Raw genomic sequence first — 66,945 nt, forward strand, 5'->3', positions numbered from 1 at the left:
ATTGGACGCCATGTTGCGTTTGACGAGCCCCCAATGTGCCCAAACAGTGGAAACCCCCCACAAGTGACCCCATTTTGGAAACTAAACCCCCCACGAAACTTATCTAGATGTGTGGTGAGCACCTTGAACCCCCTAGGGCTTCACAGGAGTTTATAACGCCCGGGCGTGAAAATAAAAAAATCATATTTTTTCCACAAGCATGATCGTTTAGTCCCCAATTTTTATTCTCCCAAAGGTAGCAGGAGAAATTGGACTCCAAAAGTTGTTGTCCAATTTGTCCTGAGTACGCTGATACTCTATATGTGGGGGGACCACTGTTTGGGCGCACGGCAGGGCTCGGAAGGGAAGCAGCGCCGGTTGACTTTTTCAACCTAAAATTGGCTGGAATTGAGATTGGACACCATGTTGCGTTTGACGAGCCCTCAATGGGCCCAAACAGTGGAAACCCCCCACAAGTGACCCCATTTTGGAAACTAGACCCCCTAAGGAACTTATCTAGATGTGTGGTGAGCACCTTGAACCCCCCTAGGGCTTCACAGGAGTTTATAACGCCCGGGCGTGAAAATAAAAAATCATATTTTTTCCACAAACATGATCGTTTAGTCCCCAATTTTTTATTCTCCCAAAGGTAGCAGGAGAAATTGGACCCCAAAAGTTGTTGTCCAATTTGTCCTGAGTACGCTGATACTCTATATGTGGGGGGGACCACTGTTTGGGCGCACGGCAGGGCTCGGAAGGGAAGCAGAGCCGCTTGACTTTTTCAACCTAAAATTGGCTGGAATTGAGATTGGACGCCATGTTGCGTTTGACGAGCCCCCAATGTGCCCAAACAGTGGAAACCCACCACAAGTGACCCCATTTTGGAAACTAGACCCCCCACGGAACTTATCTAGATGTGTGGTGAGCACTTTAAACCCGCTAGGGCTTCACAGGAGTTTATAATGCCCAGGCGTGAAAATAAAAAATCATATTTTTTCCACAAACATGATCGTTTAGTCCCCAATTTTTTATTTTCCCAAAGGTAGCAGGAGAAATTGGACTCCAAAAGTTGTTGTCCAATTTGTCCTGAGTACGCTGATACTCTATATGTGGGGGGACCACTGTTTGGGCGCACGGCAGGGCTCGGAAGGGAAGCAGCACCACTTGACTTTTTCAACCTAAAATTGGCTGGAATTGAGATTGGACGCCATGTTGCGTTTGACGAGCCCCCAATGTGCCCAAATAGTGGAAACCCCCCACCAGTGACCCCATTTTGGAAACGAAACCCCCCACGGAACTTATCTAGATGTGTGGTGAGCACCTTGAACCCCCTAGGGCTTCACAGGAGTTTATAACGCCCGGGCGTGAAAATAAAAAAATCATATTTTTTCCACAAGCATGATCGTTTAGTCCCCAATTTTTATTCTCCCAAAGGTAGCAGGAGAAATTGGACTCCAAAAGTTGTCCAATTTGTCCTGAGTACGCTGATACTCTATATGTGGGGGGACCACTGTTTGGGCGCACGGCAGGGCTCGGAAGGGAAGCAGCGCCGGTTGACTTTTTCAACCTAAAATTGGCTGGAATTGAGATTGGACACCATGTTGCGTTTGACGAGCCCCCAATGGGCCCAAACAGTGGAAACCCCCCACAAGTGACCCCATTTTGGAAACTAGACCCCCTAAGGAACTTATCTAGATATGTGGTGAGAACTTTGAACCCCCACGTGTTTCACTAAAGTTTATACTGCCCAGGCGTGAAAATAATAAATCCTATTTTGTGCCCACAAAAATGATCGTTTAGTCCCCAATTTTTAATTTTCCCAAGCGTAACAGGAGAAATTGGACCCCAAAAGTTGTTTTCCAATTTGTCCTGAATACGTTGGTACCCCATATATGGGGGAAAACTACTGTTTGGGCACACGTCGGGGCTCAGAAGGGAAGAAGTGACGCTTTGGAATGCAGACTTTGATGGAATGGTCTGCGGGCGTCATGTTCCATTTGCAGAGCCCCTGATGTGGTTAAACAGTAGAAACCCCCCACAAGTGACCCCATTTTGGAAACTAGACCCCCTAAGGAACTTATCTAGATATGTGGTGAGAACTTTGAACCCCCAAGTGTTTCACTGAAGTTTATACTGCCCAGGCGTGAAAATAAAAAATCCTATTTTGTGCCCACAAAAATGATCGTTTAGTCCCCAATTTTTAATTTTCCCAAGCGTAACAGGAGAAATTGGACCCCAAAAGTTGTTTTCCAATTTGTCCTGAGTACGCTGGTACCCCATATGTGGGGGAAAACTACTGTTTAGGCACACGTCGGGGCTCAGAAGGGAAGAAGTGACGCTTTGGAATGCAGACTTTGATTGAATGGTCTGCGGGTGTCATGTTCCGTTTGACGAGCCCCTGATGTGGTTAAACAGTAGAAACCCCCCACAAGTGACCCCATTTGGGAAACTAAACCCCCTAAGGAACTTATCTAGATATGTGGTGAGAACTTTGAACCCCCAAGTGTTTCACTAAAGTTTATACTGCCCAGGTGTGAAAATAAAAAATCCTATTTTGTGCCCACAAAAATGATTGTTCAGTCCCCAATTTTTAATTTTCCCAAGCGTAACAGGAGAAATTGGACCCCAAAAGTTGTTGTCCAATTTGTCCTGAGTACGCTGGTACCCCATATGTGGGAAAAAACTGTTTAGGCAGACGTCAGGGTCGGAAGGGAGTGACGTTTTGAAATGCAGACTTAGATGGAATGGTCTACGGGCGTCATTTTCCATTTGCAGAGCCCCTGATGTGCCTAAACAGTAAAAAAAAACCACAAGTGACATTGATTTGGAAACTAGACCCCCAAGGAACTTATCTAGATGTGCCCCAACTAATCTAATGTTTCCGGTAAAGAAAGTGCATTGAGGTGTGGTACAATTTGAAGCAATCCTTCATACACAGGCCAGGTTTTTCGGGGCAGGTGTCGCATTGATAAATGGTGTCCTTGCGTATTCCGTTTTTGTAACACACTCGGCACCTTTTTTGCGATTTACCTCTTTTTCCAGTTTGCGGGACCTCCCCCGGGAAATGCTGACCTGGTACAATACGAGCACCTTCAGTTCCGGAAGTTCTGGGGCCCGCTCCTTCCAGAGTGCCAAACATCAGGGCCTTAACCACTACCTCCTGAAACTGAAAGTACGACGTATCGCTGCGGCACGCACATTGTGACAATAGGAATGCGTTGAGCATTGCCAATTGGACGATGTGCACGGCCAGCTTTTTGTACCACACCTTGGCCTTTCTCAAAGCATTGTATGGTTGGAGGAGTTGATCGGAGCGATCAACGCCCCCCCATGTTTTTATTGTACCCCAGCACACATTCAGGTTTGCTGACCTGTGCCGAGGTACCCCGTACAGTGCTGAGGGCGCTGCCATCACCGTGTATGGTGGTCAAGAGAAAGACATCCCTCTTGTCCTTGTACTTGACCACCAGCAGGTGGTCGCTACATTGGGCCCTGCTCTCACCTTTTCGGAGCATCTGCCCAAGTAGCGTCTTCGGGAGGCCTCTCTGATTTTGCGGACAGTACCGCAAGCTGCGGTACCTCGCGCAAAGAGGGCTTTGTAGAGTGGGACACTGGTATAAAAGTTATCAGTGTAGAGGTGATAACCTTTATCCAGCAGTGGGTGCACCAAATCCCACACAATTTTCCCACTCACTGCCAGGTCAGGAGGACACTCAGGGGGTTCAATCCTGGTGTCCTTTCCTTCGTACACTCTAAACCTGTGGGTGTACCCTGAGGTACTCTCACACAGCTTATAGAGTTTGATTCCGTACCTGGCCCTCTTACTGGGCAGGTATTGACGGAATCCAAGCCTGCCCTTAAAATGGACCAAGGACTCATCCACGCAGATGTTCCTTTGGGGCACGTACACTTCAGCAAACATTTTGTTGAAGTGTTCGATGACCGGCCGAACTTTGAACAGACGGTCAAAGTTGGGGTCATCTCATGCGAGACACTGTGCATTATCGTTTTAATGCAGAAACTTGAGGATGGCCTGAAAACGCGCCCAGACCATGACCATTTGGAACACTGGAGTGTTGTATAAAATATCAACACTCCAATATTGCGAAATTTCAGGCTTCTTCAGGATACCCACGTGGAGGACCAGGGCCCAAAACTTCGTCATTTCAACTGCGTCCACAGGAGACCAGTTAGTATAGGATGAACGCGGGTTTTGCTCCAAAAATTGCCGAGTGTACAAATTAGTTTGCTCCACCATGTGGTTAACAAAATCCTCAGAGAAAAAGACTTTGAAAAAGTCAATTTCTGTGAGGCCGGTGGTGTCAAACTTGATTCCTGATTCTGCCACAAAATCTGGAATCAGTGGCTCGTAATTTTCGGGGGGAGAGGTCCACACAGAGTTTGCTGAATCAGCTGCGGGCATGGTGGGCGCTGCCTCATCTTCTGTCCTGGAGCGTCTGCGTGGCGGTTCCGCAGGACCCGAGGAGGAAGATGAGGAGGAAGGGGAAGAGGATGAAGAATCCGAAAAATAAAGAAAAGTCGGATCGTCATCAGTGTCGGAGGCAAGGTAAGAATATGCCTCCTCCATTGAATAGCGCTGTTGGGAGGAACATGATGGGCGGGACATTTTTTTGTGTAAATATGGTGCTTGGGTGTACATTATTTATAACTGTGTATGTGGTGGGGGGCTAGTGATTGGTGCACACTATCCTGTAAGAAAAAGCTAAAAGGAAATGTGACAAAAAAGTCTAAAACAGCAGGACCTAGATATGGTAAGTGAACGGCGTCACTTACCAAAATTTAGTGGCTGGTGGATGTGTGCACAGGGGTGGCTCAAAGGGGGGGGAGGTGAAAAAGAAAAATGGAAAACAGCCGGCACGAACTTTGATAAGTGAATTGTGTCACTTATCAAAATTCAGCGGCTGCTAAATGTGCACACGGAAACGGCACAAAGGGGGGTAAAAAGAGGGGGCTGGGGGGATTGGGGTGGATGAATAGAGATCGGGCAGGGATCAACAGTTAGGGTTGTAGTTAGGTGGCACAAAAAGGGGAGAAAAAAATTTAAAACGGCAGGCAGGTGGCGCAAAAGTGGGGTGGAGGGGGGTGGGTAATGGGGGGATTGGGGTGGATGAAGAGAGATTGGGCAGGGGTCAGTTAGGGTTGTAGTTAGGTGGCACAAGGGGGGGGAGAAAAAAATGAAAAACGGGATGTGTGTGCGGAGGAAAAAAAAGCGAACACGAGTGTTGATCTGTGAACTGCGTCACCAATCAACGCTCGGCGGCTGCGCACGGAGGTGGCGCAAAAGTGGGGTGGAGGGGGGTAAAAATAGGGGGAAGGGGGATGGGGGGATTGGGGTGGATGAAGAAAGATTGGGCAGGGGTCAGTTAGGGTTGTAGTTAGGTGGCACAAGGGGGGGAGAAAAAAATGAAAAACGGGATGTGTGTGCGGAGTAAAAAAAAGTGGGCATAAGTGTTGATCGGTGAACTGCGTCACCGATCAACGCTCGGCGACTGCGCACGGAGGCGGCGCAAAAGGGAGGGTGGAGGGGGTAATAGGGGGGTGAGGGGGGTAAAAGGAGGGGTGGACGGGGGATGGGGGGATGAAGATAGGTGGGGGGGTGAAGATAGATTGGGCAGGGGATCAGGGATCAATTAACACTTACAGTTGTGGCCAAAAGTATTGACACCCCTGCAATTTTGTAAGATAATACTCAGTTTCTTCCTGAAAATGATTGCAAACACAAATTCTTTGTTATTATTATCTTCATTTAATTTGTCTTAAATGAAAAAGAACAAAAAGAATTGTCCTAAAGCCAAATTGGATATAATTCCACACCAAACATAAAAAAGAGGGTGGACAAAAGTATTGGCACGTTCGAAAAATCATGTGATGCTTCTCTAATTTGTGTAATTAGCAGCACCTGTAACTTACCTGTGGCACCTAAAAGGTGTTGGCAATAACTAAATCACACTTGCAGCCAGTTGACATGGATTAAAGTTGACTCAACCTCTGTCCTGTGTCCTTGTGTGTACCACATTGAGCATGGAGAAAAGAAAGAAGACCAAAGAACTGTCTGAGGACTTGAGAAACCAAATTGTGAGGAAGCATGAGCAATTTCAAGGCTACAAGTCCATCTCCAAAGACCTGAATGTTCCTGTGTCTACCGTGCGCAGTGTCATCAAGAAGTTTAAAGCCCTTGTCACTGTGGCTAACCTCCCTAGATGTGGACAGAAAAGAAAAATTAACAAGAGACTTCAACGCAAGATTGTGCAGATGCTGGATAAAGAACCTTTACTAACATCCAAACAAGTTCAAGCTGCCCTGCAGTCCGAGGGTGCAACATTGTCAACCCGTACTATCCGTCAGCGTCTGAATGAAAAGGGACTGTATGGTAGGACACCCAGGAAGACCACACTTCTTACTCCGAGACATAAAAAAGCCAAGCTGGAGTTTGCCAAAACTTACCTGAAAAAGCCAAAAACGTTTTGGAAGAATGTTCTCTGGTCAGATGAGACAAAAGTAGAGCGTTTTGGGCAAAGGCATCAACATAGAGTTTACAGGAGAAAAAAAGAGGCATTCAAAGAAAAAAACACGGTCCCGACAGGCAAACATGGTGGAGGTTCCCTGAAGTTTTGGGGTTGCTTTGCTGCCTCTGGCACTGGACTGCTTGACCGTGTGCATGGCATTATGAAGTCTGAAGACTACCAACAAATTTTACAGCATAATGTAGGGCCCAGTGTGAGAAAGCTGGGTCTCCCTCAGAGGTCATGGGTCTTCCAGCAGGACAATGACCCAAAACACACTTCAAAAAGCACTAGAAAATGGTTTGAGAGAAAGCACTGGAGACTTTTAAGGTGGCCAGCAATGAGTCCAGACCTGAATCCCATAGAACACCTGTGGACAGATCTAAAAATGGCAGTTTGGAGAAGGCACCCTTCTAATATCAGGGACCTGGAGCAGTTTGCCAAAGAAGAATGGTCTAAAATTCCAGCAGAGCATTGTAAGAAACTCATTGATGGTTACCGGAAGCGGTTGTTCGCAGGTTTTTTGGCTAAAGGTTGTGCAACCAAGTATTAGGCTGAGGGTGTCAATACTTTTGTCTGGCCCATTTTTGGAGTTTTGTGTGAAATGATCAATGTTTTGATTTTTGCTTCATTCTCTTTTGTGTTTTTTCATTTAAGACAAATTAAATGAAGATAATAATACCAAAGAATTTGTGATTGCAATCATTTTCAGGAAGAAACTGAGTATTATCTGACAAAATTGCAGGGGTGTCAATACTTTTGGCCACAACTGTACATTTGTAGTTTTCTTTCTTCTTTCTTTCTTCTTTCTTCTGCAGGGATTGTGATGCTACAAGCTGTGGCACCACAATACCCAGCACAGGAGCTCTTGCTGTGTCTGACCTCTCTGCAAGAATCCTCAGCTAGAGTGAGGACCCCTGCAGACAGGTTAGGCAGGTCAGAGGCAGGTCAGGGGCAGGTCACAGAGCGGTCACATCGCTGCTGTGACCTGTCATTGGTGGGATCGAATGATTACATCGATCCCACCAATCCCTGCTCTGCCTGGTGACCATGGTAACTGCCTAGGATCGGAGCTCACAGCTCCGATTCCTAGGCAGGTCATGGCCAGGTCATCAGCAGGGCACAGAGCGGTCACAGCGTGACCGCAGCTGTGCCCTGTGGCTGGCGCGATCGCCGATCTAATCGATCGCGCCAACCACTTCCTGCAGGCCCTGCTGGGCCTGTCCTAGGCTCCGGCCTAGGATCGGTGCTATTACAGCACCAATCCGGGCCGGTACCAGCAGGGCACAGCGGCGATATTGCGCCGCTGTGCGCTGCGATTGGCGCGATCGATTAGATCGGCGATCGCGCCAATCTGGGGGCTTTTCCCCGGTGCCTGGCATTGCCAGGCACCAGTCCTAGGATCCAGTACATCGGTACTCGATCCTAGCCTAGGATCCTGTTGTTTCAGCCAATCTGATTGGCTGAAATAAAGAGAAGCGCTGTGATTGGCTGTTCTGAATTGAACTGCCAATCACAGCTCAGAGAGGGGTGGGCCAGGGCGGAGACTGCCCGGGATGCCGAGGCCATCTATCCTGAGGTAAGATGGCGTCAGCATTTTAATGCGATCACCGCGACTTAAGTCGCGATGTCGCATTAAAGGGCATGACGTAATATTCCGTCCATGGTAATTAGGTCCATGGTCACATGGACGGAATATTACGTCAATTGTAGGTAAGGGGTTAATGTTCTTCTGCTTTTGGTTTTTATGCTTCTTGTTCTTCTGTCTCTTGTTGTTCTGCATCTTGGTGGTTATCTTCATGTTCTTTGTCCTCTTGGTCATCTTCTTCAGGGTCATCTTTTAGGTATTCTTCTGTGTGGTCTTCAGGGTCGTCATCTTCAGGGTCATTGTCAGGGAGATCCAGAGTGAGAATCAAAAACCATTTCCACAAGCTTGAACTTGGAAAAGTAACAGAAGGTGCAAGAAGGCTGAGGAACTGCCGAGAACCAGCTGATGGTACTGGAACCCGGATGGGTAACAAAAGGAACAATAGCAAATGGAACTAGCGAGGACCAGCTGACGGTGCTGGAACCCGGAGGGGCAGCAGAAGGAACAAGAGCCAATGGCACAACTGTGGACCAGCTGACGGTGCTGGAACACGGTTACTAAGCAGAAGGTACCTGTGCTACAAAGCACTACCAAGGACCAGCAGACGATGCTGGGACTCAGATACCAAGAAGGAGGCACCTAGGCCAAAGGCTCTGCCGAGAACCAGCTGACGGTGCTGGAACCTGGATGGGTAGCAGAAGGTACCCATAATCAACAGAGTTGCAAGGCCACGAGCAGGACGCAGTTACCGAATCATAGAATCATAGAATCGAAGAGTTGGAAGGGACCTCCTGGGCCATCTGGTCCAACCCCCTGCTCAAAGCAAGATTCGCTAAATCATCCCAGTCAGATGTCTGTCCAGCCTCTGTCTGAAGACTTCCATTGAAGGAGAACTCACCACTTCTCATAGCAGCTTGTTCCACTCAATGATCACTCTAACTGTCCAAAAGTGTTTTCTAATATCTAATCTGTGTCTCCTCCCATTCAGTTTCATCCCATTGCTTCTAGTCTTTCCTTGTGCCAATGAGAATAAAGTTGATCCTTCTACAATGTGACAGCCCTTTAGATATTTGTAGACAGCTATTAAGTCTCCTCTCAGTCTTCTCTTTCGCAAACTAAACAATCCCAAATCCTGCAACCTTTCCTCATAAGACAGGGTTTGCAGACCGGTCACCATTCTGGTCGCTCTTTTCTGAACTTGCTCCAGTTTGTTGATGTCTTTTTTAAAATGTGGTGCCCAAAACTGGACACAATATTCCAGATGAGGTCTGACCAAAGAGGAGTAGAGGGAAAAAATGACTTCACGTGATCTAGACTGTATGCTTCTGTTAATAAATCCTAGAATTACATTTGCCTTTTTTGCTGCTGCATCACACTGTTGACTCATATTCAGTCTGTGATCTATTAGTATACCCAAGTCTTTTTCACATGTGCTGTTGCTTAGGCCTATTCCTCCCATTCTGTATATGCTTTTTTCATTTTTATTGCCCAGATGTAGTACTTTGCATTTTTCACTGTTAAAAACCATTCTGTTAGTTGCTGCCCACTTCTCCAGTTTATTTATATCTTTTTGAATCCTCTCTCTCTCTTCTCTAGTATTAGCTATCCCTCCTAGCTTTGTGTCATCAGCAAATTTAATCAGTTTACCCTCAATTCCTTCATCTAAATCATTGATAAAGATGTTGAACAATACAGGGCCCAGGACAGAGCCCTGTGGTACCCCACTTGAGACATTCTTCCAGCTGGATGTGCAGCCATTTACGACCACTCTCTGGGTCCGATCACTAAGCAAGTTATGAATCCACCTAACAGTTGCCTTGTCCATTCCATACTTAGTCATTTTTTCAATAAGGATTGTATGAGATACTTTGTCAAATGCTTTGCTGAAGTCAAGATATACTATATCTACAGCATTTCCTTGATCCACCCAATCAGTGATTCCGTCATAGAAGGAAATTAAGTTAGTCTGACATGACTTATTAGTTACAAACCCATGCTGACTCTGTTTAATCACATCATTCTTATCCAGGTACTGACATACATGTTGTTTAAGAATTTGTTCAAAGATCTTTCCTGGTATAGAAGTCAGACTCACCGGCCTATAGTTGCCTGGGTCCACCTTCTTCCCTTTTTTGAAGATAGGAACAACATTTGCTCTTCTCCAGTCTTCTGGGACTTCTCCTGTTCTCCAAGAATTTTCAAAGATTATGGAGAGGGGTTCAAAAATTTCTTCTGCTATCTCCTTCAGTACTCTGGGGTGTAATTCATCTGGACCTGGAGACTTGAATTCATTTAGCTTAGCTAAGTGTTTCCTCACTATCTTTCTGTTTATAGATATCCTGGATTCTTCTATTCCCTTAATAGGACAGTGAAGAACAGTTGGTGTTAGATTTCCTTTCTGAGAGAAAACAGATGCAACAGGGGGTGCTTGTCCTATTGGCACTACGGAACCAGCCTTTAGTACCAGAACCCGCAGCCTACATAGGAATCAACGAAACTGCAGGCACCATAGACTCGGCTAACCCGACCGAAAAAAGACAGGACAACGTATTGGTGGCAAAGTGACGTTAACACTACCCAGAAACAGCAGGCGTGCTGGAACCAGGCTGAGCAGGAGGGAGTACCCGTGTCAAAGACACTGCCGAGAACCAGCTGACGGTGCTGGAACCCGGATGGGTAGCGGAAGAAACAAGAGCCAAAGGCACAACTGTGGACCAGCTGACAGTGCTGGAACACGGTTTCTAAGCAGGAGGTACCTGAGCTTTAAAGCACTACCATGAACCAGCAGACGTTGCTGGAACTCGGACACCGAGAAGGAGGCACCTCGGCCAAAGGCTCTGCCGAGAAACAGCTGACGGTGCTGGAACCCAGATGGGCAGGAGGGAGTACCCGTGCCAAAGACACTGCCGAGAATCAGCTGATGGGGCTGGAACCCGGATGGGTAGCAGAAGAAACAAGAGCCAATGGCACAACTGTGGACCAGCTGACGGTGCTGGAACATGGTTTCTAAGCAGGTGGTACCTGTGCTTTAAAGCACTACCAAGAACCAGCAAACATTGCTGGAACTCGGACACCGAGGAGGCACCTCGGCCAAAGGCTCTGCCGAGAAACAGCTGACGGTGCTGGAACCCGGCTGGGCAGGAGGGAGTACCCGTGCCAAAGACACTGCTGAGAACCAGCTGACGGTGCTAGAACCCGGATGGGTAGCAGAAGAAACAAGAGCCAATGGCACAACTGTGGACCAGCTGACGGTGCTGGAACACGGTTTCTAAGCAGGAGGTACCTGAGCTAAAAAGCACTACCAAGAACCAGCAGACGTTGCTGGAACTCGGACACCGAGAAGGAGGCACCTCGGCCAAAGGCTCTGCCGAGAAACAGCTGACAGTGCTGGAACCTGGCTGGGCAGGAGGAAGTACCCGTGCCAAAGACACTGCCGAGAACCAGCTGACGGTGCTGGAACCCGGATGGGTAGCAGAAGAAACAAGAGCCAATGGCACAACTGTGGACCAGCTGACGGTGCTGGAACACGGTTTCTAAGCAGGAGGTACCTGAGCTAAAAAGCACTACCAAGAACCAGCAGACATTGCTGGAACTCGGACACCGAGAAGGAGGCACCTCGGCCAAAGGCTCTGCCGAGAAACAGCTGACGGTGCTGGAACCCGGCTGTTCAGGAGGGCGTACCCGTGCCAAAGACACTGCCGAGAACCAGCTGACAGTGCTGGAACCCGGCTGGGCGGGAGGGAGCACCCGTGCTAAAGACACTGCCGAGAACCAGCTGACGGTGCTGGAACCCGGATGGGTAGCAGAAGGTACCCATAATCAACAAAGTTGCAAGGCCGCGAGCAGGACGCAGTTACCGAATCCCATAGTCCAACAGGGGTGCTTGTCCTATTGGCACTACGGAAACCAGCCTTTAGTACCAGAACCCGCAGCCCACATAGGAAGCACCGAAACTGCAGGCACCATAGACTCGGCTAACCCGACCGCAACACGACAGGACAACGTATCGGTGGTAAAGTGACGTTGACACAACCCGAAAACAGCAGGCATGCTGGAACCAGGCTGGGCAGGAGGGAGTACCCGTGCCAAAGACACTTCTGAGCAGCAACTGGCGATGTTGGAGCCCAAGGGTCAATCATGCAGCAGGATGAGGCCTACTTGGAGCGAGTTTTATATTGGTTGTACACAACTACTGTTTGTAACCGTGCTCCACTTCGGCCTCTGGCTCTACTGTCTCTAGTATTTCCCTTGGCCTCCAACCCCCGCCAGTTGCTGCTCTGAAGTGTCGTCTGCACTATCCACACTTGTTCCTGGGTTACAGGGGTTCAGTCACGTCAGTTGATCCCATGATGTGTGTCCAGCAAGGTCTCCTGCTCTGTCCACATTCCCACTACCAAGTCTGCCCCCTCCCTCTCCCTCCTGTTTTTGGCCATTCGGGGAATCTCTTCCTCAGAGGTGCTCCCACCACCTTCCTGTTCCTCACGCCATGATGGGTCAAGGACCTCATCATCTACACTCCCCTCTTCAAACACCTGCTTCTCCTGGGTTGTCTCGTCAGCACCGTATGCACCAGAAAGTGGCACCTGCGTACTGAGGTGTGCTGACCATAGGCACTGGCCCACCCGCCTCTTCAGATTCAGAGGGACAAAGAAGTTGCGCATCACTGCATACTCCCTCTTCATCACATTCTGGAATGCTGCTTGGCTGGCCCCCTCTTTCCAAGCCAACAGATTCAGAGAACAGAAGTAGAGGCTGTGATGGCTCCTGTCCAGGGCTCTCTGACTACCTGGGCACTTTGGCAGGTGGTGAAGAGACAGATGGTTGCTCTTCGGTGCTCTGGCCCTGAGAGGATGTGGAAGTCATTGAAGTCGATGTGTTAGCTGCCATCCATCCGACAAAGGCTTCAATTTGTTCCTCCCGCAGCAGTGGGGTACGGCGAGGTCCTACAAAGCTGTGCATAAAGGACTGTTGCCTGCTAAAACTGGGGGATGCTGACTCACTGGTGCCCACAGCAGGCACAGAATCCCCACGTCCTCTCCCTGCAGAATTCCCACGTCCTCTCCCTGCTGAGACTCCACGCCAACACCCACGTGCCTTACTCCCTGCCTTCTTCATGTTGCTAGACTGATAACGATAGGCAGAAAAGTACAAAGGGGGGGGCTTAGTGTGCTTATTCCTGAACAGCTGGTTACAGGTAGAAGAAACACTAATTTTATGAAGTGTGTGTATGGACTGCACACACTTTCAAATGTAGTGTTTGGTGAACTTTGTTGTTTTTTTTTGTGAAAAAAAACTAAAAGGATGTGACCAAAGATTTGAAAGTGATAGTATCACCAACTTTTTGGAGCTATTACAATGCAGGCAGGTAACCTACAATGCAAAAGATGAGGCTCCAAAAAAATTGGGTAATACTAATCTGGCTGCAGATGAAGGGCTCAAGCCAGAAAAAAGGCTCCTCTATCTACTCCTATATAGTGTTTGCAACCAACCAATGTAGATGGATATGGATGGATGCACACTAATAGGAGAAGAAAAAATGAGCTGCAATTAAATAAAAATATGTGTGAGGCAGTGACGCACGCTGAGCGGCCTACAACGAGACGTAACTGCAGGACACACTACTCAGCGTGAGCAGCACTCACACACAGTCAGAGACCTCTCAGACAGCCGTGATCAGTGCAGCTAAGTGGGCACTAGCACTGAAAGGCTGCAGAAAGTCTCCGCTGTCTACTCCTAGAGTGTTTGCAACCACCGTATATGGATACAGATGGATGCACACTAATAGGAGAAGAAAAAATGAGCTGCAGTAAAAGAAAAATATGTGTGAGGCAGTGACGCACGCTGAGCGGCCTACAACCAGACTTAGCTGCAGGACACACTACTCAGCATGAGCTGCACTCACACACAGTCAGAGACCTCTCAGACAGCTGTGAACAGTGCAGCTAAGTGGGCACTAGCACTGAAAGGCTGCAGAAAGGCTTCGCTGTCTACTACTAGTGTTTGCAACCAACGTATATGGATACGGATGGAAGCACACTAGATAGAATTTTTGAAAAATAAGCAGCTCAAAAAGAAAAATATGTATGAGGCAGCAGTGAGGCACGCTGGGCGGCCTACAACCAGACGTGGCTGCAGGACCCACTCCACAGCGTGAGCTGCACTCACACAGCCCTTGCAGACAGCTGGGAACACTGCTGCTAGGGAAAAGAGAAAGCTACAGTGGTGGTTTATGTAGCCCAGTTAAAGCACAATATGTTTTGCAGAATCGCTATTTCTAACTGTCCCTCACAGTCTTCAACAGCAGCCTGTCCCTAATTGAATTCACAGCAGAGTGACCAGAAATTGCGGCGGCAGCGGCTTTTATAGTGCATCATGACATCATTTCAGCAGCCAATCACAGCCATGCGAATAGTTAACATGCCTACATGCCTAACAGGATGTGCCCACACTTCTGAGGATTCCCATTGGCTGAATCAAAGCGAGCGGGCTCATAGCATTATGGGAACTTCCGATTCCGGTATCCCATATGAAAAAACTATCGGAAGTCAGTATCGGAATTCCAATACAGCTAATATCGGCCGATACCCGATACTTGTGGTATCGGAATGCTCAACACTACTTTTGATCATTTTATTTACCTACATAATACTCACAAATTACCAAGAATAACTCTCAAATTTCAGAAAAATAAGAAGAATAAGAAAGTCTGATGTGTTTTCTACACAATAAGAATAAAAATAAACTTTAAAAAAAAAAAAAAACCCAACCCTATGAAAGAAACATTTTAAAATGTTGTATTTTTGCTTGGTGCATCAAGACACCAGGCAGAGAAGGGTTAACATAAAAACATTAAAAAAAGATTCTTTATGGGAGGGGCGCCGGATTTCTGTTGAAAGGAAACTGAAACACAAAGGAAGCATTTCGGAGACTTCTTACAGATAAATGTAACGTTCTTGTATCCTGCACTCTGCGGCACACAACGGATGATTCCACCGTCCACCGAACCATAGTAATCCGGTAGGTGTTTATCGCAATGATGCCAGGTTATCTATCGAGTCGTCGTATAAAGGTTCAGCTATGGTGACCTCGTTATCTTCTGGAGCCAGACCTGTGGGGTGAGGGTGCGGCAGGAGGGACTGATGTTTTGGTGGGAATCTACTAATAAATGTTGCCTAAACTTCCAGCGACACAAAAAGCCGCTATCCCGAGAATGAGGGGACTTATCAAACCTCCTGCACCCCCACAATAAGGCTTCAGGATCAAGACTGGACTTACACCTGATAAATTCCCCAGCGGGTCAGGATGTGAGGAATCATAGAATCATAGAATCATAGAATCGTAGAGTTGGAAGGGACCTCCTGGGCCATCTGGTCCAACCCCTTGCTCAAAGCAGGATTCGCTAAATCATCCCAGTCAGATGTCTGTCCAGCCTCTGTTTGAAGACTTCCATTGAAGGAGAACTCACCACTTCTCGTGGCAGCCTGTTCCACTCATTGATCACTCTAACTGTCAAAAAGTTTTTTCTAATATCTAATCTGTGTCTCCTCCCATTCAGTTTCATCCCATTGCTTCTAGTCTTTCCTTGTGCAAATGAGAAGAAAGTTGATCCTTCTACAATGTGACAGCCCTTTAGATATTTGTAGACAGCTATTAAGTCTCCTCTCAGTCTTCTCTTTTGCAAACTAAACATTCCCAAATCCTGCAACCTTTCCTCATAAGACAGGGTTTGCAGACCGGTCACCATTCTGGTCGCTCTTTTCTGAACTTGCTCCAGTTTGTTGATGTCTTTTTTAAAATGTGGTGCCCAAAACTGGACACAATATTCCAGATGAGGTCTGACCAAAGAGGAGTAGAGGGAAATAATGACTTCACGTGATCTAGACTGTATGCTTCTGTTAATACATTCTAGAATTGCATTTGCCTTTTTTGCTGCTGCATCACACTGTTGACTCATATTCAGTCTGTGATCTATTAGTATACCCAAGTCTTTTTCACATGTGCTGCCACTTAGCCCTATTTCTCCCATTCTATATTTGCTTTTTTCATTTTTATTGCCCAGATGTAGTACTTTGCATTTCTCCCTGTTAAAAACCATTCTGTTAGTTGCTGCCCACTTCTCCAGTTTATTTAAATCTTTTTGAATCCTCTCTCTCTCTTCTCTAGTATTAGCTATCCCTCCTAGCTTTGTGTCATCAGCAAATTTAATCAGTTTACCCTCAATTCCTTCATCTAAATCATTGATAAAGATGTTGAACAATACAGGGCCCAGGACAGAGCCCTGTGGTACCCCACTTGAGATATTCTTCCAACTGGATGTGCAGCCATTTACGACCACTCTTTGGGTCCGATCACTAAGCCAGTTATGAATCCACCTAACAGTTGCCTTGTCCATTCCATACTTAGTCATTTTTTCAATAAGGATTGTATGAGAGACTTTGTCAAACGCTTTGCTGAAGTCAAGATATACTATATCTACAGCATTTCCTTGATCCACCCAATCAGTGATACCGTCATAGAAGGAAATTAAGTTAGTCTGACATGACTTATTAGTTACAAACCCATGCTGACTCTGTTTAATCACATCATTCTTATCCAGGTACTGACATACATGTTGTTTAAGAATTTGTTCAAAGATCTTTCCTGGTATAGAAGTCAGACTCACCGGCCTATAGTTGCCTGGGTCCACCTTCTTCCCTTTTTTGAAGATAGGAACAACATTTGCTCTTCTCCAGTCTTCTGGGACTTCTCCTGTTCTCCAAGAATTTTCAAAGATTATGGAGAGGGGTTCAAAAATTTCTTCTGCTATCTCCTTCAGTACTCTGGGGTGTAATTCATCTGGACCTGGAGACTTGAATTCATTTAGCTTAGCTAAGTGTTTCCTCACTAGCTTTCTGTTTATAGATATCCTGGATTCTTCTATTCCCTTATTAGGACAGTGAAGAACAGTTGGTGTTAGATTTCCTTTCTGAGAGAAAACAGATGCAAAATAGGAATTTAAAAGTTCAGCCTTCTCAACATCCTGTCTTACCATTTCATCATTTTCATCCTGTAAAAATCCTATAGCATCTTTGACTTTTCTTTTACTTTTGACATATCCCCAAAATCCTTTATTATTTCTTTTGACATCTCTTGCAAGCCTCAATTCATTTTCAGCTTTAGATAATCTGATTTGTGCCCTGCAGGTTCTGCAGACAGCATTATATTCTTCTTTAGATATGCCTCCCTCTTTCCATTTTATAAACATTTTTTTCTTCCTTTTTAGCATGTGCTTAAGTTCTGTGTTCATCCATCCTGGTTTCCTTAAATGCTTCCTGTTCTTCCCTCTTTTCGGAATTGTTAACAACTGTGCTTTGAGAATTTCATTTTTCAAGATTTCCCATCCTTCCTGGACATTTTTGTCTTTAAGGATATCCAGCCATTGGAGGAGTAGATTAAGCTGTCAGGCCTCATTCAGATGTCTGCGTTGCACGTACTTGTTGCATCTGGTCCCTGCATGGATAGAACACGCGCACATAATCTCTAGTGCTTTTCACATGTCCGATTTTTCCAGTATGATGGATGAAAAGGGCCAGTACAAGTCTATGGGTTTGTGAACAAGATGGACAGCACATGGACGTTATCTATAGGCCATCCATGTGCTGTCCGTGTTTAACATTGCAAAGGATAGGAGAAGCTTTGTAATTTATTTATTTATTCATCTGTAAAAAAACACTGATGGGAAAAATGGACACATGGATGACCTAGAATCATAGAATCGTAGAGTTGAAAGGGAAATCCTGGGTCATCTGGACCAACCCCCTGCTCAATGCAGAATTCACTATACCATCTCTCAGACAGATGTCTGTCCAGCCTCTGTTTGAAGACTTCCATTGAAGGAGAACTCACCACCTCTCGTGGCAGCCTATTCCACTCTTTCAAAAAGTTTTTTCTAATATCTAATCTGTATCTTCTCCCTTTCAGTTTCATTCCATTGTATCTAGTCTTTCTTTGTGCAAATGAGCAGACCTCTCTACAGTGTAACAACCCTTCAAATACTTGTAGACAACTGTTAAATCTCCTCTCGGTCTTCTCTTTTGGAAGCTAAACATTTCCTAATCCTCTAATCGTTCCTCATAGGACATTGCTTGCAGTCCACTCACCATACTGGTCGTTCTTCTATGAACTTGCTCCAGTTTTCCAAATCTTTTTTAAAATGTGGTGCCCAGAACTGGACACAGTATTCCAGATGAGGCCTGACCAAGGAGGAGTAGAGGGGGATAATGACTTCACGTGATCTAGACTGAATCCTTCTCTTAATACATCCCAGAATTGTATTTGCCTTTTTGCTGCTGCATCACACTGTTGACTCATATTCAGTCTGTGATCTATTACTATACCCAAGCCTTTTTCACATGTGCTGTTGCTTAGTTCTATCCCTCCCATTCTGCATAGGAATTTTTAAATTTTCTTGCTCAGACGTAGGACTTTGCATTTTTCCCTGTTTTAAGCAATACTGATGAAAAACTGATCCAAAACACTGATAACAACGATACAATTTTTTTCATGTACAGAACATGTTTAAACAGGGATTTGTGAATAAGGCATAAGGCTATGTTCAAGTGTTGCATTTCTGTGGCTTTTTCTTTGCAAGCAAAACATACCCTCTTGGTAGTAAAGAAGTTGTTTTCAAAAAGAAGTTTCTGTTGCTTTTTTGGCTTGTTTTTTTGCAGATTTTTTGCTGCATTTTTGATGCAGCTAAAATACATGGTTGCATTTTTGTACTTTCTCATTACTTTCAATGGTTGAAAAAACTACAAAAATGCTGAAAGAATTGAAATGCTCCAGTTTTCAAAAGCACTGCAGTTTTTCAATATAGTCAGGAAACGCGAGTGAATGAGATTTCTGCTTTTGCTGGTACTGTAAAATGCAGCTGTTAATTTGCATGAAAAAAGTACTGCAATAATGCAACATGTGAACATAGCCTTTCTAGTGTATGCTGTATAAATATATATATATATATATATATATATATATATATATATATACACACACAAATGTATACAGTCATGGCTGAAAATGTTGGCACCCTTGAAATTATTCCAGAAAAATATTTGTGGCATGATAATTATTACAATTACACATGTTTTGTTATACACGTTTATTTCCTTTGTGTTTATTGAAACAGCACAAAAAGAAACAACAAAGGAAAGGCAAATTAGACATAATTTAACACTTAACCCCAAAAATGGGCCGGACAAAATTGTTGGCACTTTTCCAGAAATGTGGGTAAATGACTTTAAACGTTGTGTGAACTTAGTCTTAGATTAAATACAGTAGCATGAATTCAATCTCCATTTTTCTAGATTCACATACACAAACAACGTACAGAATGGACTGCTGGTTTCTTATCCAGAAATAACAGCCTCATAGAGAAATATGTAGGCAGACCGTGAAACAAAGACATTTGAATTTGGCTTAAGGCACTGATAGAGCATGTCCCATCCTGTGCCGCCTTCATGTGAGGAAGCATATTTTTTTTCCATGTGCAGCTAAAGAATCAGAGAAAAAAAATAAAGAACTGGAAAGACACATATTCCTGGCATTAAAGACTGATGTAACATGATTTGTCTAATCTCTATATATAAAAGTGAATGTATGTATGTGTGTGTGTGTATCACCAACCAATCACGAAGCATCTTTCATTTCACCAGAGCTGTTCAAAAGAAGCTTAGCTGTGATTGGTTGATATAAGCAACAGTTTTCCTTGCAAAGAAACACTAAGCATCTCTCATTTCACCAGAGCTGGTTAAAAGTAGTTGAGCTGTGATTGGTTGCTATGAGCAAGTTTTCCCACTTGACAACACCTCAGCAGACACCGACATGGTGGGAGAAATCTAGCGTCCCTGGGAACATAAACTCCCAGCCATTGGCTGCCCTCCAGAAAGGAGCAGAGAGCACATAATGATAATAATAAGAATAATAATAAGAAGAAGAATCTTTATTTTTATATAGCGCTAACATATTCCTCAGTGCTTTACAGTTTGCACACATTATGATCATTGTCCCTGATGGGGCTCACAATCTAAATTGCCAGAAATGAATCCCCCCTCCCTGTCCATATCCCCATCTCACATCCTCCATCCCATAGGCACATCTTCCCTCTTAAAGGGATCATTGGTATGGAAGTCAGAGCAAATCCATCCAGCGCTTTAGTTTTAAACCCAGGCTCTCTTAAAGTGATACCTGGTATGGAAGTTAGGACCGTTCCACTCAGCTCTGTGGTTCTGACCGCAGGCTCTATTAAAGGGATCATTGGTATGGAAGTTAGGGCAAATCCACTCTGCGCTTTCGTACTGACCCAAGGCCTTTCTTAAAGGGATCTCCGGTATGGAAGTCAGGGCAAATCCATCCAGCGCTTTGGTTCTGACCCCAGGCCCTCTTAAAGGGATCTCCTGTATGGAAGATAGGGCAAATCCCTCAACACTCTGATTCTGACCCCAGGGTTCTATTAAAGGGATCATTGGTATGCAAGTCAAGGCAAATCCACTCAGCGCTCTAGTTCTGATCCCAGTCTCACTTAAAGGGATACCAGGTATGGAAGTGAGGGCAAATCCACTCAGCACTCTGGTTCTGACCCAAGGCCCCTCTTAAAGGGATCTCCGGTATGGAAGTTAGGGTAAATCCCTCAGCGCTCTGATACTCACCACAGGCTTTTATTAAAGGGATCATTGGCATGGAAGTCAGGACAAATCCACTCAGCACTCTGGTTCTGATGCCAGGCCTCTCTTAAACGGATCCCCAGTATGGAAGTTAGGACCGTTCCACTCAGTGCTCTGGTTCTGACCCCAGGCTGACGGGATGATGTGGGATATTAGTGGTAGTAGTCTAGTGGCTCTGGCTGACGGGATGATGTGGGATATTAGGGGGAGTAGTCCGGTGGCTCTGGCTGATGGGATGATGTGGGAAATTAGTTGTAGTAGTCCGATGACTCTGGCTGACAGGATGATGTGGGATATTAGGGGTAGTAGTCTGGTATCTCTGGCTGATGGGATGATGTGGGATATTAGAGTGAATGTGGCTATGCGGAGTGGGCAGGGCTCTTTCATTTCACCAGAGGTGTTCAAAAGAAGCTGAGCTGTGATTGGTTGCTATGAGCAACAGTTTTCCTTGTAACCAATCACTAAGCATCTCTCATATTACCAGAGCTGGTTAAAAGTAGTTGAGCTGTGATTGGTTGTTATGGGCAAGTTTTCCCACTTGACAACACCTCAGCAGACACTGACATGGTGGAAGAAATCTAGCATCCCCATGAACATAAGCTCCCAGCCATTGTCTGCCCTCCAGAAAGGAGCAGAGAGTACATAATAATAATAATAATCATTATTTTTATATAGCACTAACATATTCCTCAGCGCTTTACAGTTTGCACATTATCATCACTGTCCCTGATGGGGCTCACAATCTAATGTCCCAGAAATGAATCCCCCCTCCCTGCCCATATCCCCATCACACATCCTCCATCCCATAGGCACATCTTCCCTCTTAAAGGGATCATTGGTATGGAAATCAGAGCAAATCCATCCAGCGCTTTGGTTTTGACCCGGCTCTCTTAAAGGGATCATTGGTATGGAAGTTAGGGCAAATCCATCCAGCGCTTTGGTTCTGACCCCAGGCTCTCTTAAAGGGATCTCCTGTATGGAAGATAGGGCAAATCTCTCAATGCTCTGATTCTGACCCCAGGGTTCTTTTAAAGGGATCATTGGTATGCAAGTCACGGCAAATCCACTCAGTGCTCTGGTTCTGATTCCAGTCTCTCTTAAAGGGATCCCCGGTATGGAAGTGAGGGCAAATTCAGTCAGCGCTCTGGTTCTGACCCAAGGCCCCTCTTAAAGGGATCCCCGGTATGGAAGTGAAGGCAAATCCACTCTGCGCTTTGGTACTGACCCCAGGCCTCACTTAAAGGGATCTCTGGTATGGAAGTTAGTGTAAATCCCTCAGCGCTCAGATACCCCAGGCTTCTATTAAAGGGATCATTGGCATGCAAGTCAGGACAAATCTACTCAGCTCTCTGGTTCTGAAGCCAGGCCTCTCTTAAAGGGTTCCCCGGTATGGAAGTTAGGACCGTTCCACTCAGTGCTCTGGTTCTGACCCCAGGCTGACGGGATGATGTGGGATATTAGGGGTAGTAGTCCGGTGGCTCTGGCTGATGGGATGATGTGGGATATTAGGGGGAGTATTCCAGTGGCTCTGGCTGACGGGATGATGTGGGATATTAGTGGTAGTAGTCCGGTGGCTCTGGCTGAAGGGATGATGTGGGATATTAGGGGTAGTAGTCCGGTGGCTCTGGCTGACAGGATGATGTGGGATATTAGTGGTAGTTGTCCGATGGCTCTGGCTGACGGGACGATGTGGGATATTAGGGGTAGTAGTCCGGTAGCTCTGGCTGACGGGATGATGTGGGATATTAGATTGAATGTGGCTATGCGGAGTGGGCGGGGCTCTACACTCAGCTTTATATATAGTTATAATCATTATAATTTGTTATAACTAACCGTAGTTAGTTACTATGCCGGAGCAGCGCCGGGCTCTTCAGCTAGTAACCTAATAATTATGAAAAATTAAGAATGACAAGGAATAATAACATAGATAGATATATCAAAATATCGAGCAGAGCACACACATAATTAAGAAATAATAAATGATACTTACAAAACCTAATTAAAAACTGACCCCCGAAATAAAATACATTTTGTAATTAGAACATATACCTGTATTTTCCGATCCCAAACTAGAAACTATCCCCTGCGTGGGGAGGCCGTCATAGCCTTGAAGATCTATCTATATTATACAATTCACTGCCATTCTTCCTACTCGGCTAAATTCCCTATATGTGTTGTTTCCTTATATTTTACTTCTTGTGACATTACATTCCAGGGCAGTTTCAAGAGTCACGTTGCAGAAGGATGACCCTACAGTCACTTCTCCATAGCTTCTCACACCTTTTCTAAAATGGGACGTCATTATGGGGTGATGCTACAGTTACTTACCACAGCTGTCAACACCGTCCCTGGATGTCCTGTTTTGGTTGGGGGCAATGGAGGGATGACTTCAGCTTCAGTAGCAACAGACCCACTTCTTCTGTGTGTGCCGCCGACATCTTCTGTGAAAGCCAACAAACTTCTCTTGCCCACCGCCCACATATTTGATTACCACCACCACACATCTTGCTTTTGACACTGCCGCATCTTTCCCTGAAATCAAGGGAGAAGGTAGTAGAAACAGGGTGATTGATGGCAGTGCCATCCAACCACCCTAAAACAAATCAACATCAGGGAGCTGTCACTCACCCTGCTTTTATCACCGCTGATAGATGACATTTCTTTTCAGAAAGAGCAGGTGGTTTCAGGAACAGGGACTGTGGTGGGCGCCACTAAAGATGTGGTCAGAGGTCACATTAGAAGTGTGGTTGCAGCCATAGAAACACTTCAGTAAATTTTCCGTTACCCCACCTGAAACATGACATCATCAGGGGATGTTATTGACAAAGCTGTGATAAGGGACCATCGCTCTGCCCCTTGATGTTCTGTTTCAGAAGGAACCGTGATAGAGGTTGAGGGAAAATTACTGGACAGCCATTTTCTTGTGACGTGTTGCTTGAGACAGCCCCCAAATGAAATGTCACAGGAAGTAAAGTGAAAAAAAGATATAGTAATTAGCTGGATATTGAGAATGGTAGGGACTTTAATATTATAAACGGTCTCACCGCCGGACAATTTTCCGTTTTGCCATTTTTGTTTTTTCTTCCCATTTTTCGAAGAGCCATAACTTTTTCCTTTTTCCATCAATCTAGCTGTATAAGGACTTGTTTTTTTGCAGGATAAGGCTACTTTCACACATCCGGTGTGTGGGGTCCGGCGGCGTGAGGCGAAAAGACGGGCAGCCGGATCCGGCCTGCAGCCGTGACACCGGATGTGTGTGCGGCGTCTGATACGGCTTGGACAAGATTTAAAGGAGCCGCAGGAGGAGGTGGACAGAGGCAGCCGCTGAGAGAGACAGCTGCTGAAAGGGAGGTGAGGGTAGGAGAGAGGGGTGGAGAGAGAGAGAGACATGTGGGGTTAACACTCAGTGTCCAGGCAAGAGAATCTCTCTCTCTTGCCGGTCACTTGTGGGGTTAACCCCACAGAGAGATCTCTCTCACCCAGACACTGTGAGTGTTAACCCCACAAGTGCCCGGCGAGAGAGATCTCTCACAAGTGTCCGGGTGACAGAGAGAGATCTCTCTCTCTCTCGCCGGGCACTTGTGGGGTTAACATTCACAGAGTCCGGGCATGCGCTGTGGAAAAAGCCGGTCCGGCGCTGACAAAAAACGTTGCAGAGAACGTTTTTTGCAGATGCCGGACGGCTAATTTTTGCCGTGTCCGGCAACAACCGGACACGACGCATAACCATCCGGCATGGTGCGGCGACCATGAAAGCTTATGGGACAAAACCGGATCCGGTGCTGGATCCGGTTATGAAAAATTTCGCCGCATCGTGCCGGATTACAAAAAACAGATGTGTGAAAGAGGCCTAAGTTGTACTTTTGAGTGACATCTTTTGTTTTTCCATGTGATGTACTTAAAAATTTAGGAAAAATTCCAAGTCTGTTGAAAATAAAAAAAATGTTCAATTCCACAATTACTTTTTTTTTTATTTACTATGTTCACTATATGGTAAAATTGAGCTGGCAGTGTGATTCTCCAGGTCAGTATGTGTGCACAGCTACCAACCATATATGTACAAGTGGATTATCCCCGAGACGAAGCTAACGCGAAATGCGCGTCGGGGACCGGGACACTGCAAGGTCGTATATGCTTCATGTACACTTGTACATTTTTACATTTAAGCTGTTCACATTTGCATCAGGAATAGTAGCGGCACATTTTGGGGTCCCATGGACTATATATTCATGTGTACATTTACTAAGCCTGCCATTCCTTGTTGTACATGTGTTATCATTGCTATAATACTGGTATTATTTTGATATGCATCATTGCTGCAATATATATTTTTTTATGTTTCATTATTACAATATGGTAGACAGTAATCTTGTTAAAACGGGAGCACTGCTATTTCTCATTTAGCAACATTGCATATACTATCTTTTGATAAATATGAGCACTGCTATTCACTATTTGTATTTACCAGCATGATCTTTTTGAGCCTATGGTTGACACAGTCTACACTTGGCAGGTTTATTAATCCTCTTGAGGCAACATACCTGACATATGTGATGTTTATTAATCCTATTGAGACAATATATCTTGTACATGTCCTTTACTTTATTTAAGATATATACTGTATTTGTCTTGCTGTCGCCTAGTTGGAGGTGACACCTGCCCAGTGTGGATATTGTCATATATTTTTGTATATTTAATCCTCACCATCATGTAGTAATCATTTAAAAATAGGAGTAATATTGGTATTATACTAGAGAATTATTGTGTTCACAATTTATTCAGAAGTGGTGCTGTTTTATTTATTTTTCATACTGTTCTACTTTTGTGCAGCATGTAACTCACAACTGCTTGTATTTCATTGCTAATGACATATACACTTTGCAGTACCATATTGGATATGTATCCAATTTTTAAACTGTCTATGTCATTTTTTGTATTGACTTAAATAAAGCTTTGTGATTTTATGGCCATATGCTTCCTTTACCTTTTTGAGAGCAGAAATAGGTTTGGTTATTGCGGAAAAGTGAGAAATGAATTGCCTGTAATAATTGGCGAATCCGAGAAACCGTTGTATCGCCCTTACTCTGACGGGGCAAGGCCATTTGAGAATGGCAGTCAACTTCTCGGGATCCATCCTTAATCCAGCGTCGGAGATAATGTATCCCAGAAAAGGCAGAGAGGTTTGCTCAAAGAGACATTTCTCTATCTTAGCATACAAGCGATTCTCCCGAAGACGCTCTAACACCAGGCAAACACTTTCTGTGGGACGAGAGATCCGGACAGAAGACGAGGATGTCATCCAAGTACATGGCCACACAGGAGTACAAGAGGTCCTGGAAGATCTCGTTGACGACCTCTTGAAACACCACAGGAGCATTGCAGAGACAAAAGGGCATGACCAGGTACTCATAATGGCCGTCTCGAGTGTTGAAAGCCGTCTTCCACTCGTCACCTGCGTGGATACGGACCAGATTATAGGCTCCCCTGAGGACTAGCTTGGAGAAGACCCGAGCCTCTCTGAGACGGTCAAACAGCTCCAAAATGAGTGGAAGAGGATACCTTTTCTTGATGGTAATCTCGTTCAAGCCCCTATAGTCAATGCACAGCCGTAGAGATCCATCCTTTTTCTTGACAAAGAAAAACCCGGCTCCCGTGGGCGAGGAGGATTTCCTTACAAAGCCTTTGGCGAGGTTCTCCCAGACGTACTCGTACATGGCTACGGTCTCTGCGGGAGACAGGAAGTAGATTCTGCCCTTTGGGAGTGTTGAACCAGGGATTAGTTCAATTGGGCAGTCAAAAGGCAGGTGTGGAGGAAGAACTTCCGCTTCCTTCTTATCAAAGACATCAGCGTAGGAACTGTAGGCTGAAGGAAGGCCCAGAAGGTCTGGAGGTGGTAGAGGAGCGGCCGCCAGACGGACAGGAGTCAGACAGCGAGCTTGGCATGGGTGCCCCCAGCGGAGTACCTCCCCTGAAGACCAGTCGAGAACAGGCTGATGAGTCCTTAACCAAGGAAGACCGAGTAGAATCACCCTGGGAGAGCTTGGGTGAAACGTTAAAGGCTATTTTCTCTCGATGTAAGGCTCCGACTTGCAACTCCACTTCCTCAGTGACCAAAGTGACGGTCTCCTGTAGCGGTATGCCATCCACTGTGGCAATCAGGTGAGGATTACATAAGGTAACCACGGGAATTTGGTATTTGTCCACCTCTTCACGCCAGATGAAGTTACCTGCCAAGCCTGAATCCACGTAGTAGCACATAGAGAGGCCTCTCTTACCTGACCTAGGTGGAGGAGTTTCCCGGTTTCTCAGGACAGGTGCGGACAAAGTGTGATGAACCTCCGCAATAGAGGCATAGGCCTTGTGCCATCCTCTTTCTCCGACGCAACTCATCCAACTTGGGGCAATCTACCTGCATGGATTTGTCCGAGGAGGGAGAAGAGGACCCGGCAGGACGGGGACTAGCAGACCGGGTGGAAAGGGAAGCTGGTCTAGTGGAGCTCCTGTCTCTCGCTGACTCCCGAGTACTCTCCTTGAAGCGTAGGTCAATGCAGGTGACCAGCAAGATAAGGTCCTCCAAGGTGGTCGGGGTATCCCGACCCGCGAGTTCATCCGTTATTCTGCTCGAAAGGCCGCGCCAGAATGCCCCTACCAAAGCCGCGTTATTCCAGCCGAGCTCTGAGGAGAGAGAGTGAAAGCGGATCGCGTACTGTCCGACCGTGAGAGAACCCTGATGTACGTTAAAAAGAGACTCGGTGAGAGAGGCTAACCGACCCGGCTCATCGAAAACCCTGCGAAAAGTATCCAAGAAGACTGTAAGACTCCAGACAACGGGGTCGTCCCGTTCCCAGAGAGGGTTCAGCCAAGACAGGGCCTCTCCCTCCAGATGGGACATAATGAAGGCCACTTTGGCCCGGTCAGAGCGATATTGCTGAGGCAACCATTCAAAATGGAGGCTACACTGATTTAAGAGCCCCCTGCAGAGCTTGAGATCACCAGTAAACCGAGGCGGCTTGGCAAGGCGGGGTGCCGGGAGAGCTGTAGACACGGGGGGAGGAGTCGGGATCGCAGTGGCAGACTGGAGGACCGACAAGCGGCTATCAATGGAGGCCATGTAACTCAAAATATGGGCTTGAGTATCTCGTTGCTGACCCAGCTCCTGTTGAAGACTGGCCAGTTGAGTGGCATTTCCAGGATCAGCCACCTGCAAGGCCGACAAAGACATGATGCATCCCTGATTCTCAAACAAAAAGAGCAACTCCTTTTGGGTAGCAGCAGTAGAACCGGCGGAGTCCATGGCCTGATCGTACTGTTACCATGGCTGGACAGATGAGGAAAATCCCAAGCTAAGCCACAGAAAACCAGAGAGGTTGGTAGCAAAGCGGATTGCAGACCCCTAGTCCTATCCACACAACTAGCAGTAGCCGTGGAGCGTACCTACGATGATCCTAGACGCCTCGGCACAGCCGGAGACCTAACTAAGCCTAAACAAGAAAAGGGAAATCTAAATTGCCCCAGAGCAGACCCCAAAGGTAAAGATAGCCCCCAAACATATACAGTTGCCGCGACAAGATGAAAACACAAACGTAGGCAGAAAAACAGACTGAGCAAATGATGGGGCCCACACCGACTAGACAGGACAGAAAAGGATAGACACTGTCTGCAATCACACAAAAAACCCTGCAAAAGGTCCAACACGTCTGATGCAAAAAAAACCTGAAGTCACACGACTTCGCCTCCCACTATATCAGCACTCTGGTAGATTCTGAAAGCAGAGTAAATAGAGACCATTCTAACAGGGGACAAAACAAACTGGCACAAGCAGCAATATATGGGCGGTGATTCAGCACAGCCCCAGCCGAAGCTGGCTGACCCGCATAAAGCAGGGATAGACAGAACCAAATCAAATGCAAACAGAAAAGCAAAAGAATCACTTAGCTGGACCATGCAGGGAAAGAGCTGGATACATCAGACCTCAGGAGGCAAGGAAGCAAAAATCACCAACAGGGACAGAGGGCGTCGGCTGTCTTAAATCCCAATCTGAAACCCCAGATCTCCAATTGTTCTCCTCATCATCAGGTGGCAAGCCTCTGTCAATCAGATCAGCTCCTTTACCTCCAGTAACCACCAGAGGGAGCCCAGAAAGAGAACCCGCCACCCCTTTGTCAAACCCACCAGCTCCACTACCTTCAGCAATAACCAGAGGGAGGCCAGAAAGCAAATTCACAACAGTGGACCCTCTGGACCGTGGCACCAAGGGGCCGCAGGCGAGCTGCCAGGTGGAGCTGACCCCTATACAGGGATCGTTAGGAGCAGGCCCAGGGGTTATGGTACCACGATAGCCGGTACCGAGAGGGGTGGCTCAGAACAGACTGGAGTAGGAGCATGAGACTATAGGAGGTAGGGTCAGAGTAGGATTGCAGGGCCAGACCAAGGATAGCAGGACGAAGCAGGATCACTGGAGACAGGACCGGAGTAGGACTGCGAGACTGGAGCATAGACAACAGGACAGAGCAGGATCACTGGAGACAAGACTGGAGTAGGACTGCAGGACTGGAGCATAGACAACAGGACAGAGCAGGATCACTGGAGACAGGACCGGAGTAGGACTGCAGGACTGGAGTATAGACAGCAGGGCGAAGCAGGATCACTGGAGACAGGACTGGAGTAGGACTGTAGGACTGGAGCATAGCTAGCAGGACGGAGCAGGAACATGGGAAGCAGGACTGGAGTAGGACTGGATCATAGATAGCAGGACCCACGGAGTATTTTTGCATTCTGTGCAAGATGGGGTGTGGCATCCCTCTCCTGAGCTGGAAATTGTATTTAAAGGCTTCCCCTGACAGAGTTCCTAGTGGTTGGAACCCGGTCCGTGTCTGCCATTATTCACACAGACGTCAACTTTGACACGTGATAAGGTTATTAATACTAGACAGTGTAGGACCGCCCCGACCGCAGAGTCACCTTGTCGATGGTGGGACGGCTTTTATGCTATGTTTGATCAAATACAGTATTACTAAGAACTCTGTATGATTTAAATGCACTTTTGCTTTTTACTTATTTAATTATAGCAGGGTTTTTTTCATTTTGTCTTTTGTAGGTTTTTGTATGCTTTTTGGCCATGTGAGCAAAATATATGCTGCATGTGTACCAACTCAAACCAAGCTCAATTTTTGTGTTTTTTCTCCATGTTTACAGCAGGAATGGTGTTCCTTTCATCATAGGCCCCGTTGACCGCTCTCCAAATATAATGTTTATGGTTGTGGACAAAAAGTTAAATTTTAGTCTCATCACTCCAAATTACCTTGTTGCAGAAGTTTTGAGGTTTGTCTCTGTGCTGTTTTTCGTATTGTAGGCGAGATACTTCGTGGCATTTGCGCAGTAATGGCTTTCTTCTGGCAACTCAACCATGTAGCCCATTTTTCTTCAAGTGCCTCCTTATTGTGCATCTTGAAAATGCCACACCATTAGTTTTCAGAGAGTACAATATTTCAGCTGATGTTATCTGTGGGTTTTTCTTTGCAGCCTGAACAATTTTCCTGGCAATTTTTTTAAAAAGTGGCTGGATGAAAGATGCAAGAGTCTGTCTGGATCCCAGAAACTCATTTAACTTTTATGCACACACTGATTAAAAGCATACAGGTCACAGGTGAGGATGTTACCTTTAATGGCCATTCAAACCCGTTTGTGTCAACTTCTGTGCATGTTATCAGGCCAAAATCATCAGAGTATGTGAACTTTTGATTAGGGTAATTTGGATGTTTTGGGTTGTCGTTATGATTTTAACAGAGAAAACACAGTAGTTTGACAATAAATAGCTTCATCCAACCACTAACCATTAGAGTTGAGCGTAACGGGTCGAAAAAATTCAAAAGCCGCCGACTTTCGCCAAAGTCGGGTTTCATGAAATGAAACTCGACCTTAGCGTGAGGTCGGCCATGAGGTCGGCGACTTTAGCACCAAAGTCGCGTTTCAAAATATGCTTTAGCGCCCTTTTTCAGCCAATCAGGAAGAACAGACACTCTAGGCAACGTGATAACATAGGCAGCGGTCAACACCATCTTGGAGAAGGGCATGCAAGTGATTGGCTTGCTTTGTGTGGCATCACAGGGGGTATAAAAGGGCGGGGACACCGACCGCCATGTTACTCATGCTGATCTCAGAATAGGGAGAGCTGCTGCAGCTGCCAATTCTGTAGGGAGAGCGTTAGGAAGGCAAAAAGAAAAAAAAAACTGCTTCTGCTGCTAGTACTTTTCACTGTAGTTACTGTGCAGTGAAAGGTGAAGATTTTTGCTTTTGTGCAGCAGCGCTGGTGGTGATTAGCCTGCCTTTTAAGGCTAGCTGCATTGCTGTGTGCACACTGGTGTTCAAACTGCTTTTTAAAAGCAATCCAAATTGTATTGTTTTGTCCTGGTGAGGTAGTGAGCGTTCACTTTTTCACACACCGTACAGCGGTGTACGTTCCTCACACAGTACCGTGTAACGGCTGTTATCACGGCCAAATTGAAGCTATCTACGTGTGTGACTCTGTAAGGAAAAGTTGAGGAGTTTGCCCGTTCTTACAGACCTACACCTTATAGTTTTGTCCATTTTTCAAACAGTTTAGTATATTTGCTGTTTTATTACATTCAAAACTAGAGAGAGACAGCATGTGTCAGTCCGTATACAAAAACACGGAGCTTGACAATTTTACATACACCGTACAGCGGTGTACGTGCACGCTCCTCTCTCAGTACCATGTAATGGCTGTTATCACTGCCAAACTGAAGCTATCTACGTGTGTGACTCTGTAAGGAAAAGTCGAGGAGTTTGTCCGTTCTTACAAACCCACACCTTATAGTGTTGTCCGTTTTTCAAACAGTTTAGTATATTTGCTGTTTGATTACATTCAAAACTAAAGAGAGACAGCGTGTGTCAGTCTGTATACAAAAACATGGATCTTGACAATTTTACATACACCGTACAGCGGTGTACGTGCACGCTCCTCTCTCAGTACCGTGTAACGGCTGTTATCACGGCCAAATTGAAGCTATCTACGTGTGTGACTCTGTAAGGAAAAGTCGAGGAGTTTGTCCGTTCTTACAGACCTACACCTTATAGTTTTGTCCATTTTTCAAACAGTTTAGTATATTTGCTGTTTGATTACATTCAAAACTAGAGAGAGACAGCATGTGTCCGTCCGTATACAAAAACATGGAGCTTGACAATTTTACATACACCGTACATCAGTGTACGTGCACGCTCCTCTCTCAGTACCGTGTAACGGCTGTTATCATGGCCAAATTGAAGCTATCTAAGAGTGCGACTCTGTAAGGAAAAGCCAAGGATTTTGTCCGTTCTTACAGACCTACACTCTAGGGAGATTCCAATTCTGCCCAATTCTATATACACCTTGTAGTTTGTCATACACTAGGCAATTTCTGCCAGTCACATTGCGGTGTTATAGACACAGGGCCTGACAGAACCCAACTGTGTCCTGAAGTGTAGAGAGATTCCAATTCTCCACAGTCCTCTATCCACCTTTCTTACAACATCCAGAATCTGCCTGCCACATTGCGGTGTAAAATAAACAGGGCCTGACAGAATCCAACTGTGTCCTGAAGTCTAGAGAGATTCCAATTCTCCACAGTCCTCCATCCACCTTTCTTACACCATTCATAATCTGCCTGTCACATTGCGGTGTAAAATAAACAGGGCCTGACAGAATCCAACTGTGTCCTGAAGTCTAGAGAGATTCCAATTCTCCACAGTCCTCTATCCACCTTTCTTACACCAACCATAATCTGCCTGTCACATTGCGGTGTAAAATAAAAAGGGCCTGACAGAATCCAACTGTGTCCTGAAGTCTAGAGATTCTAATTCTCCACAGTCCTCTATCCACCTTTCTTACACCATCCATAATCTGCCTGTCACATTGCGGTGTAAAATAAACAGGGCCTGACAGAATCCAACTGTGTCCTGAAGTCTAGAGAGATTCCAATTCTCCACAGTCCTCTATCCACCTTTCTTACACCATCCATAATCTGCCTGTCACATTGCGGTGTAAAATAAAAAGGGCCTGACAGAATCCAACTGTGTCCTGAAGTCTAGAGAGATTCCAATTCTCCACAGTCCTCTATCCACCTTTCTTACACCATCCATAATCTGCCTGTCACATTGCGGTGTAAAATAAACAGGGCCTTACAGAATCCAACTGTGTCCTGAAGACTAGAGAGATTCAAATTCTCCCCACTACTATATACACCTTGTACCTTGTTTTAAAATACCATATAGTTGGTGGTTTTTTGGGTACATTTTCCCCAAAAATGAGGAAGTGTGGTGGAAGAGTCTATGGAAGTGGGCGGGGGTTGGCAGCTGGTAATGATGGTGTTGGTGTTGGTGGTGGATCTGCTGGTAGTGGCAAAAGCAAAATAGCACCTAATGCAGGAGGTGTTGAGCCTGCGTCATCGTCTGGCTTCACAAGGCCTCGAAGGCTCCCTTTTCTGGGAGTAGGTAAACCGCTTTTAAAGCCAGAGCTTCAAGAGCAAATTTTGGCTTACATTGCTGACTCATCCTCCAGCTCTATCGCCTCCTCTTCTGAAGTTTTAAAAAATAAAAGCACTGAGTCATCATTGGAGGCTCATGATCATGAACCACACCTTTCCTTGTGTCCTTCACCCCAGCCAAAATTGAAGGATGCGGCAGGCCACACTACAGATTACTCCATGGAGCTGTTTGCACATACCATGCCTGGGTTATCAAGTCAAATCGTGAATAACCCAGGCAAAGATGAATCTGACATGGAGTGCACTGATGCACAGCCACTGATAGATGATTCTGCTGATACATTCACTCAGAGCACTACATTGTCCTCTCAGTGTACTGAGCCAGAATCTGACCTAGATGAAACTCAGGTGCCCCTTCCCGCATACTGTACCACCATACACGGTGACACGGTGACACAGAGGAACGTGCACATGACATTGAAGAGGAGGTGATGGATGACCCAGTTGTTGACCCAGATTGGCATCCATTGGGGGTAGAGGGTGCTGCTGCCAATAGCTCAGAAGAGGAGGAGGAGCATCCGCAGCGGGCATCGACATCGCAACAGCTGTTATCTGGCAGGCCCGGAGCAGTCCAAAAACGGGTTACAAAAACCAAAAGTGTTGCAGGACAGCTTGGCCAGACGGTCAAAATAGCACAGCGTGCAAGGCCTCAAAATGTCTTCCATAGTAGGAAGAGTGCAGTGTGGCACTTTTTTGAACAAAATCCTAATGATCAGGCAAAGGTTATCTGTAAGAAGTGCGCAAAGACCTTTAGCCGAGGGAAAAATCTGAGAAATTTGAATACCAGTTGCATGCTAAGACATTTAACCACCATGCACTTGCAAGCATGGACGGACTACCAAAACTCACGTACCACATGTGCTACTGCTCCCAAAGAAGGTAGTCAGCAACGCTACATTGCTTCCCCCACTGTAAGTCCACCGGTTAGCACACCACCAGCAGCAAATGTTGAGTTGTAGTCGCAAGGGCAAATCAGTCAGGGAATCACACTGTTATTGCAATGAAAGACTGAATCTAGGCTATCAGAAAGAACACCAACTCCATCACCATCATCAACCCTCTCTCAGTCCGCCATGTCCACTGCTAGTTCCACCATATGCAGCTCTCAAGTCCAGCTCACCCTACCAGAGACAATGAGTAGGACAAGAAAGTACTCATCCTCTCATCCGCGTACACTGGGTTTGAACACCTACATTGCCAAACTAATCTCGTTAGAGATGATGCCCTATTGGTTGGTTGAAAGCGCAGCTTTCTGCGAACTCATGGCCTACGCAGTACCACGCTATGGCCTACCCAGTCGCCACTTCTTTTCTCGCAAAGCCATCCCAGCCCTCCACCTTCATGTGAAAGACCACATTGTCCATGCACTCAAGCAATCAGTGAGTGGAAAGATGCACCTCACAAATGATGCATGGTCCAGTAGGCATGGCCAGGGCCGTTACGTGTCCATCACTGCGCACTGGGTTAATGTGGTGGATGCAGGGTCCACAGGGGACAGCTGTGATGGCACAGTGCTGCCTAGCCCACGGTATAGGAAACAGTTGGCTGTAGGCATTCGACCCTCCTCCTCCTCCTCCAGAAGTGAAAGCTCGTCCACAGAGCACAGTCGCACGAGCACTGCATCCGCAGCTGACAGTGGTGCACACGATTTTTCCCACTATCGATCAACTAGTGGAAAGCGTCAGCAGGCTGTGTTGCAGATGATGTGTTTGGGCGACAGACACACGGCGGAGGTACTTGCCGACTACTTCCAGCGTCAAACTGAGTCATGGCTGGGCAGTGTACATCTTGAGGCAGGCAAGGTAGTCAGTGATAACGGCCGGAATTTTGTGGCAGCCATAGCCCTTTCAAAACTCAGACACATACCTTGCTTGGCTCACACCTTGAACCTGGTGGTGCAGTGCTTCCTCACTAATTATCCGGAGTTAACAGGCCTGCTCCATAAGGTTCAAAGACTGTGCTCGCACATCCGCCGGTCGCCGATACACTACAGTCGTATGCAGAAGCTGCAGCGATTGCTCCACCTTCCCAAGCACCGCCTAATTATCGACGTTGCAACAAGGTGTAACTCCACCCTGCACATAGTTGAGCGGCAGTGCAAACAGAGGCAGGCCGTAATGCATTTGTGGGAGGATACACGGCCAGGCACTTTGAGGGCAGACATGGAGTTGACAAGTGTGCAGTGGTCGAAGCTGAAAGACCTCTGTAAAGTCCTTCAATGTTATGAGGAATGCACACGGCAGGTAAGCGCAGACGACGCCATCATAAGCATGAGCATCCCACTTATGCCTCTGCTCATGCAAACTTTGACACACATCAAGGAGCAGGCGTCTGCAGCCGAGGATGATGAGGAAGAGGAGGAGGGAAGCCTTGATGACAGTCAGCCATTGTCTGTTCAGGGAACTGTCATGGACGAGGTGGAGGAAGGAGAGGAGGAGGAGGATGATGATGGGGATGATTATTTAGGGGAGGAGGATGCTTCTCATGGGGCAAGAGAAAATGTTGGCGTGGCAATGTCTGTTACTGGGTTTGTGCGTGACTGGAGGGATGTGGATTTGCCTGAAAGTGCTCTTCCACCCAGCACTTGCAGTGCATCATTGACACTGGGAACATTGGCCCACATGTCAGATTATGCCTTGCAGATCCTAAAAAGGGACCTCCGCATTGCCAAAATGATGAACGATGATGACTACTGGTTGGCCAGCATCCTGGATCCACGCTATAAAGGCAAATTCCAAAACATCATGCCACAGGAGAACCTTGACCTAATGTTTGCTAACAAACAAGCAACTCTGCATTCCCAGCACACAGCAGCGGTGATGGTTGTCACACGAGTCGTAGGGGCCGGGAGCAACTTGGAAGAGGTGTTGGTGGTGCACACATCAGAAGTGGCGTTGGAGACAGGGGTTTCATGACCATGTTGTGGACTGATTTTTCAAGTCCCGCTCACACGACTGTTAATACTGCATCAATTGAAAGTGACAGGAGACAGCACTTGTCAACTATGGTTACAAACTACTTTTCCTCCCATATCGATGTTCTCCCTCACAGGTCATTCCCATTTGACTATTGGGCCGCTAAACTGGACACCTGGCCTGAATTGGCACAATATGCCTAACTGGAGCTCGCTTGCCCAGCTGCAAGTGTGCTATCGGAAAGAGTCTTCAGTGCTGCTTTATCAATCCTGACAGAAAAAAGGACCTGTCTGTCGACCCAAAATGTGGATGATCTAACCTTCATTAAAATGAACCATGCATGGGTTTCCAAGGATTTTGTCACACCTTACCCTGATGACACATAGGTTGACAGAAAAATGGCTTTCTTTGGTCCGCCTCTTCCTGGGACTTGACCAGTTTCGCCTTTAGCAGCAGGTGAATGTCCCACATCAACATATGCATTTTGTAAACCTCCCTAACTGGGCTGCCTCCTCCCCCATGGCCGGGGTCACCACCTAGCGCACGCAACCGTGCGAGTGCCATTGCCCTGGACAGGTGGGTGGGCCGACTCTTGGGCGTGGGCACTGGCACAGGGTCCCTCATAGTGCAATCAAGTGTCTCTGACGGTGGGGGTGCACACCCGCAGTCAGACACACCACCGTACCATGAGGGGCCCGGTGCCAGTACCGACGCCCATGAGTGGGCCCCCCTTGCTTGGGCAGGGCCCCATCATTTTCAATGTTTACCTCTCCCTGCTCCTCCGCTGTGTAGTCTGGGCTGTCAAATCCTTCACTGGGACTGCCACTACAAATTTGGTGAACTGATAGAAGATGATGGTTAAGGCGTAGCAATGCCCTGTCCCGCTGGCCGGGATGTAGCTTCAGATGATCAATGGCTTCCATTTCTTATGGACGTCGACTCACAATGAGATGCAGTGGTGGTTTCTCATCAGCTTTCAGTTTTCCTACCCACAGACGTGTGACATTCCAGCGTACATTTTTAAATGTGCCCTCTCATGAAAATCCAAATGAACCGCCTACGGCCTGTGGCTTCTGTCTTTTGCACTCCAAAGTTATGTGACAGAGCATGATAGGCAGTGAGCACCATGTTTAGATCTCTACCTGTGATCAAAATTGGATGGATATGAGTAATGGCGATGGGATCAACGGTACTGCGATACAGCAACACTTTCTTCATAAAGAAAGGTTTTCGCTGTCTCCACACACTAATTAATTAAGGGTCTGCATCGCCTCTGAGAATTGTGACGGAAGTTTATCCCATGAATAGGAATTCCTAGTTTTCTGCAATCACTAGAATTTATGTCAATAATTGTATGCATCTCATTTCCTATTGCGGAGAGTCTGGACTGTCTTACTGAGACAGAAATATACATGAAGATTTAAAAATACCACCAAAAGTGTATACTGGTGTACGCTTCAAATGCATTTCCTTTTTTCTACTTTTTAGATTGTTGTCTAATCCATACTGAGAACACGGAGATTTTAAATATTTAAACTATGCTATATATACCTGCTATCCAGTGATAATGTACCCTTTCTCAACTTTTTACAAGCTGGTCAAATCCTTACTGGGCCTGAGACCGTTTGAGCCTGCCTCCTGATCTATAAACATAGGTTTTTAATGTGTAAACTATGCTATACATACCTGTTATCCTGTGATACGGTACCCTTCCTCACCTTTGTTCAATCACGTCTAATCCATACTGGGTCTGAGACCGTCTGAGCCTGCCTCCTGTTATATAGACCTTCATTCTTAATGTGTAAACTATGCTATACATACCTGTTATCCAGTGATACGGTACCCTTTCTCACCTTTGTCCAATCACGTGTAATCCATACAGGGCCTGAGACCGTCTGAGCCTGCCTCCTGTTATATAGACATAGGTTTTTAATGTGTAAACTATGCTATACATACCTGTTATCCAGTGATACGGTACCCTTTCTCACCTTTGTCCAATCATGTCTAATCCATACTGGGCCTGAGACCATCTGAGCCTGCCTCCTGATATATAGACATAGGTTTTTAATGTGTATACTATGCTACATATATACGTGTTACCCGGTGAAACTGTACCCTTTATCAACTTTCTAGAATCTTGTCGAATCCATACTGGGCCTGAGAACGGCTGCCGAGCTGTTAAGCAAGCTACAGCAACTGTGGTTTGGACACATAATTTTTTGCATTTTTTCAGGAATGCCAGTTAGGCCTAATTTAGGAATTGCGGTTGACCTGCACTTACTGGGAAATCATTGTTCGCGGGGAATAATTGGAATCACAGATCCCCATCACTAACGGTGTTCTGCTGGTTATCTGCACCTGTAAGCGACAAAAGCTGGTCCTTTCAGTGTAGCGCGCATGCAGCCCCGGACATGTAACGTCATGATAGACCAAGATTGTGCCAGAGCCTTGCATATCCCTCTAGTAAGCTTGACACGTACCGCGGGGGCATGCCGGAGTCTCGTTCGTTAACGGAATAAAGCTGACAAATTGCTAGCACAACTACAAACGGACATACCACACCACACACACAATCGACAAAGCTTTCAATATGTGCATCTTTTCTTGAGGTGGCATGGTTGAGGTTTCCCGGGTGGAGTCCAATTAAGCCGCAGGCTCCACTCCTGGTGTTGCCCTTTTGGACATTCCTTTAAGGTTCAGCTTTGCAATCATACTGCCCCCAGAAAGCAAACACTTTGCCTTCATGGGCGCTGTTTGGAGGTTCGTGGGAATAATGCCGCCCGATCGCCAGTTGGCATAATTTATTGGTGGGAAGTCCGACGGTATATGATCATGTTCGATTTCAGAATTTTTTTTTTTTGTTGGTATTTTACATTTTTATTCCAGCCTTTCTTGACTTCATAAGGGAATGACAAGCCTATATCTGTGTCTCCTCCACCTCCTCCTTTTACTCCTCCACCTCTTTTCTAAATGTAGTTGCCCTTTTCCATATGTAATTTTTGTCTTCTGAGCATTTTCTCTGCTTTGGGACACCTTTTAAGGTGTTTTGTAATTGTTTTCTATGTGTTTGTATGTGTTTGTGTTTGCCTGCCATTGTTTTCAATGGGGTTCGACGAACATTCAACGAACTTGCCTCCTGTGGTGACTCAACACTACTCCTGATATATATACGTACATTGTTAATGTTTAAACTATGCTATATATACCAGCTTTCTGATGATACTGTACACTTTGTCTACTTTTTATATTCTTGTCTAATCCATACTGAGCCTGTGAGCGTCTCTGTGTGACTGATGGAATATATATGGAAATTGACAATTATCCTTTGACTGAATAGAGCTGCACATTTCTGATACAGTGCCATATATCTGATGTTATTTTGTGTCTATTTTGTGCAAAATGTTGAAGTTTGGTGGAAGAGGCCGCGGACGTGGGCGCGGTGGGGCCAGCTGGTGATGATGGTGGCGGTGCATCTGCTGGTAGTGGCAAAAGCACAATAGCAGCTAAGGCAGGAGGTGTTGAGCCTGCGTCATGGTCTGGCTCCAGAACGCCTGGAATGATACCTTTTCTGGGAGTAGGTTAACCGCTTTTAAAGGCAGAGCATGAGGAACTGCTTTTGGCTTACATTGCCGAAACAGACTCCATCAAATATGCTCGCCTCTTCTGAAGTTTCAAAAAATGCAAGCATTGAGTGATCAAGTGCTGGCTCCTGGTCAAGTGCTGGCTCCTGGTCCTTGTGTCCTGCACCCACACCCAAACTGAATGAGGCAGCAGGCCACACTTCACATTAGTCCATGTAGCTCTTTCTATCATACCATGCCTGGGTTATCAAGTCAAATCTTGAATTCCCCAGTCTAAGATGAATCTGACATGGAGTGTGGGTGGCCAGCCAGGGCAATGGGGTTAATCAGTACCGGGCCGGTGTCTCACAGGGATGTGTCACGGTGGTGGTGACCCGTTCCGTGGCCCTGGGCGTCCATGCAAAGGGGTGAATTACGTTTATAGGTGAATGATACGTGACGCCACCCCTGGTTTCTGGTTAGATTGACCAGCGCTGCAGTGTCGCTTCTGTGCGACAGATGTTGTGGTTCAGCTAAGATGTAGAAGACCTGCACAGGTAGGGCCATAGTCGCAGGGCAGATGAAAGAGTTGGGAGATGGTGTGCAGTGCAGGATGTAGCTGAGCCGTGCGCCAGGCGCAGGAGAAAGATGACAGACACTGTTGTGCAGTTTCTTTACCTGTACTTGGTAGGTGCTGTCCAGGACCCAGAGTACAGATGGAGAAGGAGTTGGTCAGCCTGGAAGCCAATTTAGATTTCTCTCTCTACAGATAGGTAGTGTGGCCTCCGTTCTAGCGCTTATCTGAGGTACTCGCAGTGCTGAGTTCAATGGAGTTCCCCCTGATGACTGTCTTTTGGAACTTTCTCGTATGGCTGGCAGCCGTAGTCTTTTCCTTCTGGCTCACACACGTCGATGCTGGGGCCTCCGAGCCTCAGTTGGGTACAGAGCATTTACAGCTGCTACTTCCTCCGGATTCTGCTGCAGGAACGTCAGTGTCCCTACAAAATTGGAGACCGGAATCCGGACCATGCGCTCCAGCTAGGAGTGAGCCTTAACTCTGCTCATCCTCCAGCTCCCCTTCTCACGTCCACACACTTCCCCTTCCCTGCACAGAATGGCCTAACTTACCTCCTCCCGACCACAGAGAGCAGCTCCTCAGCTGTCATGTTCAGAGATCTCCCTGCTGGCGTGGAGTGGGAAATGTGTTGTGTGTTGGTTTAACTGCTAGAGAGATCCTTCGTTGCTCCCAAGCATGACATCACACTCCCTAGAAGGAAGGTAATGCCACTATGGCGACCGTACTCCTGGGGACACCACAAGTGCACTGATGCCCAGCCACTGCTAGATGATTCTGCTGGTACATTGACCCAGACCACTACATTCCCCTCACACTCTATACAGCCAGAATCTGACCCAGCGGAAACTCAGGTTCCCCTTCCCGCATACTATACCACCTTACATGGTGACAAAGAGGAAGGTGCAGATGAAGGTGCAGGTTCCTTGAGCTGGTGGGGGGGCATACTCATGGGCGACGGTACTGGCACAGGGCCCCTCATAGTACGCAAAAGTGTCTCCCCACCCCCACCCGCCGTCAGACACCCCCGTCAGACACACCACCACACGCCGCCGTACTATTAGAGGGGCCCTGTGCCACTGCCGTTGCCAAAGAGTGGGCCCCCCTGCTTGCTCAGTATCACAGCACTTGCAAAGTTGAAATACTTACCTCTCCCTGCTCCACCACCATGACGTCTTCCGCGTTTCCTGACAGTGATAGTCTGATCAGAGAGCGCAATGACATCACGTCTGTACTCCCTCTGCCTAAACAGCCAAGTGCAGTGAGATGGACGATGGGGACGATGAGGAGTCCAGACTAGTACAGGGATTCCATAGCAAAGAGACTTATTTAATTGTTTTCAATGTTGGGACAGCAATTTTTGTGGAGCACTATACTCTGGAGAATGATATATGGGGCCTACCATACACTGGAGCATTCCAAAGGTGGACATCAGACACTGGAGCAGCATTTACAGGGCACATTATACACTAGAGCATTAGAAATTGGGCCCATTATGTATGGAGCATTATTTGGGCCCATAAAACAGTGGAGCTTCATCCATGGGGACCAACATATACTGTAGCATTATGTGGAGCTCATCATATACCGTATGGAACATTATATGGCACCAATGATTCTGTATGGAGAAATATATGGGCCTCATTACTCTGTATAGTGCACTATGCGGTGGCCATAATACTGTATAGAGTAAGATACTGTCCGTTTTTGGAGCTATTAAAAATGGATATCAGTCATGAGATGTAAGAAGTGAAGTATTTTTCATTGTACTATTACGCTATTTCTCTGCGGTATCGGAGCATGATGAGTTGTGGCATGTGTTAAAGGGGCGCTCTTTGGCCCAGGGCACATGAAAATCTGTAGCCAGCCCTACCCCCCCCCCCCCACAAATTTAGCCAAATAACCCCCATTTTTCAGTGCGTAACTAGTATTATGAAGAAAATTAAGATTGAAAAGCTTCAGTAATCAGAATTGATGTTTTTGGCATTCAAATGGGCACTGTAGGTGTGTTTCCTGTCCTCCACTCACTGCCGACTTTTCTTCCCCATTGACTTGCATTGGGTTTTGTGTTTCAGTCGGCCTTCGACTTTTCACGATAATCGACCGATTTCGTTCAACCCGACTTTTGCGAAAGTCGGGTTTCATGAAAACCGACTCAACCAGAAAAAAGGTAAAGTCGCTCATCTCTACTAACTATGAGTGGAGAAGAAGTTTTGGTGTTATCATTGATATTCTCTGAAAAAAGGCCAAGAAAGGAAAAATTCTGCCGGGGTATGTAAACTTTTGAGCATAACTGTATACATCGTTCTGCTCTCAGATGGGACATCTTGCATAAGAACTAATTAACAATACTCTGTAGAAGACAACATTGAACTGCTGCAATTGATTCTGACTACTGAGTCAGTATACTTATATTGTCTCCCGAAGTGTTACTCAGTAGTCAGATCCAACTGCAGCAGTTCAATATAGTGTCCTACAGAGTACTGTTAATTAGTTCTTATATCGATGTCATTTTCCAGGGAATCTGTGACCAGGTTTTTGTTATTCCATCTGAGTGCAGAGACCCTGATTGCAGCAGTGTGTCACTTTACAGTGAATGCTGAGCTATGTTATAACCCCAGCTCTGATTGTCAGATTTCTTTGCACACTGTGCATAGGTAGAAGGCTGTCAAAGTGTTTTGGCCATGGTTGGACTAATAATAATAGTATCCTGCTTATAAAATATACATATTATTGAAGCAAAAGCAATTAGACTGTGAAGGGTTAAAACTAAAATCAAAGCTGAAGTTTCGTTTTATCCATTCTCTGAAGGTTTTGTTTCTCCATTTTTGTTGCTGTAAGATAAATTTTTGTAATTAGGATGAAAACAGTTCAGGTTGTCATGAAACCAGACTGTTCCCATCAGGTGCAAGATAAGGGAACCGGGGGTGTAGAATTCTGAAGAATATGCCATTTTACTACTTTTGGATACGGACATATATGTAGTTTCCGGTTTTCTTGCAATATTATTGGCTTATAAAGTGAAGTATTACCATGATACTATTGGTGGTTGAGAACTTTGCATAATTAAGCAAAAGATTATAAAAGAAGTGACTAAAATAAAGGGGACTAGTGATCTGTCTCGATCCTCCCGTACAGAGACCCCCGTCTCCGTGTGGTCATTTGAGTTGCTAGCAACACTCTGTGGAATAATTTGGACATCACTGGCTCAACCGTGAAGGGTTAATTTAGCCCTCCCTCAATAGCTCCCTCAACAAGACTAGTAAGTGATACATTATTGGAATTAGGGTTTCTGTCTCTACATTTTGCTGCTCTCAGATTAGGTGCCAAAAACCTGGTGACAGATTCCCATTAACTGACTGATGATAACTCTCTCTGTCTTCACATATTGCACTTGCATTTTCCTACCTCTACTTGTTGCGCCTAAAACCGAAAGTATGATGCAAATCCTAGAGCTGCATTTTGGCTCTAAAGTGCCATCTAGTGTAGGCTTGTGGTGATGCTGCACCGTGTTCACTGATTCATCTCATTTTGTGGAGCAGTAAGTGAATGAATCTGCGCACCACACTCTTTTTGGCTCCTCTACTACAGCCCCTTCACTCACAATATTCTCTCATGCTGTGTGCCTTCCTGATGCCTCACTGATACACTACACTTTTGGTGCTGGATATCATTCCTTCTTGAGAGTTATAACAATGGTTGGGGCAATGCAGGTACATCTGATCAACAGGCTTAAAGGTGTTTAACGCTTTCATAATTTTCCAGGCGCAGGGTGTATAAAAACAACAAACCTCACTTTACGCACCCTCTCTAGGTCCGCTGCTGAGTCTCCGCGGCTGCTTCCAGGGCCTGGTATTGGCAGTAGCACTTATATCATGTTGACCCAGTGACAGCCAATCAGTGAGTTCAGGACGCTGAGAAGAGTGTCTCATTTGCATAGGTAGAGTTGCTGAGATCACTAATAGGCAGTCGATGAGACATCAGCACTGCAGCCAATATCTGATATTAGAAGCTGCGGAAGAGACTAAGCGCCTGGACTTGCGGATGGTGAGTGAACCATATTCCCCCTTCATCCACCATTTATCATCTGAATAAATGGGCATGTGTTAGGCCGGCTTCACATTTGCGCTTCAGGGCGCAGCGACGGCCTGCGCACGGCCGCCGCTAAGCCCCGCCCTCTGCCGCGCCTCTGGCAGTAGCTCCACCTCCGGGCACATGACGCTGCATGCGTCATGCGTCCCCTATCTTTATCACTGAGAACGCAGGCCGTGCGCAGTATGCATTTTGGCGGCACCTGCGTCTTTTTGACGGTGTGCCGACCAGCGCCAAACGCAACCTGTTGCAATTTGGTTGCGCTCGGCGCACCGTAAAAAGGACGCAGGCACCGCCAAATGCATACTGCGCACAGCTTGCATCCTCAGTGATAAAGATAGGGGACGCATGATGCATACAGCGTCATGCGCCCGGAGGCGGAGCTACCGGCAGAGGCGTGGCAGGGGCGGGGCTTAGTGGCGGCTGTGCGCAGGCCGTCGCTGCTCCCTGAAGTGCAAATGTGAAACCTGCCTTATATAGTCCTTAAAACCAATCATCTATCCTATGCTTTGTCTCTCGGCAGCATGGAGCCCTAGAGTGCATTTCCAAAGGTGCACTGTGCTTGCATATGGACTGTCCATGGAAGACATTACAATGTTTGCATAGAACAGGTGTAAAAAAAAACCACGTCCGTCAAATTTAACCGAGGGATGAGAAATGATAATGGAAGGTGCTGTAGATACATCTATAATGCGTGACTCCTCACAATAACTTCTCTTCAGCTATTGTTAGGAGTCCTCGCTCTACCACTAAGCTGTGAGCTGCAATGTCCTCTCTTTTTTCAGATTATTTCCAAAATAGCTGCTGCATTCCCTGCCTCTGATTTTATACAGGCTATGATAGTATTTCCAATTGGCTGTGCTATACCATGTGATGTGATAGCTGCAAAACATTATAGGGAAGTCTGTCCTGCCTTATCAGAGTTTGTTAAGTCTGACTGACACAACTTTCTGCAATGTTTAAAGGTGGCAACCATTTATGGCAACTAGCATGAATTGACTGAGAAATTGTTCAAATTCCCCAAATTCCTAAAAAGTCAGTACATATTTGATTTGCATCAAATTGATTCTCTGATATCTGTCATACTCACATCCTTCTGCTTCACCAGTATCATGAGGGATGCCTGAGGGTTTGTACTAGGCTGGATAATGTGGTCACTCATCATATATTTCCAGCGGGTCTTTAGATTCATGGTAGAGTGTTGGAGAAAGGCTGTGACATTGTTGCCCGGCATCCCAGTGGAGAAAGTAAAGAGGTCAATGAGATGTTGCATCCTCCTTCTACCACCAGCTTATTCTGTTCCTCTGTGCATCAATTCACAATAGTGAACCTTAGCACGTACTCCTGATGTCATGCCTCAAATCTTGCTGGCTGGCTTAGGCCTGTTTCACATTTTCATTTTTTGACGTCAGTCAAAATCTGCCACTTTTAGAAAAAAACGGATCCGCCCCTTTTTTGGCGGATCCGTTTTTTCCCCATATGGTCGTCCATCACATCCATTTTTTGATGGATCCTGGTGGAGGAGACAGACTCTGAAACGTTTTTTCTGAGCGACGGACCATTATTTTCAATTGCTCATGTCTCTTCCTCTCTCTCTCCTTTCAAGACCTTTAAATTTTTCCCATATGCCGACTCCAGTGGATCCGTCCACACCACGGTTCCAGTGGCATCCGTTTGGCCCATGGCGGAAGCGGATCCGTTTTTAACCGCTCTGGTGGATTTGGCCTGCCGTCAAAAAACGGAAATGTGAAACAGGCCTTAGGTGGCAGCCTTAGCATTCAGGTGTTTGCATTGACGCTGCTAATGTGGACAGTATTTCTGTACTCTAAATAACTTCATAACAGCTCTGCCGTCAAGTTTACTCTCCTATGCATAGTTATCACCGCCCAGGGGAGCCGCTATGGGCCCTGTGAGTCAGGAAAGGCTTGGCGCTGCTTGGTCCCAGGCCCCTTTTCCATATCCTCACGATTTCAGTGGTATCCGCTTCCTCAGGACATTGATACTGTTGATACTAACACTTTACAGACTGGAGGAGCATGTCGAGGGAATGGGACAAGATGAGTAGTGCTTATTTTTCCTTTTGTCAGTACTTGCAGAGGCCATCATACAGAATGAGGAGCTGGTCTGCGGCCAATCCCATTTATTATGGGGCTGGTGGGGGCAAGTCATACTGATTAGGTTTTGGTGGGGGCCATAATATTTAGTGGGGGCTTGTGAGGCATTATAATGTGTAGGAGGCTGGTAAGTGCCATTATATTGTGTGAGGAGCCATTAAGTTAATTATACCAAGTGGGAGGACTGTAGGGGGCATAATATTGAATAGGGAGTTGTGGTGAGTTCCATAAAAAATGAGTGCTCTCATACTGAGTGAGGGGATGTGGTGGTTCACATACTACATGGGTGGCTCCCATACTGAGTGTGGGTCAATGGGGGCTCCTATAATGAGTTTTGGATCACATACTGCTTTAAGGGCTGTGCTGATATGCAACATGTTTGGAAGGCTGTGGAGGATCTCATTATGCGTGGGGTAGCTTATGACTAGGAGCTTCATACTGCCAGGTACTACACTGTGTATATGGAGTGAAAATCTTCGGAGATTCACTCTGGGATACCATACTCAGTGAGTGTGGGTAGTTTGGGAGCATCATGCTTTAAAATGGCCATAAAAGGGGTATTCTTGGTTGCTGGTGAGAACACTAAGGAGCTTCATTAGGGATAAATTATTATAAACCATATTTTTCAGATTATGAGACACAATTGTTTGGGAAAATAAGGGTGCGTCTTATAATTCGAATTGTAGCTGCGGTGGAGCTTACAGGCTGCGGTGGAGTGGGGTCCCAGAATCTACTGGAGGTGGCAGATACAGGAGTGGGAATATGGCTGTGGGCACCAGGCTGGTAGGACATTTTGTGAAAGGCCAGAGCCCTGCACTTTCCATACTCTTCAATGCGGTGTACTCCCGGAAAATGGCTGCCTCTGGCAGGCATATGCAGACCAGAATCTCGGCATCGAGTTATCGTCTTGGCTTCTGAGATCTCAATTGCCCATGCGCTGCTTTTGTCTGTCATTTTTCGAGAGTCCACCACATTAGAATGTATGGAAGATGCAGGGCTCTGAGCTTTCGCAAAATGTTGATGAAACCCCTGCATTGCTATACACTCCATCTTAGCATCCTGGGGCCCTCACCATCGCCCCACTCCTGCCACCGAACACCCCGTCCTACCAGCCTAGGACCCGCAGCATCTCCTGCTTCCATTAGCTTCCTGTAGCTGTGATCCTGTCACTTGGGCCCCCACTCCATAGCGACTGCCCCCCAGGTACACTACCATAAAGTAGAATATAACAAGCACCAACATTTTATTGAAATATTTTCTTCCTAGCTTCCTCCTCAAAATTTGGAGTGCGTCTTATAATCCACAAAATCCGATACATATACATAAATATATATATATATATTTCTTTTTTTAGAGATACCCAATTAAAGCTTTTGCTATGGGGCCCTATGATCTCTATCTATGACACTGCCACCCCAGGACAGTCTCTCACAAAGTTCTTTACTACTAGCAGAGAAAATCCTTTGCCAGATTTCCTTGTATTATAAAGATTAATATGTTGTGTTACAGCACCCCTTATAATATCCTTTATAATATTTTTTATTTGCTTTCTAATTATTACTGTTTAATATTTAATATTTTGCTTTGCCTTTCTATTTGGCTTATTTAAATCAGAAAAATCACTAATGACTAAAGTTATTTTTTTTGCATCGTCATCTCAGGTGGAATCTGATTTAGAAAATGGAATATTCTCAAGATTGTGACAATGGACCTTCAACAAGCTCATGTGTCGCTGATTATTTCCCAGTACCTAAGCTCACGGGGGACGACATGTACCATGTTTTCATCAGCTTCAGTGGCGTGGACTCTAGATGGGTGCATCGGCTGATCCACAGACTGGAAGTTACATTTCCAAGCATTAAAATCTGTTCTCATGATCGTGACTTTACTGCAGGAAAGACGATCATAGAAAACATGACTGAGAGCATTCAGAGGAGTCAGAAAATGTTGATGGTGCTGAGTCCAGATTTTGTGCAGAGTCGCTGGTGCCTCTTTGAAGCCAATCTGTCCATGTTCCAGGACTGTATGTCACATAAGGCCATTGTGCCCGTCATGCTAAAGCCGTGCCCAATGCCCCTGTATCTCAGCCATCTAACGTATCTAGAAGCCGACGATGAGCAGTTCTTTGAAAAACTGTGCAACAGGCTCCTGAGGAACAACGCTAAAGAAGCAGAAGACGTCTTGGTTCACTTCCAGTCATCTATACTATATGGCGGGAAACATCTGCTGTCCCTGGCAGCCGTGAATGAAAATGATGAAAGAGCTCTCACAGGAATTTTCTCTGACACTTGTGTTCCGGACTCTCTGAAAGCTGTTGTGAAAGATCCTGAAATATACAAGGAAGCCATTCAGCTGATAAACGATACCCCAACTGATTTCTTATCCTCCAACTGGATGGAAGCTAAAATGTGCCTGATTTTATTTTCTGTTTTTTTCCAAGCTGTTTATCTGATGATTTTCTTGCTTGCATGTCAGGAACAAACTTGGTGGCACTTTGTGCACATACCATTATCTTTCATTCCTTATATATTTGCAATGTGTGAGCTAGACTACTGGAGAAAGCATGTGTTTAGAAAGGATACTCAGAACTTGAGACAAAGAACTGGTGAAGCCAATCTACTATTGGTTGAGACGTCCATCCTTGCCGGTTGCTCTTCTATATTCAATTTAGTTTTCGTCTTTGCACCTTTGAAAGAATGTAAATCAATGTTCCAACTGACCTTCAGGTCTGATACTGAACTGGCCAAATGTATGTGGGAAGATGCAATCATCAGTTTTTCCAGTGATTATGCCAACTGTACAGCCAATAAACACTTTCCCTGTGGTGACCCAGAGCCTCCTGGGCATTTAGCAAATGGCATCTGTTTCTGCCAGTATGTGGCCATGCAAATAAAACAAGACAACTGGCCATGATCTCACTTTAATCTTCCCCCATTATACAGAAATTGATAGATCATCTTTTTCCAGTTACCCCTTCAATTGGCAGTGCTCAGAGGATAATTATGCAGATCGGTCCAAAGGCACACCTCTACAAAAACCCCATGAGTAACGCCACCTTGATAAAGACCATAAAGAGGAATTGGTGGGCACAATCAATACAAGGTCCATATGTCTGAAACCGTATGGCAAATATATAAAAAGATAAAAATTGATTATTTGGGTGACCATCAGCAATAAAACCAAAATTGCCTTTTTTGACCTTGTGATAGGTCCTCTGAGATCTTGAAGATGTCGTGATTAAACATGACTGTGTCACCACTGTTGGAATTAATGGGCTTTTTTTCACTTTGTAAAAGGTTTTTTGATTTGTAAAAGGTTTCTGTAAAAAAAAAAAAGATTGGCCATAAGTGTGTTATTTGACGTCTCCAGGTTGGGCTTAAAAAATTATGATATTAAAACAAGCATCCACCCTTGTGAAAAGTCACTCTAAGGCCGGGGTCAGACTTGCGAGAAACTCGCACGAGTCTCGCGTCTCAATACCCGGCACTGCTTCCGGCACTCGGACCGGAGCGCTCAGCTGCATAGAAATACATGCAACCGCACTCTCCGGTCCCGAGTGCTGGCAGCAGTGGTGGGTATTGAGAAGCGAGACTTGTGCGAGTTTCTCGCAAGTGTGACCCCGGCCTAAAAGTATGTCTAGATATTAAGTATTTACAGCAAAAACTTCTTCCCCAAAAATGTCTCTCTTGGCAGGAAAAGCAAAGCATAAAATATGGGTATTTTGATGCATTTCTGGTGCGGTTTTGACGTGTTGATTTCATACGTTTCTGATGCATTTTTACAAAAGCCCTAAAAGACTTTGAAACATCTTCAAACCAGCAAGGAAAAAATGAGCAGTGTGTGCATGAGATTTTAAAAACAGAATTAAGTTTGATGGCACTGGAAAATGCAGCAGTTTTAGTGCAGAAATTTCTGCTGCAAATCTTTAATGCGAGCACACACCCTATAACTGTAAGTTATAAAACAAAATAAATTGTAACTATTTGCCACATACACCCATGTAACAATGGTATTGATGCATAAATTATTGCACATTTACATATTTTTCCCTTTTCTCCTTTCAAAAAACTGGAGGAAAAGTCAACCAATATATTATAGGTGTCCAAAATAAAAAAAAAATACAACTCAATCTGCAAAAAAAAACAATATAAAAGGGGCGGGGTTTATATAGGGGTCGGAGTAAGTAAATATATATATATATATATATATATATATATATATATGCGGGCAGCGCACACATGCACAATCCTCAGGTTGTATAACTTTCAACTCGTCAAAACATTTCTCTCAGTAGGCCTAGAAAGAAATGTGGCAGGAATAAAGTACACCTCATAGTAACTTATGTGTGAGGCAGAGGTGACAAGACCCACCATCTCGTGCCCACCTTACTAGAGGTGCCCACTGCCCACATATAACAAAGTTGATGGAAACAGATGACTTCCACTATGATGATTGGTTACCAGCCGCCCGACCACACCCATTCACAACTAGTCACACCCATGTCCACACCCCAACCACACCCATTTAGCACTGCTGATCACACTGACTGGTACTGAGGGCACACTGACTGGTACTGAGGAAAAGAAAGAAAGATCAGAGAGAGAGAAAAAAGAGAGAGAAAGAAAGAACAGAGAGAAAGAAAGAAGAAAGAAAGAGAGAAACAGAGAGAAAGGAAGAAAGAACAGAGAGAAAGAAGAGGGGACAGAAAAAAAGAACAGAGAGAGAAAAAAGGAAAGAGGGGAAATAAAGAACAGAGAGGGAGAGAGAAAGAAAGAAAGAGGGGAAAGAAACAACAGAGAGAGAAAAAAGAAAGAAAGAAAGAAAGAAAGAAAGGGGAAAGAAAGAACAGAGAGGGAGAAAGAAAGAGGGGAAAGAAGGAACAAAGAGAGAAAAAAAGAAAGAAAGGGGAAAGAAAGAAAGAACAGAGAGGGAGAGAGAAAGAAAGAGGGGAAAGAAAGAACAGAGAGTGAAAGAAAGAAAGAACAGAGAGAAATAAAGAAAGACAAGGAAAGAGGGGAAAGAAAGATTCTATAAAGATGCTATACCAGCCCGGCTCACATTGTAGTGCCCACCTGAGCCTCCTGGTGCAGGCCATATCATGATCCACTCACATGGCCGACATCCCCGAGTCCAAGGCAATCCTGCTGTCCGCGCTGTCGGAGGAGGACATGGTGATGATCTGAAGCATTCCTTGAAGTGCTTCCATGGTTCCATCACAGTCTCCTCCGGTCAGCTTCCAGCACGTCACTGCCGATGGAATGTTACGTGCGAGTTTTCAATTGCTCCGCGGGGCTCCGTTGTATACTCCTGTGTCCACTGGAAAAGTAAGCTCCCAGTCGGGGCAGTGGGGCAGACTCTCAAAATCTGGGACGGTTGCGAGGTATGAATGCTCCCCATTACACACCTTGTACACACATGGCTCCACACACCTCATACACACACGGTTCCGCTTTGTATGCGTCGTACACACGGCTTTGCTCCATACACCTTGCACACACACGGCTCCACTCAGTTCACACATGGCTCCACTCCGTAAACCTCGTACACATGCGGCTCTGCTCCGTACACCTTATACACACATGGCCACGCTCCGTACACACATGGCTCTGCTCAGTAAACCTTGCACACATGTGGCTATGCTCCATACACCTCGTACACCCGCGGATCCGCTTCACAAACACATGGCTCAGCTCTGTACACTTTGTACACACAGGGCTCTGTTCCGTACACCTCGTACACACGCGGCTTTGCTCCGTACACCTCGTACACACACTCGGCTTCATTCCGTACACATGCGGCTTCGCTCTGTACACCTCGCACACACACACGGCTTCGCTCCGTACACCTTGTACACACACGCGGCTCGGCTCCATATACACGTGGCTCCACTCCGTACACCTCACACATGCGCGGCTCCGCTCCGTACACCTCGCACACACACGGCTCCACTACATAAACACAAGGCTCAGCTCTGTACACTTTGTACACACAGGGCTCCGTTCCGTACACCTCGTACACACACACGGCTTCACTCCGTACACACATGCGGCTTCGTTCCGTACACCTCGTACATACATGCGGCTTTGCTCCGTACACACATGCGGCTTCGCTCCGTACACCTCGTAGACACACGCGGCTCCACTCCGTACACACGTGGCTCCGCGCCATACACCTCACACGCGCGCGGCTCCGCTCCATACACCTCGCCCTCGTGCAGCTCCACTCCGTACACCTCGCACATTCGTGGCTCTGCTCCGTACACCTCGCACATGCGCAGCTATGCTCCGTACAGCATGCACATTCGTGGCTCTGCTCCGTACACCTCGCACACGCGCGGCTCTGCTCTGTACACTTCGCACACACACGCAGCTACATCCACCCTGTAAACCCCTCCTGACCCCACACATAATTCCCTCATCCAGCACCATGACAACCAGCACAGCAGAGTCCCGCATACAATACATTGAGGGTTGTGTGCACAGGACCTTTGATGAGGTCACAGGAGGGGAGGAGTCAGGTGTCACATGATCAGTGGCCTCTGAATGAAGCCCCTGATCAAGTAACCCCTGACTCCTCCCCTCCTGTGACCTCATCACAGGTCCTGTGCGCACAGAGCAGGGAGTTATCAGTAAGGGGTGGCGCTGCGGTGGCCAGTGGGTCTGGGATGGGGAGGAAGGGGTCGGTACATGGGGGGGCATGGCGCTATGGTGGCATATTAAAATGGGGCAATTTTCCTTGGGCTGGTGGGCCCCCCCACACCACTGGGCACTAGGCTACTGCCCAGATTGACCTCTTTATAATCCACCACTAGTTGTAAACACCATGATACCAAACAGCACAATGACTACTTTTTACCTCCACTTAGCCCTGTAAGGCAAAAAAAATCTTATGCTCGCTCTCTTCTTGCCATCTTCCTTCTAAGCTTTGTGTGGATGACGCATCCTACGTCATCCACACAGTGGTCCCCTTCGCACCTGTGCGCAGGCATACTTTGCTCTGCCCTGAAGAGAGCAGAGCTAAGTACTGTTCTGTGCATGCTCAGGGAAAGACCAAAGAGTGCAGAATTGGAGTCACTTTAGAATGATGGCGCATAGGGCAAACATGTGATGGCCATATGTAATATGAGAAAAACCTGGTGACAATTAATCCCTAAATATACCGTACTTAGCAAGTATAGCACCTGACTAAGCGTCAGTCAGCTCTAGTGATGAGGGCAAGTGCTCTTTATGTAAAGGAAGTGAAGTTCGTTGGATGCAGTGAAAAGCCGGAAGCAGAGAAGGGGTTAACAGAATTTACTTGAACAGGTTATTGACGTACAGGTATATGAAATCAACAATGAATTGGTACAGGAACACTGAGCACAACAACAGAATTTGCACAAAAACACAATATTTTTGGGGAAAGGGTGTACGAAAGCGGTAACTTACCGCTTGAAGTTCTTGTTGGCAAGAGGCTGAAAAATCTCCCGCTGGCGTCGTAGACCGTGAACAATGTCTCTGGCTCTGTTACGGAGAAACGAAATGAACTGTCTCCTGACCATGCCGATGTATGCGTGCTTGCTTGGTTTGAGTATGTTGGAATGCGGGAACAGTCTCTTTTGTTGATTCCTCTGGGATTTCGCAGAACACGAGCAGCATACAGACCCGCAGGCAACGGAAGCGTGAGGACCTCCAAAGGACTCGCTACGAACAGAGCGAGCAAAATTTTCTTTCACTGGGAGCGATAAGGACCTGACCAGTACAGGGACGTCCGGGGACAGCTCAATCAAGACACCGTTCGTTGGTAAGTCAATCTGCAGGGAACTAGAGTATGCGGCGTTCCCAGTCGGAGCAGTAGGGAGGGAGTCAACCTTCTCCTTTTTCTCCTGTTGCCTTCCCACCAAATCTCCCCTGTTCCCATGCTCAGCTCCTTTCATCCCCCCCACGCCCCCTGCTGTCCAGTGCAAAGGTCCTCCCCACTCAGATGAATCATCCCCCGGCAGCAGTGATGACAGTCCCGATAGTTCCGGCCCCAAAATGCACAGGGAACGGCTGACTCTGTCCTGGCTCATGAGTTTGCCCTGGGAGCTCGGGTATTTTCAAGTGAAATGTGCAAGTCCCCTTGGCCGCTTGTTTCACGGCTGTTAGAAAGCCACAAAATATGTGGGATTTGACTGACTAACACGGGCAAATCCCTCATGTTTCAATTATTAAAAAAAATGAAAAATGTGCCCAATGTTTTTCCTGCCAGCATTCTGGTACAATAAATGTACTGCAAATATTCAATATGTGCACATAGCCTGAGTCTAATACCCACAAGACTAAGGTTTATTGCATTTAGAGTTCAGGAAAGGATTCTATTCATTTAAAGCACTCTGATTTTAGAGTTAGGGCAGAGACACACTGGCGAATTTTTCGTCCGAGAATCGGATCGTAAAACTTGCCCTGGCCGGCACCTCTCCTGACCTGAACTTGACAGCTGCATAGTAATCCATTACGCTGTCAAGCTCAGGTCAGGAGAGGTGCCGGCCAGGGCAAGTTTTACGATCCGATTCTTGGTCGAAAAATTCGCCAGTGTGTCTCTGCCCTTAGGGTATATGTTGCTCCAAAACCACATCATAAAAGGGCTAGATATTGATCTAATAAGCAATGGTAGTAATAGTAATCTAGTGAGGAATGAAGTACAATTGATAGAAAAAGATTAAACTTGATGGACCTTTGCAGTTTTGCAGCCTTGGAAAATCCGGTATGTAACAAACAGTAGAAACAGTGTGTTCTGTGCGTGGGAGAATGGATTATGGAATAAGGTAAAGGTGAGTATGTAGAGGAGAGGTAACGAGACAAGTATTACAGCAAATAAGGTCACCAGAGTGAATCAAGCAGAAATAAGCGCCACGTGCGGAGTATTGTCTTTAGTAATAAGGAATGTGAGATACTAGAAACAAGAAAGGAGATGTCGTCTTGTAAAATGATGCAAAACAAAAGCCGATGTAAAATGATCTTTGATACATAAAGTACAGGATAAGACCTCATTCACCCATCAGTTTTTAATGGCCAGTTTTTCATCAGTGTTTATAAACTTCTGAGAAAAAAAAAAACTATAGCTGAAAGAAATTGACCTGTTCTGTGATTTGGAGCCACTCCTGTTTCTCAATTTGACATATTGTTGAAACGCTGACCAGAAAACTGATGTGTGAATTAGGCCTTAAAAGGCAAACTATCATTTAGGCAATTTTGAGGACAAAAGGAAGTGTTTTTTTTTATAAATAGCGCCACCCTTGTTTACAGATTGCGTCTGGTATTGCACCTAACACCCATTTAGTTAAATAGACACATTCCATAAACTAGAGCAGTTCTGTTTCTACTTAGATCTCTACTTTTTTTTTAAAGAACATAGCATATATCAGTATCAGGCAAAACTAGAAATGTGCGGATCTTTTGAAACTCAATCTTGTATACTTTGCAACATTTTCCCCAAAAACTTCATCTTGCGGTGAATAAATTCATGGAAATTTCAATACTGGAAACCTTGTAATTGCTTGTAAAATTCATATGGAGAAGATGAAAGAGAGACGACCCCACTGACCATAAGAGATACCATTCGACATGAGAGAGGTCCTCACTGACCATAAGAGCTTACACTCTTCAGGGGAGAGAGAGGACCCTGCTGACCATAAGAGCATACACTCTACAGGAGAGAGAGAGAGAGGACCCTGCTGACCAAAGAGCTTACACTCTACAGGAGAGAGAGGTCCTCACTGACCATAAGAGCTTACACTCTTCAGGGGAGAGAGAGGACCCTGCTGACCATAAGAGCATACACTCTACAGGAGAGAGAGCGAGAGGACCCTGCTGACCAAAGAGCTTACACTCTACAGGAGAGAGAGGTCCTCACTGACTATAAGAGCTTACACTTTACAGGGGAGAGAGAGGACCCACTGACAATAAGAGTTTACACTCTACAGATGAGAGAGAGGACTCCGCTGACCATAAGAGCTTACACTCTACAGATGAGAGAGGACCTCACTGACCATAAGAACTTACACTCTACAAGAGAGAGAGGACCTCACTGACCATAAGAAATTATTTTCAACAGGAGAAAGAGAGGGCTCAGCTGACCATAAGAGCTTACATTCTATAGGAGAGAGAGCGCTAGGCCTAATGTTATACTATGGGGCTGTGCAGATGTGTGATTTTTTATTATGCTGAATTCAGCCATGTTTTCTTATACAAGTTTATGTGTGCATTTTTAAAGTGGTCCAGAGTGGTAGTTGCGACCGAGCTGCTGTCCGTTATCGCCCCGGCACTTTACAAACAGGAGGTTTACCAGTCCCAGTGTGCTGTAAAGTGTGATGTGCATTTCACTCTCTTGTAGGGCGCAGGCCCCCGCTTCCTCCAGGCTTCAATCCTCAGGAACCACCACAGGCCTCCACTGCCTCCAGACTTCCAACCTCAGGAGCTGCCGCACACAGCGCATGAGACTCAAAGTCTTTTGTAATAGTCAAACTTCCTCCCCAGTCATTCTACTTGTCTGTCCTGGAATATTCCCAAGTCCGCTGACTCCATCAGCCTCAGTGATTCACTGTCCACTCTGGAATTGCACCCAGAAACGGTCACCTACCTCCCACGTATTTCCACCTCCACCAACCTAGTGATGTCAGAAGACCAGTCCCGCTCCTTATAACCTGGTCCAAGGTAACATGGTAAGACAGATCACATGTGAAACACTTGACTGCATCGAATGTTATCCGAATGCAGTCCGATTACCGTGGACACAGAGAATGGAGAAGATGGAGAAATTAAGTTGTCTGTCTTCTCAACACTTATGCTCTGATTTTCTAATGTGAAAGAATTGGATCACATTAAGGTCGGACACTCGGATCACACTCTGACAGAATTTGATCTGAGTGACATTAGCATAGTCTGACCGATTCTCTTGCATGCAAAAATCAACGATCTTCTGACCCCACCTTTATCCAGTGACTCTGGAGATGGAAAACGACTCTGCCATACAAACTATGCTCACTGTGAACCGCTGATCTGTGATGTCCCAGGTACTGACCACCAGGTACTGACTGCACAAGGTGTGATTCCGCTAGCAGCCATCGCTGGTTACTGTAGGGAAGCCAAGGCAGCAATCAAAAATTATGTTTGCTCTCTGATGCTTCAGCAGTGTAGGAAATGGAGCCAAGAAAGATTTTTGTTTGACTTTTCCGAACTGCTAATCGAATCTCAAAATGTTTGACTTTGCGTAAAACCGCAAATTTCAGGAAATTCTCCACAAACTAAATGCTCAACAAATCGATCTGCTCATATCTAGCCAAAACTCTTTAAGTAATAATGGTGATGATAATTCAACGTGCAGAAGTCAATTTATGAACAAATCACAATAGTAGACAACAATTGTAAATATATTCTACCACACCACCTCAGTAATTAAATAAGTCACTAAAAAAGTGAACACTAATGTAAAAAAAAATATATATATACCTTTATGAGTAGAGATGAGCGACTTTGCCTTTTTTCAGGTCAAGTCGGGTTTCATGAAACCCGACTTTCGCAAAAGTCAGGTCGAACGAAATCGGCCGATTATCGTGAAAAGTCGAAGGCCGACTGAAACACAAAACCCAATGCAAGTCAATGGGGAAGAAACGTCGGCAGTGAGTGGAGGACAGTAAACACACCTACAGTGCCCATTTCAATGCCAAAAACAACATTTCTTACTACTTAAGCTGGTCAACCTTAATTTACTTTATAATAATAGTTAGGCATTGAAAACTGGGGGTTATTTGGCTAAAGTTGTGGGGGGGTAGGGCTGGATCCAGATTTTCGTGGGCCCAGGGCCAAAGAGTGTCAATGGGCTCCTTTAACACATGCCACAATTCATGATCCTCTGATACGGCAGAGAAATAGCGGTATAGTACAATGAAAAATACTTCACTTCTTACATCTCATGGCTGATATCCATTTTAAATTCTCCAATAGCTCCAAAAACGGACAGTATATTACTCCATACAGTATTATGGCCACCGCATAGTGCGCTATACAGAGTACTGAGGCCCTTATATTTCTCCATACAGAATCATTGGTCCCATATAATGTTCCATACGGTATATGATGAGCTCCACATAATGATACAGTATATGTTGGTCCCCATGGATGAAGCTCCACTGTCTTATGGGCCCAAATAATGCTCCATATATAATGGGCCCCATTTCTAATGCTCCAGTGAATAATGGGCCCTGTAAATGCTACTCCAGTGTCTGGTGGGCCCCATATATCATTCTCCAGAGTATAGTGCTCCCCAAAAATTGCTCCCAACTTTTAAAACAATTAAATAAGTCTCCTCGCTAGGGATTCCCTGTACTAGTCTGGACTCCTCGTCATCCCCATCTTCCATCTCTCTGCACTTGGACTGTTTAGGCAGAGGGCGTACAGACGTGATGTCATCTCGCTCTCTGACCAGAATGTCACTGTCAGGAAACGCGGAAGATGTCACGGCGGTGGAGCAGGGAGAGGTAAGTATTTCAACTTTGCAAGTGCTGTGATCCTGAGCAAGCAGGGGGGGCCCACTCGTTGGCGACGGCACTGGCACGGCGGTGTGTCTGACGGTGGGTGGGCCTTCCCGGTGGGCCCTCCCACCGGCAGAGACACTTTTGCGTACTATGAGGGGCCCTGTGCCAGTGCCGTCGCCCATGAGTATGCCCCACCTGCTCAAGGAACCTGCACTTTCATCTGCACCTTCCTCTTTGTCACCGTGTAAGGTGGTATAGTATGCGGGAAGGGGAACCTGAGTTTCATCAGGGTCAGATTCTGGCTGTGTAGAGTGCGAGGGGAATGTAGTGGTCTGGGTCAATGTACCAGCAGAATCATCTAGCAGTGGCTGGGCATCAGTGCACTTGTGGCACCCCCAGGAGTACGGTCGCCACAGAGGCATTACCTTCCTCCTAGGGAGTGTGATGCCATGCTTGGGAGCAATGAAGGATCTCTCTAGCAGTTAAACCAACACACAACATAGTTCCCACTCCAGGCCAGCAGGGAGAGCTCTGAACCTGACTGCTGAGGAGCTGCTCTCTGTGGTCGGGAGAAGGGAAGTTAGGGCAGTCTGTGAAGGGAAGGGGAAGTGTGTGGATGTGAGAAGGGGAGCTGGAGGACGAGCAGAGTTAATGCTCTCTCCTAGCTGGAGCGCATGGTCCGGATTCCGGTCTCCGAGTTTGTAGGGACACTGACGGTCCTGGAGCAGAAACCGGAGGAAGTAGCAGCGGTAAATGCTCTGTTCCCAACTAAGGCTCAAAGGCCCCAGTAGCGACTTGTGTGAACCAGAAGAAAAAGGCTACGGCTGCCTGCCATACGAAAAAGTTTTCTAAAGAGAGTCAACAGGGGGAACTTCAGTGAACTCAGTACTGCGAGTACCTCAGATAAGTGCTAGAACGGCGGCCACACTACCTATCTGCAGAGACAGAATTCCTAATTTGCTTCCAGGCTGACCAACTCCTTCTCCATCTGTACTCTGGGTCCTGTACGGCACTTAACAAGTACAGGTAACGGAACTGCACGACTGTGTCTGTCATCTTTCTCCTGCGCCTGGCGCACGGCTCTGCTACATCCTGCACTTCACATCATCTACCAACTCTTTCATCTGCCCTGCGACTACGGCCCTACCTGTGCAGGGCTTCTACATATTAGCTGTGCACCACAGCATCTGTCCCAGAGAAGCGACACTGCAGCGCGGGTCAATCTGATCAGAAACCACAGGTGGCGTCACGTATCATTCACCTATAAACGTTATTCACACCTTTGCATGGACGCCCATGCCCACGGACCGGGTCACCACCACCGTGACACATCCCTCTGAGACACTGGCCCAGTACCAATTAACACAACTGCCCTTGCTGGCCACCCACACTCCATGTCAGATTCATTTTGGACTGGGGAATTCACAATTTGACTTGATAATCCTGGCATGGTATTTTGGAAAGAGCTACATGGACTAATGTGAAGTGTGGCCTGCTGCATCATTCACTTTTGGTGGGGGTGAAAGACACAAGGAAAGGGATTCTTCCTGACCAGGAGCCAGCACTTGACGACTCAGTGCTTGCATTTTTTTGAAACTTCAGAAGAGGAGGGCATATTTGCTGGAGTCTGTTTCGGCAATGTAAGCCAAAACCAATTCCTGTTGCTCCGGCTGTTAACCTACTCCCAGAAAAGGGAGCCTTCGAGGCCTTGTGGAGCCAGACGATGATGCAGGCTCAACACCTCCTGCTTTAGGTGCTATTGTGCTTTTGCCACTACCAGCAGATGCACCCCCACCACCATCAGTACTAGCTGGCAACCCCCGCCCACTTCCACGGCCTCTTCCATCATGCTTCCTCATTTTTGGAAAAATGTACCCCAAATACCATGAGCTATATGGTACTGTAAAACAAGGTGCACGGTGTATATAGTATTGGGGAGAATTGGAAGCTCCCTAGAGATTTTAGGAGGCTGAACTATTATCTCAGGCCCACTATAGATTACACCTCAATTTAACAGGCTGAAATAGGTAGGTGTATGACCAGGCACAAGGTGTATATAGTATTGGGGAGAATTTGAATCTCCCTAGAGATTTTAGGAGGCTGACAATGATGCTCTCAGTCCACATATGGCAGCAGGCAGCCTAATAAGCAGGACTGCTGCACACAAAAGTGTGGAAAAATGAACGTTTGGTAACTGTGCAGAAAAGAGGAAGAAAAGTATTTTTGCTTTTAAAAAAGCAGTTTGCACAGCAGTGTGCAAACAGCAATGCAGCTATCAGGGGGCCTTATAAGGCAGCCTAATAACCAACACAGCTGCTGCACAAAAATATAGCCTCCCCTTGCACTGCACACAAACTGTTGTGTTGTACAGTGAAAATCGCTACCAGCAGAAGCAGTTTTTTTGGTTCTTTTTCCCTGCCTAACACTCTCCCTACAGAATCAGCAGCAGCACCTCTCCCTATGCTAAGATAGGCATAAGTAAGATGGCGGTCAGCGTGCATGCCTTTTTATAGCCCCTGTGACGCCACACAAAGCAAGCCAATCATTTGCATGCCCTTCTCAAAGATGGTGGTGACCGCTGCCCATGTCATCGCGTTGCCCACAGTGTGCGTTCTCCATCATTGGCTGAAAAAGGGCGCTGGAAGCATCACTTGAAACGCGACTTTGGCGCTCTGGTCGCCGACCTCGTGGCCGACCTCACGCTATGGTCGGGTTTCGTTTCATGAAACCCGACTTCAGCGAAAGTCAGCGACTTATGAATTTGACCGACCCGTTTCGCTCAACTCTATTTATGACTTAATAACTCTGTAACGCTTCCATGGATCCTGGTGATTCTGACATTGTTCTAAGGTGACATATTGTACTTCAATTTAGTGGTAAAATTTCTTTGATATGACTTGCGTTTATTTGTGAAAGAAACGAAATTTGGCAACAATTTTGAAAATTTCTCAATTTTCCAACTTTGAATTTTTGTGCCCTTAAATCACAAATATATGTCACATAAAATACTAAATAAGTAACATTTCTCACATGTCTACTTTACATCAGCACAATTTTGGATCCAAATTTTTTTTGTTAGAAGTTATAAGGGTTAAAAATTAAACAGCAATTTCTCATTTTTACAGCACCATTTTTTTTTAGGGAGCACATCACATTTGAAGTCACTTTCAGGGGTCTATATGATAGAATATACCCCAAAAGTGACACGATTCTAAAAACTGCACCCCTGAAGGTGCTCAAAACCACATTCAAGAAATGTATTAACCCTTCAGGTGCTTCACTGGAATTTTTGGAATGTTTAAAAAAATGAACATTTAACTTATTTTCACAAAAATTTTTACTTCAGATCCAATTTGTTTTATTTTACGATGGTTAACAGGAGAAATTGGATCCTAAAAGTTGTACAATTTGTCCTGAGTTCGCCGATACCCCATATATGCAGGTAAACCACTGTTTTGGCGCATGGCAGAACTCGGAAGGGAAGGAGCGCCGTTTGACTTTTCAATGCAAAATTGACTGGAATTGAGATCGGATACCATGTCACATTTGGAGAGCCCTTGATGTGCATAAACAGTGGAAAACCCCCACTATTTCAGAAAGAAGACCCCCTAAGGAACTTATCTAGATGTGTGGTGAGCACTTTGAACCCCCAAGTGCTTCACAGAAGTTTATAACGTAGAGATGCAAAAATAAAAATAATATTTTTTCACAAAAATCATCTTTTTGCCCCCAATTTTTTATTTTCCCAAGAGTAACAGGAGAAATTGGACCCCAAAAGTTGTTGTGCAATTTGTCCTGAGTATGCTGATACCCCAATATGTGGGGGTAAGCCACTGTTTTGGCGCATGGCAGAGCTCGGAATGGAAGGAGCACTGTTTGACTTTTTCAATGCAGAATTGGCTGAAATTCAGATCAGACGCCATGTCGCGTTTGGAGAGCCCTTCATGTGCCTAAACAGTGGAAACCCCCAAATTCTAATTCCAACCCTAAGCCCAACACACCACTAACCCTATTCCCAACCGTAACCATAACCCTAACCACAAACCTGACCCTAACACACCCCTAACCCTAATCACAACCATAACCATGATCCAAACCTTAACCCCAACTCTAGCCCCAACCCTAACCCTAACTTTAGCCCCAACACTAACCCTAACTTTAGCCCCTACCCTAACCCTTACTTTATCCCAACTCACTTTAGCCCAACTCTAACTCCAATGGGAAAATGGAAATAAATATATATTTTTTTGTTATTATTTTTCCCTAACTAAGGGGGTGATAAAGGGGGTTTTGATTTACTATTTTTTTATTTTGATCAATGTGATAGGGTCTATTAAGAAAGTGTATACCTGTTGTTGGCCAATTTTGCTTTATACAGTATTTCTAACCAACTAAATTTCAAACAAATTCTGCAGTATGTATGACACAGCTCAATTTTTTGACCAAAAATATTTTGTGAACAGTACCAGGCAAAGCAGTTTTTAAAAATGTTAACACACTGTAGTTTTACACAAATCACATCAAATTGTATGCATGAATCTTTGAATACATAAAATTTTGGAAGTTTTTTTGTGAGTTTAATACAAAAGCGAAATGAAACAAGAGTCACATTATAATTTATGGATAAATCATTGAGTCAGTAAACATTTTTTCAAGGATTTTTTTACACTGAAATAAAACAGAAAGCACATAAATCTGTATGGATGAGTAATTGAATCCATACAAATTTCTCTCAGCTTTTTTGTCGTGTTATATATAACACTGAAATATACCCAAGAAGATGTAGTACTCTGTGAATGAGGACTATTATAACAATAAATTTATGAACAATTTTTTAGGTGTTAGACACCACCAAAATATACCCAAGAACATGCAATATCGGATGAGCAATATAATGCAACTATATATTTTAACAATTTTTGGGAGGGTTGCATAGCACTTAAATATACCCAAGAACATGTAATACAGGTGTTTCTCACAATATTAGAATATAATCAAAATATTAATTTATTTAAATTTTTCAATACAAAATGTGAAACTCATTACATAGAGTCATTACAAGCAGAATGATATATTTCAATCTATTTCAAGTGTTTATTTCTGTTAATGTTGATAATTATGGCTTACAGTCAATGAAAACCCAAAAGTCATTATCTCAGTAAATTAGAATAATTAACAAAAAAACACCTGCAAAGGCTTCCTAAGCATTTTGAAAGGTCCCTTAGTCTGTTTCCGTAGGCTCCACAATCTTAGGAAAGACTGCTGACTTCACAGATGTCCAAAAGGCAGTCATTGACACACTCCACAAGGAGGGTTAGCCACAAAAGGTTATTGCTAAAGAAGCTGTCTGTTCACAGAGTGCTATTAATGGAAAGTTTAGTGGAAGGAAAGAGTGTGGTAGAAAAAGGTGTACAAGCAGTCAGAATAACCACAGACTTGTAAGGATTGTTAAGAAAAGGCCACAAGTGTTGCATTACTTGTGTCAAGCCACTCATGACCATTAGACAACGCCAGAAGTGTCTTACCTGGGGCAGGGAGAATAAGAACTGGACAGCTGCTCAATCGTCCAAGGTTTTGATTTGAGATGAAAGTAAATTTTGCATTTCATTTGGAAATCAAGGTCCCAAACTCTGGAGGAAGAATGGAGAGGCACAGAGTCCAAGCTGCTTGAGGTCTAGTTTGAAGTTTCCGCAATCAGTGATGGCTTGCAGGGCCATGTCATCTGCTGGTGTAAGTCCACTGTGTTTTATCAAGACCAAAGTCAGCGCAGCCGTCTACCAGGAAATTTTAAAGCACTTCATGCTTCCCTCTGCCGACAAGCTTTTTGGAGAATGAAATTTTATTCTCCAGCAGGACTTGGCACCCATCTACACTGCCAAAAGTATCGCAGGGATGTGTCATCCACATGAAACAATCAGAAGAATGGCATCGCAAGAAGATGAGAGGCACCAGAACAAGAAGAGTGACACACTTTGGACCAGACAGCCCTGCAGGTGAGTATAACAAAAGTTAAATTTTCATCTCTTGCAGGTCAGATCGGGGGCTTATCTAGAGCATTTTAGAATGTTGTAGATAAGTCCTGACAGGCAGTGGCTGTATCTTGTATCGGCCAAACCTGGTGACAGGTATGCTTTAAGGCTTGCTCATCTTGCTGATCAGTTCACTTTCCCCACATGAGCAAGAAGTACCATTTCATGTGTTGATGGAGTGATGAAGCTAGTAGTCCATGTGTGTCAAGACGTACACGGCTTTTTTTCCAATAGCACAGCCTGCACACTGCAAAAGTTTGGTCCTCCAACAACGTGTAAAAAAATTCCCACACCCAAGTTGCCCATGCCTAGGTATTACCACTCCTAAGACCCCAGCCATGGCATATGGGAACTGTTGAATCTCCTCTACCAACACCTTCTCCAAATCTGACCGCAGAATCCTTTAGAGGTTCATTGCCTATGCTGTGCAGCTAATGATATCACCCCTATCTGGTTCCCAGATATTCTCCAGCACAGAATTATCTCTGCGTTGATACACCACAATCAAGTTAGGTCTCCTTCTACACAGGTGCAAAATGATCTGTGAGCTATGACCTCCTATCCCTGGAAAAAACTAAAATGGCACTGAATTGCCAGCCCCTATCTTTTATACACCATAGTCCTCCCCCAATTTGGCTTGATTAGATCATGCAATTATCTCTCTCTCAATCCTTTCAGTCGCTCATTTCTAATGAAAATCCAAATCTGTTTCAGTTTCAGAACTTTTGGCCACAGCTGTACTCTAAATGCTGTAATAACAGATACCATGTGAGGTTGGAAAAGGCGAGCAATCGTGTATATATAATAAGAAAAGTTTAACTATGAATCAACTTTACTAAGTATGTGACAGCAGATAAAATGACATGTACGGGAGGATACATTATTATGTAGTAGGATAAAGGTTAGTATGTAGAGAGGTAATGAGACATAGTTCAGCAAATAATAAGGTCATGTGAGTGGAACTAAAAGAAACAAATACTAGAATCAGTAAAGGAGACGTCATCTTATAAATCTAAGCAAATTAAATTAACATTTGCTAAATACATTTTTCCGTACTATTTATTTTTTATAGGGTTGAAAATAATTCAGAAATTGATAAAAAAGTAACCCAAAAAAATCACCAAATAAATAAAGTTTTTTTCAGGATTTACCAAGATATGCATTTTTTAAAATATTTTTTTCTGTTTATGGACCTGTGTGAGAGCTTACTATTTGTGTGTCAACTTCATGTGTTTAGTGATACAATTTTGGGTGACTTATACAATATTTTGACCACTTTTCATTTGTTTTTTGCCTTTTATTTTGAGAAACTGCAGCTTCTGAAAATCATCTGCAGTTCTAACGTTTTGATTTATGTTTGCTTTACAGAATCTACCATACGAGTTAAATTGTTTCATATTTTTACACATCAGAATTTAATGGAAGGGGCAGCACATGATATATTTATTATTTTTAATTTGGTAAAAAGGTTTATTTGAGTTAATTGTTTTTCTAATTTTTTTTTATATTTTTTAAAACTTTTTTTTATCAGTCCTTAACCCTGCAATCATCTCTTCTACATGCTTCAAAGCTTATTGCAGCATATAGCTATGTAAAGCTTGCTCTATATATACAGCAGCTAACATTATGGTGTTCTAGACTTTGCAGGATTATTAATATAGCTGTCATGGTGCCTTCAGCAGGCGTGGTTCCAATTGTTACTGTTAGGCCTGATTCACACATCCATTTTTCAAGGTCTCTGATGTCTGCATTTAAAGCATCACCCCAGCATTTTTTTCAGCTCTGGAGTGGCGCTTTAAATGTTAGCCCCCTGACCCAGGTCATATAGTCATCCTCC

At 45.5% G+C, this 66,945-nt stretch overlaps 1 protein-coding gene across 1 annotated transcript; it reads left to right on the top strand.

The window, feature by feature from the left end:
- Positions 1–14,997: 14,997 nt before the first annotated feature.
- Positions 14,998–49,914, top strand: LOC141098658 (uncharacterized). The gene is made up of 2 exons (XM_073586628.1): positions 14,998–15,108; positions 48,248–49,914. The coding sequence occupies exon 2, from the start codon at positions 48,267–48,269 to the stop codon at positions 49,497–49,499; it is 1,233 nt and encodes a 410-aa protein (XP_073442729.1). The 5' UTR covers positions 14,998–15,108; positions 48,248–48,266; the 3' UTR covers positions 49,500–49,914.
- Positions 49,915–66,945: the final 17,031 nt, after the last annotated feature.

Source organism: Dendrobates tinctorius, unplaced genomic scaffold (assembly GCF_039654945.1).
Source record: "Dendrobates tinctorius isolate UK_male_01 unplaced genomic scaffold, ASM3965494v1 ptg000093l, whole genome shotgun sequence".
NCBI classification, from domain to species: domain Eukaryota; kingdom Metazoa; phylum Chordata; class Amphibia; order Anura; family Dendrobatidae; genus Dendrobates; species Dendrobates tinctorius.

What these genes read in the sequence shown, in the direction of transcription:
- LOC141098658 (XM_073586628.1), top strand. Translation starts at nt 48,267, where the DNA reads ATGGAATATTCTCAAGATTGTGACAATGGACCTTCAACAAGCTCATGT.